Raw genomic sequence first — 72089 nt, forward strand, 5'->3', positions numbered from 1 at the left:
AGTGTTGCCTATAGTTCTACTTCAAGCACAAATTTCTGATAATTTTATGGATAGGACTAAGAAGATATAACCATGGTACAGCAGAAAACATATAGCACAGTGAGGAAGGTTTGTGGTCCAGGATGATAGGACAATCAAAATTAGAAACAGCTTGCGTTACACTAACAGTGTAGCACAAGCCAGCGGGGACACTTTCCGTGCTGCCCCCCTGCAAAGTGCTGCCCTAGGCCTGGGCCATGTTGGCCTAGGCCAGGATACAGCGTTGGAGAGGTTGGGGCTGTAGAGGAGGTCTTGGAGCCCTAGACTGGGGGGGGGGGGGGGTGTAGAAGAGGTTTTATTTTATTAAAAACAGTGTACTGAGTAGTGTACAGTCTGTTACATACTCACTTGTGGCACAGTCATTAAAGCATATGTAGCACCCTCTAGTAGTGTGCTAAAGAGGTTAAGTAAATTTAATCAGGCCTGGCTGGTTGCTAGGCCTGTTGATTTCCATTCTGGGTTGGGAGTGACTTAGAGTAGTGCTGGGTGACTCACAGGTGCCATCACTATGACCTCCAACTTCTTTCCAGAGCGTTCTAGTGCTTTCTGGAGAGGCTGGAGGGGAGGTGGAACCACCTGGGGTGTTCTGGGGAGCCCTAACCAATCCCCAACTTGGATTGGCAGGGGGCAGGCCTCCTCAAATACCCAAGGAGAAGAGTTGTCGGGTGAAAAAGCTGGAGCATGAGTGCTGAGGCTGTCGGAGCCTTAGAGGGAGCTTCCCAGTCTGGGGGGTGACCTTGGGCCTAAGCTGAGGTGCAGTCGGGACGTCGTGCAGTCAGGACACGTGAAAAGGTCCTGGACCAGAGGCACAAGAGAAAGCAAGGAGAGGACAGTGGGAAAGTGCACTGCTGAGAGACTCCAGGGAAGACAACTGGTTGCAGCCAGGAGGGCTGGTGAGTGAGTCACAGTCAGGAGGACTGGGGAGGCACACCTGGGAGGACTGGGAGCTTGCAGTCAAGGATGGGTGCAGAACCAGAAGAGTGGACTGTGGAAGGGGCAGTGGAAAGAGGCAACTGCAGCCAGGAGGGCTGACAGGGACAGAAGAGAGCTAACTGGGATCAGTAGCCATAGTTAGGACAGCTGGCACAAGGACTTCCTAAAAAAAAATTCTGCTATATCTGAGATATGCAGCAAATGATGTGCTGGAGCTGACTAGAGTAACAGTCTGCAACAAGTGATATGCTGGAGGAGTGAGGAGTGTTAGGCTTCAAGCAAGGAGAAGTCCGCACACTGCAGGAGGAAGCTGAAAGAGTATGTACAGAGAGTGTACATAGTTGTCCCAAAATGAATTGCTTTGATTCACACTGTGCATCCCACACCTCCCATTCCCATCCAAATTATAGCCCTCAATAAAAAATAAATAAAAAAAAAAACAAGTTCACTGACCGATTCATGTTTCAGTGTGCCTGTGAGTGAATGCAGGGCTGGGCAGGGTGACAGACAAGCCACAATTTTCAGCATCCCCTGCGGGAGTACCGTGTCTTGTAGAAGGAAGTAAATTACATCACAATAATGAGAAGGAAAGGGCAGACATTGTAATACAAACAATAGCCACAAGGTGGCAGCATGACCAAAAACAATTAACTAAAGCAGTGTTTCTCAACCTTTTTTCAGTTGAGGCACTTTTTATAAGTCTGTGCAATGTAGAGGCACCCAATTCTGAAATGAAAAAAACGAAACTAATGCCGCGTACACACGATCGTTTTGTGTGTGGGGAAAACGTCGTTTTATGTCTTCTGAAAAACGACAAAAAAAATTCGAACATGCTTCAATTGGTGGTGCTTCCATTGCGGTCGGCGTAGAATATGTAAATGAGTTGATACGCCGATTCACGAACGTACGCCCGGCCGCCACAGTCGATTTACGCCGTTTCCGTAAGGCATTTTCAGGCCTAAAGTTATTCCATCTATTAGGTGGAATAACAATGTTAAAGTATGGCCGCCGTTCCCGCCGCGAGATTCGAAATTTTTACGTTGTTTGCGTAAGTCGTCCGCGAATAGCGATTTACGTCGTTTACGTCCACGTCGAAATCAATAGGCACGTGCGGCGTACTTAGCCGCAGTGCACACTGGGAAATGTAGGTGCCCGGCGCATGTGCACTAACAAAAAAAGTCAAAAACATAAGGTCAAGCCTTATTGACATTAAACACGCCCCCCTTCCACACATTTGAATTTGGCGCCCTTACGCCCGCCCGCTTTAGGCTACGCCACCGTATATTAGCAGGCAAGTACATTGAGAATCATGTACTTGCCTAGCTAACTTACGGCGGCGTAGCCTAAACACGCTAAGCTACGCCGCCGTAACTATAGGCTTCGCTACTTGAATCTACCTAATAGTCCTTAGTAGTCTATGATAACTGTCTTAGTAGGGATTTGCCATGTATGGTGATAGAAGCTATGAACCTTAGTGGATCAAATAGGCGTTCAACACTGAGAGAACATCACATTTGCTAAATGGTTTGTCTGTAGAGCTAACTTGAAAGCCAAATGAGTCTTTTAATAAGGTCAGACTTCTCAGCCCAGACTTCTCTGTACGGGTGGTTTATACACTTAGGCCTCATACACACGACCGAGTTTCTCGGCAGAATTCAGCCAGAAACTCGGTCGGAGCTGGATTCTGCCGAGAAACTCGGTCGTGTGTACACTTTTCAGCGAGGAAGCCGACGAGGAACTCGTCGGGCCGAAAAGAGAACATGTTCTCTATTTCCTCGTTGTTCAATGAGGAAAGTCGGCCCGCCGAGATCCTCGGCGGCTTCCATACTGAACTCGACGAGGAACTCGATGTGTTTGGCACGTCGAGTTCCTCGGACGTGTGTACGGGGCCTCACAGATTTAAAGGAAAAATTTAACTTTTAGAAAAAAATTAAATAAATGCACATTTTATTGCAGGTATTTTTTTCTTTTGGAGCCTGCAAAGCATTGCACTAGCAATCAGCAGATCACTGGTGCCATGTCTCCTTCAGATCTGTCAGTATATCTGCTTAACTGTACATCCCGTACAGGCAGGCAGATACACTGAGAGGAAGAAATCAATGAACTACCATGGCGCTTCACAGAGCCGTGGTAGTTAGTTGAGAACTACAAGCTGACAACCGCAGGTTGATGGCTTCCTCATCTGTGGGTAAGGATTTGAGGCTGTCATCAACATAGATGTATTTTTCATCAAAATGTTGAGGATCTGTTCCAACTCAGAAAAGGTTTGCTGGGAATCTGAAAATCATTTGCACCACATCCCTTGTATATAAATAGTATATACATAGTAGATCAATAACCAGGGAATTGGGATTTTTAGGGTGCCAAAATACAATCAAAATGTTTATATTAAAAAAAATCAAAAGTTTATTTAAGAAATATTATTAAAATCGACATATTAATGTAAAAATTAGCCATACATTACATAAACAGATGCAACTAATTAGGTCTTGACATGTTTCGCCACAACAATAGCTTCTTCAGGGGTACTTAATAGCAGGCACTGTACATATGGTCACTTTAGATCAGAAATTAAACATTTTTCATAAATGTAGACAAACAAGAAACAACAATGCATTAATAAAGCAATTAACATGCATATTCACATGTGATTAATTTCCTAGATCTGCACATCTAGGAAGTTAATCAAATGTGATTATGTATGTTAATTACTTTACTAATGCATTGTTGTTTTGATTTTTTTTTATATGCAATTGATTAATTGTGTTTTGGCACCCTAAAAATCCCAATTCCTTGGTTTTTGATCTGTTCCAACTTGCTTTCACCATGAAGAGCAGTCATCTGTTATTAAAGATATGCACCTTTATTGGTATTCAATGATTTAATTGTTTATGTCATTGTCACAGTGCCACATGAACTGGAGGAAGTTCCTATGGTCTTCTCGTACAATGAAGCAACGAAACATCTATTCAATGTCAACTGTAATGGCTACTGGCTCTCTTTTGAACATAATAAATGCTTTTTCAAGGTTGTTGGTTAAATTAGGACCAGTAAGAAGAACGTAATTCGGGCATACACCTTGATACTTGGTGCCGGAGTCAAACACTATCCTGATTTTTTTCGGCCTGGGGACGAGCATGAGGAGCAGTTCTGGGAAGATGTACAGGCACTCAGAATGATGCTTGTGCTGCCTGACCACTGTACACATACAGCCGGTGGAACAAGCACTGTTCTGAAAGTATGTGGCCCATATTTCCTCTCAGAACTTCACTTAAAGGGGTTGTAAAGGTAAAAAAAAATTCCCCTAAATAGCTTCCTTTACCTTAGTGCAGTCCTCCTTCACTTACCTCATCCTTCAATTTTGCTTTTAAATGTCCTTATTTCTTCTGAGAAATCCTCACTTCCTGTTCTGTCTGTAACTCCACACAGTACTGCAAGACTTTCTCCCTGGTGTGGAGTGTCGTGATTGCCCCCTCCCTTGAGGGGGGAGGGGGTGAGCAGGATAGTCAGGACGCTCTCTACATTGCAGATAGAGAAAGGAGCTGTGTGTTAGTGAGTGTCCCGACTCTCCTGCTCGCCCCCTCAAGTGATGGGGCGAGCACAACACTCCACACCAAAGAGAAAGCCTTGCATTACTGTGTGGAGTTACAGACAGAAAAACAGGAAGTGAGGATTTCTCAGAAGAAATAAGGACCAAAAAAGCAAAATCGAAGGATGAGATAAGTGAAGGAGAACTGCACTAAGGTAAAGGAAGCTATTTAGGGGAATTTTTTTTTACCTTTACAACCCCCTTGAAGAGGTTGTCACATTTTTTTTTACCCCTGTAAGGCAAAAGGCATAATAAGTAGGGTTGTCCCGATACCACTTTTTTAGGACTGAGTACAAGTACCGATACTTTTTTTTATGTACTCGCCGATACCGAATACCGATACTTTTTTTTAAATGTGTCCCCAAATGCAGCCATGTCCCCCCACAAATGCAGCCATGTCCCCAAACATATGCAGCCATGTCCCCCACATATTGCAGCCATGTCCCCCACATATTGCAGCCATGTCCCCCACATATTCCAGCCATGTCCCCCACATGCAGCCATGTCCCCCCATATCCAGCCATGTCCCCCGTATATCCAGCCATGTCCCCCGTATATACAGCCATGTCCCCCGTATATACAGCCATGTCCCCCGTATATCCAGCCATGTCCCCCGTATATACAGCCATGTCCCCCGTATATACAGCCATGTCCCCCGTATATCCAGCAATGTCCCCCGTATATACAGCCATGTCCCCCGTATATACAGCCATGTCCCCTGTATATCCAGCCATGTCCCCCGTATATACAGCCATGTCCCCCGTATATACAGCCATGTCCCCCGTATATACAGCCATGTCCCCTGTATATCCAGCCATGTCCCCCGTATATACAGCCATGTCCCCCGTATATCAAGCCATGTCCCCTGTATATCCAGCCATGTTCCCCGTATATACAGCCATCTCCCCCGTATATACAGCCATCTCCCCCGTATATACAGCCATGTCCCCCGTACCTACTGTTAATCACCGCGGCACGGGGAACATTACAGTCAGCGTTCGTTTGAACAGCTGTTTTCCCCGCCGCGCATAGACACTCCCCCTTGCTCGCGATTGGACAGATCCGTCCAAGGGGGAGTGTCTATGCGCGGCGGGGAAAACAGCTATTCAAACGAAAGCTGTCTGTAACGTTACCCGTGCCGCGGTGATTAACGTGGCAGCGGCGGCGTTGGTGGCGGGGGGAAAGTATTCTATTTTAGTATCGGCGATATTAGCGGGAGTACGAGTACTCCCGCTAATACTCGGTATCGGTCCCGATACCGATACTGGTATCGTATCGGGACAACCCTAATAATAAGCTAGTATGCACTGCATACTAGCTCATTATGAAATACTTACCTTAGAACAAGGTGTCGGACATTCATCTGGTCCACGCCGAGGTAGCTGACATGTTGCCTTGGGGTGTCTTCTGGGTATCGCGGCTCCAGCGCTGTGAGTGGCTGGAGCCGCGATGTTGTCACTCCCGCGAATGTGCGCGGGAGACTTTTTTCTGGGAATGTCCGGCGTCTGCATGCGCCGCTGCAGTCAGCGGCTCATTGCAAGGGGAATATCCCCTAAACCGTAAAGGTTTCGTAGATATTTTTTTACCTACAGGTAAGCCTCATTATAGGCTTACCTGCATGGGCGTAGGAACCGGGGGGGACGGGGGGGACTCATCCCCCCCAGGAAATAATGCGGGGGGGACAGGTATAGTAAAATCCCCCCCAGGTTAGGATAGGGAGATCGTCCCCGGATCACAGGCAGTGGCCGCCGAGTCCAACTGCGGTCACTGCTTTTCCCCCCCTTCAGTGCCGATCCAGCCCCGACCCCTCCCCTCCACTCCCGAGCGGCGCACAGCTGATTGCACACAGACATGCATAGCTGTGCTGGCCGCTCTGCTGAATGGGAGAAAGGAGCAGGAAGGGGGCGGGGCCCAGACTGACACTCGTGTTCAGACTGAGGCCACACTACACCTGACCAGCCTGAGCCTGCAGAGCCAGAGAGACTTGCATGTGATGGAGAGACAGAACGACACAGTTGAGGTACAGGGGGGAGGAGGTATATTTTACAGAGAGGGGGGAAGTTAGTTTACAGAGAGGGGGAGGTATAGTATTCAGAGGGGGGGTGTTACAGACAGTTTACAGAGAGGGGGAGGTATAGTAATGGGGAACAGGACTCTTATCTATTCATGTCATGTATTTACTCTGGCACTACCACTCTAACCTGGCACTACAACCTAACCTGGCACTACCACCTAACCTGGCACTACCACCTATCCAGGCACTACTCTATACCACCTAACCTGGCACTACTGTATACCACCTAACCTGGCACTACCACCTAACTTGCCACTACTGTATACCACCTAACCTGCCACTACCACCTAACCTGCCACTACCACCTATCCAGGCACTACTGTATACCACCTAACCTGCCACTACCACCTAACCTGGCACTACTGTATACCACCTAACCTGCCACTACCACCTAACCTGCCACTACTGTATACCACCTAACCTGCCACTACCACCTAACCTGCCACTACCACCTATCCAGGCACTACTGTATACCACCTAACCTGCCACTACCACCTAACCTGGCACTACTGTATACCACCTAACCTGGCACTGCCACCTAACCAGACACTACCACCTAACCAGGCACTACTGTATACCACCTAACCTGGCACTACCACCTAACACTACCACCTAACCTGGCACTACTGTATACCACCTAACCTGGCACTGCCACCTAACCTGACACTACCACCTAACCAGGCACTACTGTATACCACCTAACCTGGCACTACCACCTAACCTGGCACTACTGTATGCCACCTAACCTGGCACTGCCACCTAACCTGGCACTGCCACCTAACCTGGCACTGCCACTTAGCCTGCCACTACTACCTAACCTGGAACTATTGTCAATCACCTAACCTGCCACTACCAGCTAACCAGTTAATTTTTGCTAATACCATGTGGGTTAATTTTTACTAATGCCATGTGGGTTGATTTTTACTAATGCCATATGGGTTAATTTTTACTAATGCCATGTGGGTTAGTTTTTACTTATGCCATGTGGGTTGATTTTTACTTATGCCATGTGGGTTAATCTTTACTTATGCCATGTGGGTTAATCTTTACTTATGCCATGTGGGTTAATTTGTACTTATGCCATGTGGGTTGATTTTTACTAATGCCTTGTGGCCCATGTGGCCCATGGCATAAGTAACAATTAACCCACATGGCATGTGGGAGTCCGAGTTTACTGAATAAGAATTTACCTGGCGAGTAAAAATGCTGTCCCCCCCAGATTTGTAGGGGTTCCTACACCCATGCTTACCTGTAGGTAAAAGTAAAAAAAAAACACTATACAACTGCTTTAATGCGTGCCCCCAAGCCAAAACAAATAAGCTATTAAAGCTAAACTCTAGGCCACATATGTCAAACACAAGGCCTACGGGCCGAATCCATCCCAAAAGGCCTTGTCATGTGGCCTTCTCACCAGGTTTTGCAGCTGGATTGTGGCAGAATTCTATTCGCCACCTCCGGCTCTCACCCACCTTGTCATTTGAGGGGGGAGGAGGTTGGTGTTGCACTGTGTATGTAACGCACCCCTAAACTCTGCTCTCTGTACGTATCGCACCGCTAAACTCAACTCTGAACTCTGTACATAGCGCATCCCCTGCTCTCAGTGAGGAGAGCTCTGACCAGTGGCGGAATTATCGGGGTCACCACAGTCGCACTTGCAACTGGGCCCTGCAGATCCGCCACTTCAGGGGGGCCCATTCGTGTGCCAGTGCGAGGGGCCGTCAATATGGCTTTGCTGACTACTGGGAAGCCCGCCGCGCCCCCTGCCCGTTCGTTCCGCCGCGGGGAGGGGGGCTTTCGCCCGCTGAGCGGAGAGAACACTGGCTGAGAGAGACTCTGCACCATCCTGCCCGCCTATCCAGAGAGAGAGACTGTAGGGAGGCGGGGCGGACACTGAAAAATGAAGTCAGCTGACACCAATCGAGTGGAGGGGAGGTGCTCTTCCCATGAGGAAAGGCACGGTGACTGAAGTAAGTGATGGATTGCAGTGTAATCGATCCATCCAAACCTCCACCACCTCTGCTTCTTACTGATCCCATCCCTACCCCCATCACTTCTACAACAGAGGTGATGGGGGGGATAGGGATGAGATCAGTGGGGGGGAGATAGGGATGAGATCAGTGGGGGGGGGGATAGGGATGAGATCAGTGGGGGGGGGTGGAATCAGTAAGAGGTAAAGGTGGTGGTGGGAGAGGATGGCACCACCGTTGCCACCCCCAAAGTACCACCGCTGCCACCCCCAAAGTACCACCGCTGCCACCCCCCACGTACCACCGCTGTCACCCCCCATGTACCACTGCTGCCACCCCCTAAGTACCATCGCTGCAATCCCCCAAGTACCACCGATGCCACCCCCCAAGTACCACCGATGTCACCCCCCAAGTACCACCGCTGCCACCCCCTCAACATCACTGTTGCCACCCCCTCAAGTACCACCGCTACCACCCCCCCCTCAATTATCACCACTGCCACCCCCTCAACGTCACCACTGCCACCCTCCCTCAACTACCGCCGTTCCTGCCTCCCTAAAAAAATATATATCAAAATCATGATTTTTTGGGGGGGGGGGCCTTCGTGATTTCTTGCACCGGGGCCCTGAAGTTTATAGTTACGCCTCTGGCTCTGACAGCTGATTGTAGGAAAGGGATACCCTCTCCTTTTCACAACACACAGGAACAAAGCTGAGGCTGTCAATCATCTGGATGTCCCTCCCCTATCACTATTTTTCTCTTGGTGTCGGGAAAAATTTACAGAACGGATTCATGCTGATAGCAGAGGATTGAAGCAGCAGACAAAAGTGACACTTGGTGCTCTTAATTGAGACAAGTGCACACTAGGCACATGCTTTGTTCATATTTAAAGGGGTTGTAAAGGTTCATTTTTTATTTTATAAATAGGTTACTTCAAGCTAGTGCATTGTTGGGTCACGGAACTTTTCCTTCAATTTCCCTTCTAAATTATTTTTTTTTCTTTGTTTTCTTTGTCTGAATTTCTCACTCCCTTTTCCTCCTCAGTAAGCTGTTCAGTAAGCTGTTCTGACTGACTTTCCACCGCTCGGATGATGGTGGAAAGCTTACTGAGGAGAAACAGGAGGTGAGAAATTCAAACAAAGAAAAAAAAACATTTAGAAGGGAAATGGAAGGAAAAGGTAAGTGAACCAACAATGCACTAGCTTAAAGGAACCAATTTAGAAAATAAAAGACGAACCTTTACAACCACTTTAATGTCTGAGGTTTACAACCACTTTATTTCAAATACATATGCAGCAGGGCAAATTGCTGTTTCCATGCAATATAAGTGAACATGACATCAAAATCACAAATGGGTATACGGTATTCCAGCCCTAGTACATTGGACCAAAACACATAAGAGTTACTGTTCAAAATCACGTAGGAGCTGCCTCAGAATAGAAGATTCTGCCTGCCACATACCCCAAATTGTCCTAATTTTTTTCAGGCAACCACTGTGGTCATAGATCAGTTTCAGGAGCCTTTTGGTAATCTCTGCTTTCCTTTGTTGTAAGGTAGACACCTGCCTTGAATCTATACCTTAGCTATCAACTTCTTGGCAGTAAACAAAGCCACATGCATAATGGTGCATGGATGAATGTTTCATTCTAAAGACTTTGGGCAGCCATACATGGATTGAAATTCGGCCAGTTCAGCAGAGACTGAATGAGACTTCCATGTAAGGGCTACCTGGTTGTACACAAGTTGATCTACCAATCTTCTTGTGTATGTAGCGCTACCCCCTCAGGAGCCGCTGGTTAGATTGGGATCGGCATAATTATGTTACCTCTGTGATGTGTCTAGGGGTGATGACGATTATGAGAGCAATGACGGAATGTCCAGACAGTTAGTTGACGTTTTCTGTGCCTTTATTTTGGGTCAAACATGACCAACAGTCAACGTGAGGTAGATAGAGAAAGGTTGGTGAAAAGGATAAACTTTGCAGATTCAGGCTATGGATAAGAGAAGCAGTCTTGCCTCCAATAAATATTCTTGCTACGTCGCCACTCCAGCCGTAGTGGGTATAGTGCCCCTGGACAGGTCCCTCTCACAGGCCTGGCAGCCAGGGCGTCACTCGAAACCACTGAGAAGGAACAAGTCTCTGCCACCGACTTGGCTATAATAGACTTAGGATTAGTAAAGAGCCTCTGCCACGGCCCAGTACTCAGGAACATGGATAGTAGAGCGAATCCTTTCAGTCAATAATTTGCCTAAATCTCCCTCAGGTAGATTTCCTATATTTGGGGCCACCGACTGACAGTTTGCAGCATACAACCTGCCAGTGTTCGGTCACCCAGATCCCCGATGGTTTGTCTGAGTCCTATTGGATCACCTGCCTCCGGGCTCACCTCAGACCGACTCCCCACCGAACAGCACAAATCAGCTTGGGATCTTCCTTTTGAAGTGTGGAGACCCAGTAAGTCACTGGGGCCCCCTTTTAGCTTTGGTTGTACCGGGCCATGAGGTCCCAGAGTCAGGAACTCCGCGTAGCACGGGCGCCCCGGCCTGGTAGGCCATATCGCCGGGGCCAGTGATGTGCGCACACCCTAAAGGTGGGTGCCGCACCAGGAACCTGCGAAGAACCCCACAAAATGGCGTCCGCCACAGAAATACCCTCCCCCAGCATGCCCTGCGAGGGAAACACTCCTCTGATTAGCTGCTGGAGAAAAGGCGCCTCCGCCTGGACCCCTCTGGCGCCACCTGCCATCCAGAGATGGAACTACATCTCTGGAGCACAGAATAACCCACAGGACAGTCCAGGGCTGGCGACAACAAAAATTTAAACAAATAAACATGGATGAGAGCAAATAACTCTCTCATCACACTAAATTTGACATAGCACCTGTACTGAAAAGTACACAGGCGCTACATGTGCAACCAGCCTGTCAGATCTTTGCTGAATGATCAGTGTCACCAGCTACAGCAACAATTATGTGTCTGGGGGTACCAGAGAAGGTGCTAAAATAAACTAGTTTTCCCTGGTCACTTGGGGCATAGTATGGGTAATAATTTGCTAACTAAACTGGCATGCAATGAATTAGAAGTAGATAGATGAGCTTATCAGTAAGTTTTAGGGAGACTAATTGTTGGCTGATTGGACGCTTTCCCAAAGTCTTATCATCTACAGGTCCCAAATTAGCCTCCCACAACATCTTTCTTTTATATGCCTGAACTTGGGCAGGGGGGTCCTTGAAGGCAGCAAAGAACTTCAAAATCATTTGTTTGGCAAAAGCCAAACAATTATCTGCAAGCACAGGTAATTTGCGCCCAAATTGCCTGGTCACTGCATGTCTAAGCTAAAGGTATGGGAAAAGAATAGAATTTGGAAACTTAAATTGCTCTTTTAGACCTGCAAAGGCTTTGAGTTGCCAACAAGTTAGGATCTGAGCTAAATGAGTGATAACATGTCTACATCAGCTCAGCATGGGGAACCATACAAAGATCGATTCTGCCAAATTTGAGTGTGACTATTTACCACCTAACTACCTAGTTTGGACATAGCTATGTCCCATCAGGTTGGAAGATTGTAGGCCTTTTGTATTGTAAACAACATTGGTAATATCAAGAGAGTCCAGGAGAGGGGTGATAATGTTGGGGCCATAATGTGTACTGAAGAGCTTCAGCAATGTACAAATAGGAAATATGATAATTCTGCAAAACCAACTAGTATGAATTGAAATCTGGCTATGCCAAATCTCCCACTGTTTCAGAGTGGAGCAGTTCAGTTTTTTGTCTGCTGGAGCCCCAGATAAAATGTTTTTTTTGTAGGGAATCTAAGACTTTAAAATATTTCAAGGGCTAACAGATCGGAGAGTGCCAAAGAATATAAAGGATTTTGTAAGGAAGAATCATTTTAACAAGGTTTATATAAAAATCCTGCGCTTATCCCATTACCACTTTTGTGGGAATAAATGGAAGTGTTTAGACAAATCCCTTCACCACAAATACCACTTACCAGAAATTGTGGATCTCAAGTTATAGAGATCACACGCGCCTCAAATAATCCAAACAGGTTCAGTAGTAGCCAAGTTGGGAAAGTTGTTTATTCCACTGGCGTTCATACAGATAACTCCACTGGTAATAACTCCCCATATGCATGGATAAAAAATGTTTAAAAAAGTATTTGACTACTGAGTCCGTTTGGATCAATTGAGGTGTGTGACCTATAAACTGTACAACTCAATTGAAAAACAATCTGAAATCGTAAAAAAATAATATGGTTGCATAAGTATGCACACCCTCTTATAATTGGGGATGTAGCTCTGTTCAGAATTAAGCAATCACATTCAAACTCATGCACACCTTACCTAATTTAAAGTACCTCTTATTAACCCCAAATAAAAGTTCAGCTGTTCTAGTAGGCCTTTCTTGACATTTTCTTAGTCGCATCCTACAGCAAAAGCCATGATCCACAGAAAGCTTCATAGCATCAGCGGGATCTCATTGTTAAAAGGTATCAATCAGGAGAAGGGTACAAAAGAATTTCCAAGGCATTAGATATACCCTGGAACACAGTGAAGAGTAGACCAGTGGCGGTGTGTCCATAAAGGGCGCATGGGCACCACCCCCTCTCCTGGCACCGCTCTCTTACCATAGATAGTCTCTTGCATTGCATGAAACTATCTATGGTTGCCGCTGACACTCCCTTTTCAGGTAGGATGCAGCATTTTATGGGGCACAGTAGCGGCAATTGATGGGCACACTGGCAGTAATTGATGGGTACAGTAGCTGTGATTGATGGCACAGTGGCGGCAATTTATGGGTACAGTGGCTGTGTTTGATGGGCATAGTGGCTGGGTTTAATAGACACAGTGGCTGCATTTGATGGCACAGTGGCAGCAATTGATGGGCACAGTAGCTGCATTTGATGGGCACAGTGGCTGCGCTTGATGTCCACAGTGGCTGCGTTTGATGGGCACAGTGGCTGCGTTTGATGGGCACAGTTGCTGCAATTGATGTTTTTTTTCCAGTTTGTTTGCACCCACAAAAAAATTTGAGCACCAGCCGCCAACGTTGAAGACTTTAATTATTGAGTGGAGAAAATATGGCACAACAGTGACTTTACCAAGAACTGGACATCCCTCCAAAATTGATAAAAAGACGAGAATGAAAACTGGTCAGGGAGGCTGGCAAGAGGCCAACAGCAACATTAAAGGAGCTGTAGGAATATCTGGCAAGTACTGGCTGAGTGGTACATGTGACAACAATCTCCGTATTCTTCATACATCTGGGCTATGGGGTAGAGTGGCAAGACGAAAGCCTTTTCCTACAAAGAACAACATTCAAGCCTGGCTAAATTTTTTCAAAAACACATCTGAAGTTTCCCAAAAGTATGTGAGGAAATGTGTTTTGGTCTGATGAAACCAAGGTTGAACTTTTTGGCCATAAATTCCAAAAGATATGTTTGGCGCAAAAACAACACTGCACGTCACCAAAAGAGCACCCTACCCACTGTGAAGTATGGTGGTGGCAATATCATGCTTTGGGGCTGGTTTTTTTTTCTGCTGGAACAGGGCCTTAATCAAGGAAGAGGGAATTATGAACAGTTCCAAATACCAGTCAATATTGGCACAAAACCAGTGGCGTTGCTAGGGTGGGGCGGTCTGCACCCGGGTGACACCATCCTGAGTGCGGCGAAAGCCCTGTCTCCCTATGGCAGTATTTTTTTTATCTGGAACACCTCCCAGCACCGCGGCCGTGCTAGCCTGGAATGTGTGTGTTTTTTTCCTCCTCCTCCGCTCTCTCACTACTTTAAAGGGGTTGTAAAGGATTTTTTCCCCCCCTAAATAGCTTCCTTTACCTTAGTGCAGTCCTCCTTCATTTACCTCATCCTTCAATTTTGCTTTTAAATGTCCTTATTTCTTCTAAAAAATCCTCACTTCCTGTTCTTCCATCACTTTGTGTATCAAAAGACAGTGGTCATCAGATCAGTAATGAGGGTGGATCTTCCCAGCGGGGACACAAACAGCAATAAAAACAAAGGGGTTCAATCTTTTCCCTACTTTATCATACACTTTATTAGATAATTTAATGTATTTTTTAGTGCATGCAAAGTAAATATCAAAATCTGACATGTTATCAGCCGCTTGTCATAAACTGTACATTGGAGCTTAAACTCGAAGAGAAAGAAACAACACAATGAGCCTATTAGTTGTACTGTAGTGCCCACTCACTAACAAGACATGATGATGGAAGGAGAGAGCAGAATCACATACAGATGAGTTCATCAGTCTTCTGTTTCTGCTTTCACTGCCCAGTCACAGCCTATAACGCCTACAGCCACCAGAAATCTATCGGGGAGGGATATATCAATGTGAAACAGCTTAAAGTGGACGTAAACCCTTAAATATACCCAGTGAAGTGAATAGCCTCAGATTATACACCTACATAAGTTTTGCTTGTTTATCTGCACCGTTCTGTTTTTTCTACATTCCTTCAAAAGTGCAAAAGTGTGATAAAATCTTTCTGCATCTGTCAGTATCACAGAGGAGGGGGGCGAGAGTTGTAGTTAGAGCTCTTGTAAACTGTGTGAGAGCTGATTAACCACGTGCTTAGTGGATACTTAAACCGCCTTCCTGCCCAGGCCAATTTTCAGTTTTCAGCGCTGTCACTCTTTGAAAGACAATTATGCGGTCATGCAACACTGTTCCCAGATTACATTTTTATCATTTTTTTCCACACAAATAGAACTTTCTTTTGGTGGCATTTAATCACTGCTGGGTTTTTTATTTTGTGCTAAAAAAACAAATATAGACTGAAAACTTAAAAAAAAAAACGGTTTCAGAATTTGTTATAAAATTTTGCAAACAGGTAATTTTTATCCGTCATTGATGTGCACTGATGAGGCTGCACTGATAGGCACTAATAAGGCGGCACTGATGGGCATTGATAGGTGGCACTGATATGCACTGGTGGGCACTGCTTAGTAGCAATGGGTGTCTGTGTGCGTGAACGATGTCCCTCTGACAGAAGCTGGTGAATCAGCTTTTTTTGTTTCTCCTCGCGCTTGTCAGCGTGAGGGGAAAAAAAGCAGATTACAATCTTCTGTTTACATTACGTGATCAAAGATCATTGGCTGACAGCTGATCACATGGTAAGGGGCCCAGGATCGGGATACCCCACTTTACACACATGGCACAGGAACAAAAGAACATGCAGAGCTGTATTCTGAATAGACAAGCTGTGTACCGAGCTCCCTCCCTGTCACAAATTTACCTCATGTGTCTGGAAAACTTCTCAGAAGTGAGTGACTCATGCCGATAACAGAAGAACAAAGCACCAGAGAAAAACAACACTTAGAGCTTTGGAGAGACACATAAACACTACAGATATATGTGCCTTGTTCAGATTTCATGACTGAGATTTACAACCACTTCAAAACCTTATGCAGCAAGGGTGACCCTACACATACAAATGTCAAAATTTTACAATTTTCATCACATTGACCAATAACTATGTATGTCTAGGGCCTGCCCACACTATCTATCCAATTCACATCTAATCAGGTATTTCCACACATTACATAGGTCGGTCTTAAAGTGGAAGAAAGCCTAACTATAAAGATTCTTAAAAATGCCCCCCCCCCCACCCTATCTGCTGCAGGGAAAAGGAGGGAGTGCTGACATTGGCAGGCCATAGGAGCCTATGTGTTATCACAACATACAGGGATATACAATGTAATACTGACATAAAATCACACACATAGGTTGGACTTGGACTTTTTTTCAACCTCACCTACTATGTAACTATGGCTCCCGGCAAGGTTGTCTTTAATATTAATTAATTAGATTTGCAGGCAGTGTGGGCTAAAGGGGCAGTTGCTTTGGGCCCCACAACAATGACTGAGCCCGGGGCAGCTGCCCATTTGGACCTGTGCTAAAGATGGCCCTGGCTCCCCAAATTCACAGCCGTTTGCTGAGTGCTCTGTTATACAGGTACATTTATTTCACTAATGCAACATTATATGCAAAGCAAGATAGTTCAAGCCGTGATTTGTCATAATTGTGAGGATTACGGCTTACAGCTCATGAAAACCCCAAATCCATAATCTCAGAAAATTTGAATATTGTGAAAAGGTGCAATATTCTAGGCTCAAAGTGTCCCACTCTAATCGGCTAGTTAAGCCATAACACCTGCAAAGGGTTCCTGAGCCTTTAAATTGTCTCTCAGTAGGGTTCAGTAGGAATCACAATCATGGGAAAGACTGCTGACCTGACAGTTGTGCAGAAAACCATCATTGACACCCTCCATAAGGAGGGAAAGCCTCAAAAGGTAAATGCAAAAGAAGTTGGATGTTCCCAAAGTGCTGTATCAAAGCACATTAATAAAAAGTTATGTGGAAGGGAAAAGTGTGGAAGAAAAGGGTGCACAAGCAGCAGGGATGACCGCAGCCTGGAGAGGATTGTCAGGAAAAGGCCATTCAAAAGTGTTGGGGACTTTCACAAGGAGTGGACTGAGGCTGGAGTCAGTGCATCAAGAGCCACCAAACACAGACAGATCCTGGACATGGGCTTCAAATGTCGTATTCCTCTCGTCAAGCCACTCCTGAACAACAAACGTCAGAAGCGTCTTACCTGGGCTAAAGAAAAACAGACCTGGTCTGTTGCTCAGTGGTCCAAAGTCCTCTTTTCTGATGAGAGCAAATTTTGCATCTCATTTGGAAACCAAGGAGCCAGAGTATGGAGGAAGAATGGAGAGGCACACACTGCAAGATGCTTGAAGTTCAGTGTGAAGTTTCCACAGTCTATGTTGATTTGGGGAGTCATGTCATCTGCTGGTGTTGGTCCACTGTGCTTCATTAATTCCAGGGTAAACGCAGCCGTCTACCAGGAGATTTTGGAGCACTTCATGCTTCCTTCCACAGATGATCTCTATGGGGATGCTGACTTTTGTTTTCCAGCAGGACTTGGCACCTGCCCACACTGCCAAAAGCACCAAAACCTGGTTCCATGACCGTGAGATTACTGTGCTTGATTTGCCAGCAAATTCACCTGACCTGAACCCCATAGAGAATCTATGGGGCATTGCCACGAGATAGATGGGAGACATGAGACTGAACAATGTAGAAGAGCTGAAGGCCGCTATTGAAGCATCCTGGTCTTCCATAACACCTCAGCAGTGCTGAGTACTGAGTACATATGCATGCTTATAATTTTCAGAGGTTCGATATTGTTCTATGTACAATCCTTGTTTTATTGATCGCATGTAATATTGTAATTTTCTGAGATTGTGGATTTGGGGTTTTCATGAGCTGTAAGCCATAATCATCACAATTATGACAAATCACGGCTTGAACTATCTTGCTTTGCATGTAATGAGTCTCTCTCATATATTAGTTTCACCCAGGGGTCAAGTCCTGGGGAAAAAAGTGTGGGAACTCCCACCCAAGATCCACTCCCCCACCAAAAAAAAAAAAAAAATGATACGCTCATATGCATAATTACTAAACCGCATGTTTTTTTTTTTTTTCGATCCACTGCACCTTAGTAATTTAGCAAGTTCTTTCTAAATCCCGTGATAGCTCGTGGCAGACCTCCGCAATGTCTCCTGGGAACAATGACAAAAGCTCCCAGGAGACATTGCGGCATGGAGGAAGTGACGGAATACCCGCACACTACCCGATGAATCCATATACAGGAAGCGGCCAGTAACATAAAGGATTACTAAGGTTCGCCTGCCCCTGACAGTGACTCGAGCTGGGCATCGCCGCTTAGTGAAGGATTGGCTCGGGCGGTTCGGCGGCTCTAGTCCTGCAAAGGGAACCGCGTTCCTGCTGTGAAAAAAGTGCAGGGACTCCGTTCCCACGCGTTCCTGCAGGACTTGAGCCCTGGTTTCACCTTTTAAGGTGCATTAGTGAAATAAATGAACTTTTGCACGATATTCAAATTATTCGTGTTTCACCTGTATGGTCATGTGACCAGACCAGAGTGGGTTCACAATAAAAAAGGACAGGTTAGTATAGGAAGGAGGAAACTTTTCTTTAGAATAGTTAGGATTTTTGCCCACTTTAATTGGGATAAATCTTTGTGTACTCATCAGTGGATACACAAAGCCTGGGCTATAAGGGAATCACATTTTTTGTTGGTTTTATTCAACCTTTGCTTTGTTTCTGTTTTTAATAAATAATAAGAATACAACATATTTTACACATCCAAAATCTTGTGTTACTATACACCACATTCATCTTAAGCAGCATAATATGTATTTTGTGCAATGTTATTTAAACATAGTAGCATCATTTTAACATTGGTAACACTGCTCTGCAATGTATAATCTATTGTAAATAACAACATAATTCTCTGTCCAGCAAAGAGACCTATACACAAAGAATAAGACTGACAACATAAAGACTGTCAGAAAGAAATACATATAAAAGACAGGGAAATGCAGAAGCACTGTAAGGGCGGCCTTGTGATTTCATTGTTCTTTGTACTTTTGTCAGTTTCTACACTTGACTTATAATCTGTGCCTCTTCAGGATCGTACCATTGCAGGGGGGCCCCCTCTGCTGTTCTCCTTAACACATGGAAAGGTGCTATCTGTGTGCACAAGAGATTATTAGAGTTAGGAAAACAGCAATTGCTAACATGATACTTGTACAGTATGAGATAAGCTGGAGAAATAGATGCAAAAAGGGCAGAAACAAACCATATAATGCACAAAAAAGGGAGAGACGGACAAGGCCCAGAATGATGGGCCATAAACAGTAATCAATATCTAGGGGGAGGGGGGGGGGGGGACAGGCGCACAAACTCAAAAGGGATGCTGGTAGTATTAATAATTTTACTTTGTTATTCTTTCTCTGGGTGTGTCCTGCATGTGAAGCTTATCACATGCGGTCTCCAACAGTAATACTTAGCAGTGGTTTTTACTAATATTATCATAAGACACAGGGTGTGGGCCTTGTACAAAAAGGCATCATCATTTAGGTGTATCTAGGGCAGGGTTTCTCAGTCCTTTTCCTTTAATACACCCTCTGAGAATATTCACATTTTTCAGGCACTCCAATCTAAAATTGGGTTCCCTTTCACATAGAAGCCTCATTCTAGAATCCTCTGCCTTTACAAAATAGTCCTCAGCCCCCCCCCCCCCCATCTTTACTCCTCTGCTTTCACATATGAGCCCTCAGTCCCCCCCCCCTTATCTCAGGGTGCTCACTCCCCCCTTTTACATCAGAAACCCTCAGTCTCCCTCCGTCACATCAAAATGTCAGCCCTCCCCCTTTTCATGAGAGTTCCTAATCCCCCTTCACATCAGAATCCTCTGCACCCCTCTTTCAATGTCCTCAGTTCGACCCCCTCCCCACTTTTTCACATCAGTGATCACAATTCACCCTCTCCTTTCACATCAGTCCCCCTTACCCCTATCACTTAAAGGCGTTCTAAAGGGTGAAGTTTGTTTTACCCTCATGCATTTTATGCCCCCCCCCCCCCAACCCTTACCTGAGCTTAATTCAGCAATATTCACGATAGCCTTAGCTGTCCCAGGACGCTCCCTCAATGCCTGAGACAGCAGCAGGAGCCCGTTGGCTCCCCCTGTTGTCAATCACAGCCAGTGAGCCAATAAGGAAAGAGCGGGGAGGGGGGCCAAACCCTATGTGTCTTATGGATGCAGAGAGCTGCGGCTTGGGAGCAAGTGCACAACGATGTCTATTAGGCAACCAGCTTTCTCTGTGGACGCTGGCTGTGGGGGTCGAGCCAGGAGCGCCGGCAGGGGCCCAAAAATAAGAGGATCGGAGCTGCTCTGTGCAAAACCACTGCACAGAGCTGGTAAGTATAACATGTTTGTTATTAAAAAATAAATAAATAAAATAGTAAAGCTTTAATACCACTTTAGGAAGACAGCAACCCCCCCCCCCCCCAAGCACACATTTTTTTCACAAGAGAGACCTACCTCCAAATCTTCACCACAGTGCAGCTGTGGCAGCATAACAGTGGGCAAGAGGTGGTGCAGATAAACAGAGGCAGACTTCCACACACTTCTGAATGCTGGGACTGCCCTGAATGCCTCCCACCCTGGATTAGTCATTTATTATTATTAAGCGTACATGTCTCCAAAATAAATTTTACAGCAGCCAGATTAATCCACAAGGGGATGTTGTGGCTTCACCCTGAATTAGAGTCATGTGTTTCCATTAAATAGTAGATGACTTTCGCTAACATTTTTGGAGCAGGCACCAAATTATTTTTACGGTATGTATTTCCATTTGTTGACAGCCTGCCCACCTGTACCATGAAAACACCTGTCGCTCTGCTAAAATACAAGATACAGCATGGCACCCCTGAGTAGCCAAAATGGCACAGCCGGGTGCCTCCATGCCCTGGTTGAGAAATGCTGATCTAAGGGGCCATGATGTCAACTTCGTAATAACAGTATACCAATATTTAGCCAGTACTAGAAATCACCAGTTAGTTACCTGTGTTTTTTGTGAGCCTAAAGCAGGACTCCAAGATATCCCTCTGCGAATCCTTACAGCTCCTTTCCTATCTAAAGATCTTGGTCTTATTGCATCGGATCCTCTCATTCGTGCTCTGGCATGCCAACCTCTTAACTCGTCCGTAACTTCAGACTTCGAAGGTCCATATATGACACTGTGCTCCCTTATAGATGGCGCACGTGTAACCAAAAGAACATTACTTTTTGGCGTTAAAGGACAGTATGCTAAATTGTAGGAGGGTTGAGGGCTAGATGACTCCAATAGTGACTCGGAGGAGTTTGACGTGTACAGTGGATTGGAGGATATGTAAACTGGATTCGACAATGAAAGAGTACTCAAGTTATTATTCTGTGAATTGTTGAAACTCGTTGCTCTTCGACATATTGTTCGCCCTCGGATATCAGAATCTCCTGGGACACTCTGAACTCTGCAGAAGAAAGTAACATAGAATGATGTCTCTGGATTCAGAAAAGAAATAGAGGAATTTATTTTTTTAAGAAACAAAGAGCGTGATTACCTCACTGAATAAGACGCAAGCCTTTTGTTGCTTCTTTCTGGGCTATCCTGTAAGCCTAAATGTGCCAAGTTGAGGTTATTAACACTCTCTGTGAATGATTCTTCTGATACAGGGGTTACTGCTGGGCTGCTGTTGCTGCAAAAATAGAATGAAACACAACAACGCATTAAATTATAACTAAAAGGCCCAATTTTTTTTAGTTGTGGACAAAGAGAAGAGGGATAAGAACACCAATTAGTTTTTTACTGCTGTCTGTGGCCCTGTTAGGGAGATTCACTATATTTGTACCATTATCACGGACAGAAAAAGTAAAAGAAAATCCCAAATTTTGTCCCCAGAACAATAAGAGGGGAAATCCTACAAAGTGGGCACTAATTCAGAGGGGCCCAAGGGATTCCCTTAATTTGCAGGGATTTCTTCTCACTTCCAGTTTTGACAATGGGACTGGAAAACATTTTTAATCTCCCCAACAGGACACAGAAGGCCAAAACAAAAATAAAAAATGACAGGGTTTATAACCCTCCCTTACTCTATCTAAAAAAAGACAAAAAGTTTTGCCTATAGTTCTACTTTAAAGTGGATGTAAACCCGATTCATGAAATTTGAGCTGGGCACATATATTTGCAGTGTTTTGTTATCTCTCTTCAAAGAGCTAAGTCCCGTAGCTTTCTCCTGAACTGTTCCTCTGTTATCAGCCTGATAACTCCTGACAAATTCTCGGACACATCAGATAAAAGCAGCCTGAAATTTCTGTCAGGGGAGGTTGCTAAAATAGATTAGCAGGGAGCTGGCCCTGTTACAAAACACCTCTGCCTATGTGGAGAGGGGGTGTGTGCCTTTGCTCCAATCAGCAATTTAAGCTATCTTGGCTGTATGCCCAGACATCACACTCTGTGTTAAACAGGAAGAGAAAATCTCTTAACAAGATCTGAACTTTCTAGGCAGATGTGAAGATAGCAGATATACATGTAAAACCTATGTAGGGAGATTTGGTTCATCCCTGTGTATCATCTGAGGCTGTTCACTTCACTGGTTGTATGGAGGGTTTACATCCACTTAAAGTCAGAGATCAAATGTGTTTGTTTTATAGATTTTTATTTTTATCAAACAGTTCAATGGTTATAAATATATGTGCTTTATATCAGAATAAAAAAAGTTACCTCCATAGCCATATGTCCTGCATGAATAAAAGGGAAACTTTAATTGTTTGGGTGAGTTATATTTATTCACTTATTGTATTCATTTTTTTTTTTGCTTAAAAGTGTTTAAATAGATTTTTTTTACTGTTTATATGAATTGTGCACTATTGATATGGGAATCAAAGCAATATTGATTTTCTATGGGAAGTGCTTTACTTACTAACCCTCTCTGAATAAACTCTGTATGGAGCCATCTAAACAAGAAAGATAAGAGGGGTAAGACAGAGGACGAATTACACTTCTGACTAATGCATTTGTGTGTAAATTTAGCTTGAGCTATTGAGCTCTTAAAACAACATGCTTTTTCTATAAAACAGGTAAGTATAGTTAGAAAATCACTTAAAAAAAACAGAGGTCATCCACCCCCCAGCTGGTTAAAAGGAAATATACAAAATGTGGCCACTGTATAGCAGAATCATGATTTCCTTTGTATTGCAATGTTAGCTTTGTTGTACTTTTGCAGTGTTTAATCTGTGTTTTTTATTGTATACTGCGGTATTTCAAAAGGGACATTTTGTTAGTCCCATGTGTCCTTTTTTTCCCCCTACAGTATTGTTTTTTTTTAATTTTGTATTTTCTTAGCTATATATTTTATAATTAACTACTTGCCGACCAGCCGCCGTATAACTGCGCAATAGCCCCTAGCTATACGTTGGCTCTCTACGCGGCCACTAGGGGTGCGTGCGCGCCCCCCGCTCGTTCCTGACTCCCGTGCCCGGGCACCTGCGATTACTCGTTATAGTGCGAGGACTGGGAGCTGTGTTTTCTCCCCTGTCAGGGGAGAAATACCTGACCGTCTGTTCATACAATGTATAAACAGCGATCAGTCATTTCCCCTAGTGAGGCCACCCCCTACAGTTAGAACACACCCAGGGAACATAGTTAACCCCTTCCCCGCCCCCTAGTGTTAACCGCTTCCCTGCCAGTGGCATTTTTATAGTAACCCAATGCATTTTTATAGCACTGATCGCTATAAAAATGCCAATGGTCCAAAAAATGTGTCAAAAGTGTCCACCATAATGTCGCAGTACCGGAAAAAAAAACGCTGATCGCAGCCATTACTAGTAAAAAAAAAAATATTAATAATGCCATAAAACTACCCCCTATTTTGTAAACGCTATAACTTTTGCGCAAAAAAATCAAACGTTTATTGCGATTTTTTTTTACGAAAAATATGTAGAAGAATACGTATCGGCCTAAACTGAGGAAAAAATTTTTTTTTTTATATATTTTTGGGGGATATTTATTATAGCAAAAAGTAAAAAATATTATTTTTTTTCAAAAGTGTCGCTCTGATTTTGTTTATAGCGCAAAAAATAAAAACCGCAGAGGTGATCAAATACCACCAAAAGAAAGCTCTATTTGTGGGAAAAAAAGGACGCCAATTTTGTTTGGGAGCCACGTCCCACGACCGCACAATTGTCAGTTAAAGTGACGCAGTGCCGAATCGCAAAAAGTGGCCTGGTCTTTGACCACCAAAATTGACCGGGGCTGAAGCGGTTAACAGAACAAGCTGTCCAGCAAAAGTGACATATAGAGGACTGAGACGTCTTTTATTCATTTATATTTAATCTGTTAGTCAAGTCCATCTTAATCTGCTAGGGCATCAAATACTGCCCTATCTCAGATTGACAATGCTGCTGTCCAAAAGATGTGTCTGTCGCTCCTCCTTCCAGAGTGGAGACATCCAATATTAGTGGCAGGAGCACCCGGTGAAAAAAAAATATATATATATAAAAAGAGAACAAATGCAGCCACTACCTTTAAGTATTTGTAAGTTGCAATATAGTTTGGGTTTTTATTACACTTTAATATTATATTTTTTATGAAGCGTTATTCTTTTAGTGCTTCACAGTTGAGTATACTGCAAATGTATGACACAGAAATAGGAGGAGAACGCAGGAAATGCAAGGACCACTCTGTGTTGTTCCCTTACCTGCTATTGCCTTGGGAGTTGCATGACCTTCTCTGGTTTTTGTCATAAGGCAGGTCTAGGCTGGACTCCATCCAGGGGCTATTCTGTATTGGAGATTTGTCATTTTCATTTTCTGTCCTCATAAGGCACAATCCCTCTAAAGTCTGAGGTCGCATGGGCCTGTTGACTTGTACTCTTTGCAGACTGTCATCTTGGATGAACACAGATTAAGTTAAAGTTATTTGTATAAATAGATGGGGATGTATGTCAAAATAGTAATTACTCAGCTAAGTTATTCAATTCTTTTCATTTACCTTCCCCCAATGTTGCAACATCAGAAAGGGAACTGGATTCCGATGTACTGCTACTGTCTGAAAGAGAACAGATAAAAATACTTTAATTTTCTCTATTAGACCTTTCTTGTGTAAATGGCAAATTCTATTTTAGTTGTAGGTGGCAATATCTGTTTGTCTCTCTTCTCTTACCATCCGTATGCAGATTCTCTTGGCTTTGCTCTTGGACTAGTCTATTCTCCAGAAAACGAAGTTTTTGCTCTGATGTTTTCAGTGCCGCCTTCCTTTGCTGCCGAACTTGTCTAGAAACTGACTCTTCCATGTATAGACGACGTGCAGCCTCTGTTATCTGTCGTTGTAATGCCAGATCCCTTTCTAGATAGCCAAGTGGATCCTGAGAAAACCATCAGATGCGAGATGCTAAATAAACTGTACATTTTGTTTCATCATAAAACATCCTAGATACTGTACAAAACAGAAATTCTGTATACATGCAATAGTAAGGCCTCGTACACGAGGGGACATGTCCGATGAAAACGGTCCGTGGACCGGTTTCATCGGACATGTCTGTTTGGAGATTTCGGTCTGATGGTTGTACACACCATCAAACCAAAATACGCACGGACAGGATACGCGATGACGTGGCCGCGCCGTCGCCGCGACGATGACGCGGCGACGCGCGCGACCCTGGAAGGTCAATGCTTCCACGCATGCATCGAATCACTTCAACGCATGCGAGGGCTTTCGGTCGAGCGGACATGTTCAGTAAGTCGTACAGACGACCGAACATGTCCGACGGACAGGCTTCCAGCGGACATGTTTCTTAGCATGCTAAGAAACATTCGTCCGCTGGAAACCTGTCCGATCCGCCGGAAAATTGTCCGGTCGGCCGTACACACGACCGAACATGTCTGCTGAAACTGGTCCGCGGACCAGTTTCAGCAGACATGTTCGGTCGTGTGTACGAGGCCTTACATGTGTCACAGTACAGCAAATATTAAAAAACATGCATTATGTTATTTGTAATAGTGGAAGTGGTGCATTCTCATGACTCTAGAGCAGGGTTTCCCATCCAAGGTTCCTCCAGAGCAGGGTCTCCAAACTGCGGCCCAAGGGCCAGCCTTTATCTGTCCCTTGGGGCACTATTCGTCCCACTGATACCAACAACAGAGCACTTTTTCTACTACCAATACCAACGATGGGATACTATTCCTGCTACTAATTAGGGGCACTACTCCTCCTCCTATTGACCACCAACTCTGGGGCCATATTTATTCTCCCTGATGCTAGGCCTGGACATTTTCTGCCCCGCTTGGCACAATCTGGCCCTTCTAAAGTCTGAAGGACAATAAACTGGTCCTTTGATTGAAAAGTTTGGAGACCCCTGCTCCAGAGGTTGCCAGGGGTTCCTTGAACAAGGAGTCATTTTTGCCTCTCATATAAACTCCCACTGACACCATTGCAATGACCACAAGTGTAATGCCTCGTACACACGATCGGATTTCCATCGGACAAATCCGTGGAATTTTGTGCCAAGGGCGTTGACTGTGAACTTGTTCTGTATACAGATGGCAGAACTTTTTCAGTCAACATACACGAAACAAAGTGTTTTTTCAGCTCTTTAGCACACCCTTTGGGCAACTTCTGCTAATGTTGTGGTATGGTTAGCATTGGTTCGGAGCATGCGTGTTTGTACTTGTGCAGGATTAAAATTAACAATTTGTAATAACCTATTTTTGTTTATTTCTTCTTCTGGACATTTTGGGGTAAATTTAGCAAGAGAACCTCCAATACCTCTTTCTAGAATTAGAGCTTGTAAGAAAATCTGTCCCCATTCTGGCACAGCATGATGTCCAAATACAGATGGGCATTGCCCACTCTAGTTCAATAAGAACGGGTGCTCAATTAAAAAAAAAAAAAAGTAAAATCTTTATTGAAATTAATGTATTTATTACATATCATATTATAAGTTCCTTTTTTTTGTTGTCGTTTGCGCACCGGAACATAAGTACTTTTAGCAATGAGAGATTCAGCTTTTACCATGAATTTTGACCATTGCCATTTTGAAAAGTTACAATTTCACTATTTGCAAAGTCCTCGGGTGGGGCTGGAGCATGGAGAAAGGAATGTCCAAATGATGAAAACACAAAAACTGGTCCTGCTTACCTTCCCATGACAGTGAATTGTTCTTTCATCCAGTTTAAATAAAGCTCCAACTCTTCGCCGGACTTTTGGAGGCGTTTCCCCAGGCTTAAGGGGAAATTCCTTTGGCAGGACCCCTATCAATTCCTAATAAGAAATATAAAGAAAATTATTATTAAAATATTATTTCCAACTGCACCGGCAGGCCAGCATGTTCCAAGCTATTACAAATATGTCATTGTATTCTTTTATTTTTATATTCAGTGTGTTGAATGATATACAGTGGAACCTTGGTTTACGAGCAACGCGTTTAACAAGCGTTTTGAATAAGGAGCAATTTTTTTATTTTTTAATCCTGACCTGTTTGTGAGTGTTGTCTCGCAACACGAGCAGAATCCAAGCTAATGGGGTGTGCAGTGCCGCATTTGGCTAGAGGGGTGGGGGCGCCGGTGACACCGTCCTGAGCTGTTCGGAAATATTCAGAATCACTCAGAAATTCTTCATTCCCGAGTGTTTTCGAACCATTCTGAGGGTTTCCGAGATCAGCCGAGCTGTCCTCGAGTATTCCCGAGGCTCTCCGGTGCCCCCCACCTCTGGCCACATGCGGTATTGCATGCCATAAAATAACTAATTATCTTAATTTCCATTGACTTCTATGGGGAAACTTGCTTTGGATTACAAGCATTCTCCTTGAACAGATTATGCTCGTAATCCAAGGTTCCACTGTATACTTTATGTGGCACAAAATGCATGCATTAGTGAAGATTTTTTTTAGCAAGGGATTACATCCTATTTTTCTAATGATCCATTTTTGCACATTTAATTTCAGATGGGAATGTAAGTGTTTGTTATACACGATTCCCCCCCCCCCCCCCCCATTTTAACAATTTCAGGATTTTGGAAATAGATATTCCCTAAAAAGCGAAACTACTTAAAGGTGCGTCTCTTATGCCCTATAGATTTTACTCTGCCACCCCCCCTGTCTTTAATAACTGCAAACTGCAACTGTCAAGATGTCAGCAGAGACTTTCTTTGTATTACAGGAGTGACTGCATCCACTCCAGTGTAAAATTAACTAGTAGATAGTGGGCCAGATCCACATAGCGGATCGTAATTTTAGTCTGGCGTAGCGTATCGTAGTAACGCTACGCCGCCGCAACTTTGAGAGGCAAGTGCTGTATTCACAAAGCACTTGCCTCTAAAGTTACGGCGGCGTAGCGTAAATCTGCCGGCATAAGGGCGCGGAATTCAAATGTTAAAGATGTGGGCGTGTTTTATGTTAATTTTACTTGACCCGACGTAAACAATGTTTTTTTTTTAACGGCGCATGCGCCGTCCGTGGGGGTATCCCAGTGCACATGCTCGAAATTAACCGGCAACAAGCCAATGCTTACGACGTGAACGTCATTCTACGCAAAGCCCTATTCGCAAACGACTTACGCAAACGGCGTACAATTTTCAAAATTCGACGCGGGAACGACGTCCATACTTAACATAGGATACGCCTCATATAGCAGGGGTAACTATACGCCGAAAAAAGCCTTACGGAAGCAACGTAAAAAAATGCGCCGCCCGGACGTACGTTCGTGGATCGCCGTATCTAGCTAATTTGCATACACGACGCGGAAATCGACGGAAACGCCACCTAGCGGCCAGCGTAAATATGCACCTTAGATCCGACGGCGTACTAAGACGCACGCCAGTCGGATCTAGCCCAGCTTCAGGCGTATCTTGTTTTGTGGATACAAAACAAAGATACGCCGGAGCAAACTAGAAGTTACGCGGCGTATCAATAGATACGCCAGCGTAACTTCTTTGTGGATCTGGCCCAGTGTCTGTAACTGTCGTAAAGAAATATAACATAACAACAGTATTGTTACATTGTATTTACTTAGTTTAATGTATATGTAGATTAAAGGGATGGCCCTGTCTACATAAGCTTGCTTCAGCTAAAGTCATATCTAAAAAATAAAAATAAAACTTTATTAACCCTAAGACTCGGTTCACACTGGGGCGACTCATCAGGCGGCTCAGCCGCCTGACGAATCGCGTCCCATTCAATGCAATGGAACCGTTCTAATAGAAGCGACGCAAGTCGCTCCGACTTAGAAAAAGGTTCCTGCACGACTTCGGGGGTGGCTCGGGGCGACCTGCATTGACTTCTATACAGAAGTCGTTTTGCAAATCGCCTCTGAAGTCGTCCTCAGGACGACTTGCAGAGTCGCCCCCGAAGTCGTGCCGCTGGAGTGTGAACCGACTCTTAGTCAGCCCTATTTAAATCCTGCCTCCTATAGGCTATATTTCTGCTCTGTTTTCAATTTTTTCCGTATCACAAAAAATGCACAAAATGTAATTAAAAGCATCTTTATTTCATTTGTAAAAAAAACTTTGCATTGTGCCACTGTCTACTACAGTAGTGCTATAAAATGACAAGGGCATTGCCAGTCCACATGATGCTAGATTTTCACTGCTTAGAACAAATTAAAAGTAATTGTAATATTTAAATTTGGCTTTTGGCTGAGTGAAAGACCTTTCTGGAGTGGGGGTGTTAGTGGAATAATTCCAACTGTTATTAACATCTCAAAATCGTTCCTTGTTTTAGAGATCCTAATGTAATAAAAAAGGTATAACTGTAGATCGTCTCTAATTCTTTATCTTCCAATAACTTCCAATAAAATCCCTTCAAAACCATAAATATTATGCCGTGTATTTCCTTTGTATCAGTCTTAAATTGTATCAAATGAAAGTCTCCTTAGCCCTGGTTCACACTGTTCCGACATGAAAGTCACACGACTTCTGATCCGACTTTGCCCTGCAACTTTGATCAAACATAATGTGACTTTTTACACTCTATGGCATAGAAGTCGTATCAAAATCAGAGCAAAGTAGTGCATGAACCTTTTCTAAAGTCGGAGCAACTCGTGCCCGATCAGTTAAAGCAGCTCACATTGAATTTCACATGTCAACTGCAAGACAAAGGCATAATGAGCTCATTATGAATTACTTACCTCACATCCAAACCCCCGCAGCGGTCCTCGTACCCCCCTCCCGCCGGTGACATCTCTCCCAGGGGTTAGTTTCAGGTATCGTGGCTCTGGCGCTGTAATTGGCCGGAGCCGCGATGATGTAACTCCCTTTGCATGAGCGCAGGAGCCACCAGTAACGGCACACTGACATACGTGCCATTGCTTCAGCTTAGTGCGCATGTGCCGATGACAGGGGATATCTCCTAAACTGTGCAGGTTTAGGAGATATCCTGGGTAGCTACAGGTAAGCTTACCTGTAGCATAAAGTGGTTGTAAAAGGTTTACAACCACTTTGAGTAGTGCTATGCCCAACACCTGTGTTCAACCAATAAACTCACCAGAGATGAATGACCTTACTAGATATTCAGATCAAAGATCTATTTTTTCTAGATCTTTCCATCCATTCCCTTCCCACTGTCCATCCAATCCACTATTTTCCTCAGGTAATGTAAAAATAAATAAAACTCCACATAGTGTTGTACTGCTAAAAGCACCCAATTTAATTTAAAATCTAAAATGCTATTATACTCACATCTAATGTTGCTGTCACTGGCACCAGTTTGTTAAGCCATATTTATATCTGAGTCTCCCTTGAGAAAGTCCTCCGATGAAGAAACGTGTTGGACAGAGGGGCCTGAGCACACACTATCATTAGTCACTGCTGTCTAAGCAAAATGCCTGGGATCTTTTTCAGAGTCAGCGGGTGAGAGACGCCTGGTGGCAATCATTGTTTCCAGGAGCAGGAGGCTCAGATATGCATTGACTTAAACTGGTGCATGCCTGATGTGTCATATATAGCAATTAGTAAATGTGTTTAAAATATAAATATTTTTTTTTATCTGGATCAGTACAGATCTTTGAAGATCTCCAAGTGACTTACAGCCTCACGCAAGCAAATCTGACGTAGCTCATCCAGACAGCTTTGCATTTTCTTTTCCAGTGAACTTTGCTGAATGCGCATTGCTTGTGTCAACTCTTTACATGAAGTCAAGGGAGAGCTTGTAACTAAAAGATAAAAAACAAAAAAAACAAACACTTAAAATCATGTAAATAACAGACTGGGTAAAGAATGCAATAAAGGAATTAACCTAAAGGGTATAAAAAAAGTAATGGGAAGTGAAACCAAGTGTAGACTATCAAATCAAAGGAAAACTGGTAATAAAGCAAGTTTAACCAGTCACTGGTGTGTACATTGTTACTGTAATGTTCCTTCTGCAAGGAGAAGTTGGTGGTCACTTATAAAAGAGCTTGGAAAAAGGAAATCAACAATCACTTCTACTTCCTCTGACAGTTACAGATTTGTTCAAATGGAAATCTCAAAGGGTTCAAATAGTGTTTAAAGAGTACTAAAACGTTGGGAACTGGTGGTATTTGTTTGTCCACTGTGCATGTTTGCTGTGGCTATTAGGTCTTGCAATACAATAGAAATGCACATTACACAGTGTAGCTGGTTACTAACAGCTTGGAAGCTGTAAGTTAATGCTTAACAGATCTATCTCCTTAAATTCACAAGTCAAATTTCATTGTAAACTTTCTTTTAAGAATATTGGCTTCACAAAGCACTTACGCCGACGTATCTCGAGATACGCCGCGTAAGTGTAAGTATGCGCCGTCGTATCTATGCGCCGTGCCCATAAACTGAGATACGCCTGAAAATAGGCTTCATCCGACTGACGTAACTTTCCTACACCGTTGTATCGTGGGCGCATATTTACGCTGGGCGCATTTTCCGCTCCCATTGATTTTCTATACACATATGCAAATGAGGGAGATACGCCGATTCACGAACGTACTTGTGCCCGGCGCATAATATACGCGGTTTGCGTAAGTCGTACGTCCGGCGTAAAGTTTTTCCCCATATAGGAGGCGCAACTCATGCAAAAGGTATGGACCAGGGAACACAAGCCGTCGTATCTTTTGTCGTTTACGTTGTACGTGAATAGGGCTGGGCGTAGGTTACGTTTACGTCATAGGCAGTGATCCGTCGTATCTTAGGGAGTAGTTCCGACGTGATTCTGAGCATGCGCACAAGGATGCGGCCACGGGACGGTGCATGCGCCGTTCATTTTAAGTACTTTTATGGTGCTTGCCCCATCATTTGCATGGGGTCACACCTCATTAGCATGGCTCATGCCCACTTCCACCTACGCTGGCTTACGCCGAGGAAACCCAGCGTATCTTTAAGAGCGAGTGGGAGCAAGTGCTTGGTGAATCCAATGCTTGCCTCTGTGTGCTGCGTCGGCATAGCGTATATTAGATACGTTACGCCCGCATAAATATGCGCTGATGTATGTGAATCCGGCCATTTAGTTTTTTTAAATTGTTAGTGAGTCAAATCAACATTCGTTTTCATTCACAGTGATGCGAAAATTTAAAGGCGCAGGATGGAAACAAGCACATTCATTCCAAAATAAAATGTGAAAATGAAATAAAATTTCAAAAAGTTCAACTAAAACTCCCAAAATGATGCACACTCAGCAATTTATTTTTTTAGGGGTTAGGTGTCAGGATAAGGTTGTCCTTATCTGAAAACACTTTGCACCCATACATTAAGAAAATGCAAAGTGTCCTCTAAATGGCATGAAATCTAGAAGACCGCAAGGTTTATTGTAGTAGTATTCAATAGGCTGCACACATTGTGGCCCACATTTTAAGTCCCAATTAGGAAATGCAGGCTGCGATGTGGAGTCTGCAATAGTTCACAGATTTTGCTTTGCTTAAAGCAGCAGAAAGCTTTGTGATTTGGGGTGACAGATCACATGACTGACCTCTTCCTCCAGCTTTTTCTTTTGTTCACATCCCCATTCTTTTTAATTGCGTTTCCCAATTTTTGGATCCCTGAAGCCAGCATAGCACATTTGTACAGCGCTCTTCTGCGCTTTAAAAAAAGTGTAGTTTTTCTATGCATTATTGCCATACCAGTACCACTGTGCCCCTGCATGCATAGTGAATGTGAACTGTTGTGAAGTACGCTGACATGAATTTTGCACACCTTGCATTAGTCTACTGGTAAAGTAACTTGAATGACAAACTGCAGGTCAAGGTGCCCAAAATGTTTTTTTCGGAATGTACTGTGATGCAACACATGGGTGTGAACCAATAGCAGCTGGCCCGAGTGGCCGGCGGCCAACGGCTCTGCATCCTCTCATCCATCGGCGGCTTCCAGCGTACGGCTCCCCCCTCCTCCCAAGGTCCAATAGGATCACCTGTCCTTTCAGGTCAAAACCTGCTTCCTGATTGGCCGGGAGGAGGATCAGTGTTACAGTGTGGATCAGTGTGTTGTAACACACCTGGGTGGGCTCCATTTGCATTCACTGCGCTCTGAGCCCACCCTATTTTAAAGCCTACTTTGAACACCCCCCGCCATTGTATTTCATGCATCCGGTATCCTGCAAGGGGCCGGATGCATGGATAGGGGGAGGTGGCAATCGATAGGTGGGGCTGTGCCCGTGCGCCCTTAATGGATGGGCCGCCCCTGGTGTGAACATTCGGTTGAAAAAGTATTTTCCTATTTACTTGTATTTGACTACATGACAACACAATTGGTATAAAAGAGGTGAGGTTTAGGCATTTATGACCAGCAGAAGTCTATACGAGATCTCCTAGATTTGTTGGATTTGGTTTTCCATACATTTAAATGTGTGTAGTCACCTGGTTGGATGATATAGTCCATTTCTCTGTCATTTGGGTCTTCCTGGATTCCCATGGCAAATGTTTTTTTGGAATTTCTAGGAAGAAACAATTAAGAAAAAAAATATTTGTAAGGCAGACCACAGAGAAATATCACATACTGTATATATAGATTCTGTATACTAGAAAAAGTGCCCATTCAATCCACTGGAGGGATAAAATTCTCAGAATTCAATATGTGTAAAGAATTTTTTTAGAAATAAGCGTGTAAGCAGGTTGAAATGCTGGTTAGCGATATAGCTGATGTCCCAGCCAGCAGGAAAGTAGTTAACCGGTTTCCTGCACTCTCTACTGAGCTTTGCCTCTCTCCCATGCCAATAATAAAAGGGGGGCTTTGCTCAGCCAGACAGTCTGCATGGGAGAGAAAATACTGACAGGACCAGAGAGATCCTCGCCTGCCTTTAAGAACCTTCCAAATGTAGGGGGATTACTGGGCCCTGCAGTCTTCCCTGAAGAATAACATCTCTGGAGACCTGCCACTGTGGACTCTGTATGGACTCTTGCCTGTGCAAGTACAATGGAGCAGCCACAAGTCTGTGTTAAGGATTATTTTAGGGAAAAGACTTGCACTTTGCTTTGGAACTGTTATGCAGAGAGCTTCCAGTAAAGCTTTTAAAACTTTGTCCTGGCCTGATCTGAAGTTAGTTAACTTAGTTAAAGGGGTGCATGGTGGTAATGGCATATGGAAGAACAGGGCCTGTAATGCACATATATGGGGTGAAGTGGTGACATGCCATTGCTAGGGGCAACAAATACAAAAATACAAGAGAACGATGATAGGACAGTGGGAGAGTGGTACCGTCAGGGGTGAAGAAAGCGGTTGGTGCTCCAGCAATCAGGACCAGACCCACGTGGCAGACATCCTAGGGACCTAGCCATATGGCATGGGAGAGAAAAGAGTTTGTCCAGCGGAACCCCATTCTGTCACTTGGAGATAGGTCAGAGTCAAGCTGGACTGGTGGAATGGCACACTGCTCTGTAGTGTCTCCTTCATATTGTTGCATCTTAAGCAGGTGTATATATCGTGGGATGAGAGACACCTGTATACAGCTTCAGGTTATGAAACACACACTAGGGTATACGGTTTGCTTATAAGTTGGGGTGCTTTCCCTAATGTTGATGCCACATGATCACTGCGCCGTTTGGTCTGGTCGCCGTTGGCGAGCATGTACACCAGAGAGTCTGGAGGAAGGTGAAGTATGAGAGAGTAAAAAGGCCCCCATGTGCACCAGGAAAGTTGGACCTGCCCACACTGCATTGGTGAACAGCTGAGAAAAGGTTGCCTTAATGATTACTTATGGAGTTTTGTAGCCATAACCATGTTTAATTTTAATATCTTTGGCCTGTAGCATGTTGTAGTCCCAAACTTCTGTTGCTGAAGCTGGAAGAGTGACAGCATTTAGCTGGGGAACAATAAGGAGAGTAAGGCCTAAATCCAGTGATGGAAGGGATAGTGAAAAAGAAACAAGGGGGGTTAGAACACTCTAATAAAATAATTGTGTGGCTTGAAAAAATACATACATAACTTACCAACTAAATAGATAAATAAAAATGTTGTGCCACGAGTTGCAAGCACCTTAAAGTGATTGTAAACCTCTAAAATTAAAAATGAACAAAGCATAGCCCTCTATAGTGTGTACATCTGCCAGAGAATCCCAGGAGATGGCACTATCCCCTCTTCAGCACACAGAGGGTGTTTGACAGCCTTAGCTGTGCCTGTTTCCCTAAGATTGTGTAGAGGGGGTGTCCATCCCCTCCACTCAGGTCTCAGATTACAATGAGCTCTCCTCTCTTTGCTGTATAGTGCGACATGAGATTCCCGCCCCCTGCCTTCTGAAGCTCAAAGATGATGTGAAAAATGTGTGCCTTAGGAGGCTGTAAATGAGAGAAGACTGCAAATAAACAGGTACATTTTGGGGTTTATAACCACTTTTAATCAGATATGTTCTTATGTGTCCAAACACCCATGATCCCTGAACAGAGGTGTATTTTTTTTCTTCCTAGAAACAGTGAACAGCTTTCTGATCTCTGGGTAAAGTCTCCCCATCTGCTTTTCACACCTTACTACTGGGCAAGCTCTGTAAATGATGTTGTCAAAAAGGAATAGTGAGACATTGTAGATAGAAGAGAATATGCTTTTTTGGTGATCAAGGGGTCCCGGACAAAGAAACAGACCCTGCATCAAGTCAACTGGAGGTGTCTTTTACAGTAGTTTATTTATTTACACCAGTCACAGGTCTAGTTAGTACAAACCAGAAGGAAAGTTGCATTATTTAAATACAACAGAGCCTGTATGTGCTGTGAGCATACCACCCCTTACTGGTAACCTCTTCAGTGTTCTGCTAGAGCCTCCCTGAATATCTTATGCAAATACTTACTTTCTTAAAGTCAGTATTTACAAACACTTATGCACCCCCACAACCACAGGACATCACTCTTGGCCGGCAATAGGCCAAGCAAGGCACTGATCATTGCATTGTGGGATAGGGAAGGGAGGTGGCTGTTTTTCTTGTAAGTCAGGTTTTGTTGTGGGGCCCTGGTATTGCATTGATCCCAAGAGGGTTATACAAGCACTAGTCAATCTAAGGAGAATCAAAAAGTAGCTCCAAGCAGATTTGAAATGCACATAAAAAGCTAATATTTGTTTTGCCTCGTACACACAACCGTTTTTTCTGACGGGAAAACTGCTATAAGAGCTTTTCGTTTAGAATCCCGGCTGTGTGTATGCTCCATCGCAGTTTTTCCGACGGGAAAACTGCCAGACAAAGAAAAAAAAAAAAAGAGCAGGATCTCTTTTTTGCCCATCAGGAAAAAATCCTGGTGGGAAAACAATTTGTCTGTATGCTTTGCTCGGTAACAATTCGACGCATGCTCAGAAGCATTGAACTTAATTTTCTTGGCTCGTCGCAGTCTTTTACGTCACCGCGTTCTTGGCAGTCAAAAGTTCACCGAACTTTTCTGTGACCGTGTGTATACACAAGGCAGGCTTCCGTCGGGAAAAACATTGTTTTTTCGTGCAACGGGAAAACCAGTCGTGTGTATGGGGTATTTGAACCGCTTTTGGTCCAGCCGTATGGTAACCTTGAGAAAGGTAGGCTGCATTCCATCAAATATTGGTCTCAATAAATTTATAAATATCTTATATTGTGCTAGTGCCTCTTCAAAAACTTCATGTATTACAACAATCATGTTCTAGGAAAATACAACATTAACATTTCAAAGGGTGTGATAACCTGGTTTTAAGCACTACACAATGTACAAGGGAAATCAACTGAGCTTGATACATTTATACAACACAAGTTAATAAACCAGAAAAAAAAATGCAAGTGGTTTACTTGATGTTTGTCCTCTTTGCATGCTCTTTCTGTTGCAACAATCTTTCTGTGCCCTACAGCATTGGGGGCAGTGAGGTTAAATCCAGTCTATACAATTAGCCATGATAAGTCCCTTCTTCGAAACACTCTGTATTCCTAGGATGTATGCATTTTAATGGTATGAAGAAAATCTTCTAAATAAATAAGCTGCCTTAACACAATGCACATCAATGTTTAACACAACACACGTTAATTCACATTAAACTGAACTGAACGCACTACAATGTTATGGTGTTAAGCAGGCCACTGAGGGGGTAGGAGATGTTACTTTTTCACTAGATGCATGGAGTGGGAATCACATTTACTTTTTAATCTCTTAAACTCTCCCCTACTGAATGCCTATCAGTGCCAATCATAACAGTCTTGTCTTTCAGCAGATTTGTATGGATTCTTTTTTGATGTCTCCTGCTCTTGATCATCGTACTTAGGGTGGCCATAGACAGATCAAAATTCAGCCAGTTCAGTAGGAATATCAAATTAATAATAATATGTATGGCCTCTGCAGTTCAACAGAAGTTAATCTACTTACTGACTTCTGTTCAACAGCCCTGTTGGAAAAAAGGCACTCAATCAAAACGGCTGCCATACTGATCTGTTCTAATAGTAATACTGCGTAGACGCGACCATTTTTTATGACGACAAAACTGCATTTTTTTAGATTGGTTGTGAAAAACAGTCGTGTGTATGCTCCATAGCATTTTTCTCGACGAGAAAACTGCCCGCAAAAAAATTAGAACCTGCTCTATTTTTTCACGTTCTTTTTCTCGTCGTGTAAATCTCTCGTGTGTATGCTTTTCCGAGGGGGAAAAAACGTGCATTGTCAGAATCAAGTATGCAACCCAAAAGCAGCCCAAAGGGTGGCGCCATTTGAAAGGAAGTTCCCCTTTATAGTCCCGTCGTATGTCACCGCGCTTTGCTCGACTGTTTTTTTTCATGAACGTGTCTATGCAAGGCAGAAAAAAGGTCCGTGTGTACAAGGCACAAGAGGAGCCTTCTAGCTCTCAGAATACAATCGCGCAGCAGGAAGGATTTCCCCAATCTGGTTTACGATCCGGATTCTTATATAGGTTTTATATTATGTTGGTATTAGGTTAATTTTGAATTTTGGGTAATGCTAGAGAAAGTGGTATAATATTTGTATTTTGGTAGTTTGATTTTCTGTTATTTTTCAATCTGTGTAATTCTATGTAGTATTTTAATAGGATGGTATGGTTTTATAGATTATGGTATTCATTAAAATTTTATTTGGTATTAATTGCTGTTATTGGTCATTTTATTGTGTCATGTTTGCATTTGTTATTGTGATTTTATGTTGTCTACATTGACTATAACTGTATCTTGGTAATTTTGCTTTGGGATTATTAAAGTATTCTAAATCCACCTCGAATGTGTGGGTGAAATCAGTCCAGTTTTTCTTTTCCGTTTAGCTCGCTGGCTGAACGAAAAAAAAAAAAAAACAACATGGACGGCCAGCTTGCATGTGAATGGCGGGAACTCTGCGTGGTTGGAAGACAATATTTTGGAAGACACATTTACCAACTTATTTGATTATTTACCTCAATTATTTCTGAAAGTAGGAAATCTTAAGAGGCAATAAGCATACAATACAAGACAAGACACTGTATAGAAATCTATTAATACAATTCTCAAATGTTTCTGTAAAAGTTCTCCTGCTTGTACAAAACCACTTGAGATTTGGCTTTGACAATCTGCATCTGACATCCTCAGCGTAGACTATGAAGAATCATTGGTGTGTGGTAGTAACTCCCCTCTGAATATTGGCTTGGGTTATAACCAGAGCAATGAGAAACAGGTTATGGTGGGTGGGCCAAAAAGGATCACAAAGCCCTTCACTGAACCACCAGAGCTTTAGAACAAAAACAATTTTTTACTTCCATGTCTCCTCTTTTTGTGGATAGTGGAAAGAACCTCAACCTAAAGGGATATTAAAACCTTGTTTTTTTAAATAATAAACATGTTATACTTACCTGCTCTGTACAATGGTTTTGCACAAAGTAGCCCTCATCGTCTCGGGTCTCATGCTGTCGCTCCTAGCTCCTTCCTCCTGCCGAGTGCAGCTTGCAGTGGGGGCACCCAAACAGGCACTCTACAGACCACAGCGCTTTGTGTCCATTCACTCCGGCGGCCCTCCTTCTACTGTGTGATTCACAGCAGTGGGAGCCAGTGGCAAGGCTCTCGTAGACATTGTTGGATCGAGAGGGGGCTCAGGTACGTATTAGAAGGGGCTGCTGCACACATGAGTTTTTTTACATTCACAATGCCTTTACAACCACTTAAACCGTACTTTCTTATTGTTCAATAAACCCAACTCCATAGAAGCCATTGTTTCCATGCACTTCAGTGATGGCGACCAACAAACCTGAAACAGCTTTATACAATTTAGAATGAAAGATATGTATCTATGTTGAAAAGGAGTGGTTACAACATAGTTACAAAGTAGGCGATGTTGAAAAAAGATACAAGTCCATCCTATAGGTGTGATTTTATGTCAGTATTACATTATATATCCCTGTATGTTGTGGTCTTAATGAACAGTGGCCCCAGAGGTATTAAAGAATGATTTGCATGGCTCCATCCACTATCCAAAAATGAGGAATAAGCCCTCTGAATTTTGGGATAATTGGGTGAAACCTCAGAGCTCTGAACCGAAAATGCTGCATTCTACTGTATATAGAGCACTGTTATAAATAAAGTGCACAAAAGGTATAAGGATATGATCTCATTCATGTAACACGCTTACAGTATTTGCTCAATACTAGGGTCAGAATGTATGTGGAGTACTGCCTGGGGAAATACACGTATCACAGGAATTTCACTTTTGGTTATCAGTCATCTTGTTCTTGTAAATACTTCTGGAGGGCTTGTTGACAGGAAGTGTACCGTTTATCATAGATCGATGATCCCTGTTCCAGATAGATGAAGACATAATATATGGATAGTCTGGGTTCATATGAAACTATTTTACCATAAGGGCAGCATCATGTAGACCTAAACCACAGCCAATGTCTTATTAATTGTATAACCTTAATACAGTAAAACCTTGGATTGCGAGCAGAATTCGTTCCGGAAGCATGCTTGTAATCCAAAGCACTTGTATATCAAAGCAAATTTTCCCATAAGAAATAATGAAAACTGAAATGATTCGTTCCACCACCATTTATTCATAGGTCTTTCAGTTTATAGTCCATATAAAAAGATTATAGCAATGTGATAGGTTGTGTAACCATAAAATGTCCATCCACAAATGGCAGCCTCCACAAGGGGATTAGAAGCAAAATCCAGCAGGAGCTACAGAGTAAAAAAGAGAAGAGAGGCGCCTCTAAGTGTAGCAATATGGTTCATTGAATGAAGGTACAACATTTAGCAACTCCCATGGTTGATGAGGCACATCTAAGTATGCAGTCATCCGGGGTAAAGCGATCCACACAGACCATTCTCCTCACTGCCGCTATCAGTCTGCAATCATGACCGGGAAGAGTACCCTCCAGTAGAGCGATCTGTAAGCAAGGCTTGAACTGCTCGTAAAAGGGACGACATCAATGGCGATGAAGAGAATGGTCTATGTGGACAGCTTTACCCCAGATGCCTGCATACTTAGATGTGCCTGTTTTAATCATCAACCATCCGAGTTTCTAAATGTTGTACCTTCATTAAATGTAACCATATTGCTACACTTAGAGGTGCCTCTCTTCTCTTTTATACTCGGTTGTGACTTGACGCTACTCGAATATCAAGACATCGCTTGTATATCAAGTTAAAATGTATTTAAAAATTTAGCTTGTCTTGCACAACGCTCTCAAACCAAGTTACTCTCCAACCAAGGTTTTACTGTATGTCGATATGTACCTTAATACGTCTGGCTATATTCAGTTCAAATTAAATGTAAAAGGCCATGATGAATAATCAGAAGCAGTCATTAATTTGAATGCAAAAATTAATGGGACCTACAGAATCCTCAATCATCTAAAGAGTCAGAGTGCACATGTTTGATCGGCTCATCTATCAAAAAGTAAGTTAACAGGTGTGGCAGAGCGAGGCTCTGTCCCTATAAAAATGGGGTTAAAGTGAGCATAGAGTGTCTGCATATTGGCGGACTGCAGAGCTACAGAGCGTAGATTTGAAACAGAGAAAACTGCTCTGTCAGCTTTCTCTGGATCTTGCTATTTCTGGATGGGGCTCTGTAGTTTGGAGATCCGTCAGAGTCTTGGGTGGGACGGGATCTTCAACCCTGTGTCGGGATCTTGAGGACAGCCAGCAGGACCAGGTGCACACAGCCCATATAACAAGGGTCTAGTGAGAGCAGAAAGGGGGAGGCAGGGATGTATTCTGGCCTAGGCCGACAAGGCCCAGGCCTAGGGCGGCACTTTGCGGGGGGCGGCCGACCGGTTGCGATTTTGCTGGGTCTGGTATGAGGGCCTGTTGGCCATTATTCATTACTATTCCCAGGGACGGAGCCATTAGGAAGTGCCTAACCTGCTATTCTCTAGGCCTTATTGACCGCCACAATGTCCCTCTCTGTCCGCCACCCACGGCGTCCCTCTGTCCGCCACCCACGGCGTCCCTCTGTCCGCCACCCACGGCATCCCTCTGTCCGCCACCCACGGCATCCCTCTGTCCATCACCCACGGCATCCCTCTGTCCTCTTCCCATGAATATGACAGGGCGGGTCTTAAAGAAGAAGGGGTGGGTCATATTTAAATTAGGGGGTGCGCAAGTTTAGTCAGGCCTAGGGCAGCACAAAACCTAAATACACCTCTGGGGGGAGGAAGGTGGAGTTGGAGCAGTGGCTGCTAGTGAGTGTCTCTGTTTGAAGATAGATGCTGTGTGCATTAAGAAGTTCAAAGCTGTGTGCGTTGAAGGGCTTGAAGCTGTGTGCGTCCAAGGAGCCAGAAGCTGTGTGCATTGAGGGGCTTGAAGCTGTGTGTGTTTAAGGAGCCCAAAGACTGTATGCATCCAAGACCTGGAAAATCTGGTGGTTTGAGGGACCAGTACCTATAGCAGCAGTGCTGTTGAAGAGTAACCAGGTGGGCTTACATTTTCACAGTTTTGTTTGAATGACGTCTAAACCCCTGCGTGGGATTCTTAAGTGGACACGACCGGGATTCCCGACGGGAAAAGATCCGTCGGAAATCCCGTGGAGAAAAACGAGAACCTGCTCGGTAACATTTCCCCCGTACACACAAGAGGTTTTCCCGTCGGGAAAACTCAGATGAGAGCTTTGGTCAGGAATCCCGACCATGTGTATGCTCCATGGCAGTTTTTCCCATAGGAAAACTGCCAAAAACTGCCTGGAAAAGGTCCACCGGGAATGGTTCTCTTTTTTTTGTCTGGCGGTTTTTGGGCAGTTTTCCCGTCGGAAAAACTTTGAGGAGCATACACACGGCCGGGCTTCCCAGCCAAAAGCTCTCCTCGCAGTGTTCCCGTCTGGGAAACCCGGCCCTGGGTACGGGGCATTAGACGTACATCTAAAAAGACACAACATACAGGGATATGGGAAATCATTATAGATACTGATACACATACACCTTCACAGGTTAAACTGGATGGACTATTGTCTTTTTTTCAGCCTTACCGACTATGTAACTATGTTTGCATGTAGTTTTCATTTTGGAAAGTCCATTCATTCCAAAATCGAATGGGGAAAAAGCAATCAGAATTTTGAAGTACTTTTGAACTACATTCATCATCAAATGTACTGAGATACTAGTGTATGGACAGCTTAAGGTCAGTCATACAGGTTATTGCTAAGCCATCAGTATAGATTTCCCCATCCATGCTAAAAACAGTGAAGATGGATGAATCTCCCCTGTTGGTTGTTGCATTCTCATAAAATACCTGAACAGTGACTGCCAAGAACTTCTGCACAGCTTCTTTCATTTTTTTTATTTGAAGTTTGTCGAGCCAAGTGGTGCTAACAGGGCCACCCCACCATTTTGGATTTTGGCCAATTCAGCAGGAATGAAAATTTGAGCCATGTATGGCTGGCATAATGGTAAACTTCCATGGTTTGCGCTCTTTGGGTTTGTTAAATATATAATTAAAATAATTTTGTTATAAATATATGATTGAAAGCATTTTGTTATATGTGTTGAAGTACAAATAAAAATACCTATTGATCATTTCCAAAGTCCAAAGCTGTTCTGTGTCCTGCGCTCACTTCCTATGTTATCTGAAGGAGACCTCCCAGCTTTTATCTTGCACTGCAGGCATTCAGTAATCAATACTAGCCAACTGGGCACGGCTGACACAAAGTCTTGCAATTTCAGTCCAAAAAAAACATGCTGTTATTATTCCACAACAGGTTTTTGTTTTGTTTTTCAGATTATTTATCACTCTTGTTCCGAGACCAATTTGTTGTTAAAATCTGCATATTAGCTATAGAATAAAAAAAGTTGCAGTTGTAATTTTTTTAAAATGGTTTGCTCCAAATTTGTGCGTATATCGTAACTATATTTTAGTGGCCTGCGAGTCATGCTGCTGATTTTAGGCTGTTGTGTGAAACCAATAAAAAAAAGTATTGAACGGAAAACTATATTTTTATACATATTTTCTGAAAAAGTGGTTAGGCCAGCCAGATATCTTTTACATTAAATCACAGAGCCTGCTAATGGAATCTTAAACAAGCGCAAGCTTGTTTTTAACTATTTGTCATGACTTTTGGTACATGTTATTTGGGGAAAATGGGATTAAAGGACGATGCTTGGAGAAATGTGAATTTTTTCAATTTTGCCCTAAACGTTTTTTTTATAAACATTTGCTGTACAAACATCACAGCAGTCACATAACCATCACATATAATCCCAGTAATGCGTTTGATAGGTTTAGTATTATCCTTTAGGAACAGAAGTCTATGAGGTAGAAAAATCCAAGTTTATTAAAAACACCTACTTCTAAATGAGTGAGCCAGGGTTACCTGCTGCAGTATATGACCAGTTGAAGACACACTGAAATTAGACTGACCTTGTTACTCCCTATTGCAACGTCTGCTTTTCACTATGTAACTTCCGATTATGTTCTTTTATGATAAGCTCATTTAAAATTCTCGGGTTTGTCTCACCTTTACTATCCCTTTGCATTGGTTTTCGTATCACCTTAAACCCCTTAGCATGGGTACATATATGTAAATAATCCCTAGTTAAAAAAAAATACAAGGGAGTTACAGTACAGAGAGCATCATTTGTTGCCTGGTATGGATTGGGGGGGACCCCACGCTGTTTTTTTTCTGACTTTTCTATTGCCGTGATTTTGTTTACGTTTCAGCTCTCAGAGGGGAAGCCCACTGATAGTTGATGAGTCATCGGTTCGTAAGGATGCGGTGGCCGACTTCCTGGCCCACTCCTTGGCCCACTCCTTAAAGCGGTTCTCCACCCTAAAGTGGAGTCCCGCTGATCAGAACCCTCCCCCCCTCCGGTGTCACATTTGACACCTTTCAGGGGGGACGGGCATTCCGTCACATCCCGTCGCCCCCCCCGTTGTGTGCTGGGAACACTCGGCTCCCAGCACACAGCGGGAGCCAATCGGCGGGCGTGGCGCGACTCGTGCATGCGCCGTAGGGAACCGGGCAGTGAAGCCGCAGCGCTTCACTTCCTGGTTCCCTCAGCGTGGATGGCGGGGGGAGCAGCAGAGAGACGAGCGATCGCTCATCCTCTGCTGTGATCGGCGCTGGATTCCAGGACAGGCAAGTGTTCTAATATTAAAAGTCAGCAGCTGTAGTATTTGTAGCTGCTGGCTTTTAATATTATTTTCCCATGGCACATCCGCTTTAAAGCGGAGCTCCACCCTAAAGTGGAACTCCCGCTGATCGGAACCCTCCCCCCTCCGGTGTCACATTTGACACCTTTCAGGGGGGAGGGGGGTGCAGATAGGTATTTGCACCCACTTCCGGCCACGCAGTCTCGGGTAAACTGCGGGCATGACGTCACAACCCCCTCCCCCCCCTGTTGTGTTCTGGGAACACTCGGCTCCCAGAACACAGCGGGAGCCAATCGGCAGGTGAAGCACGACTCGCGCATGCGCCGTAGGGAACCGCGCAGTGAAGCCGGAGCGCTTCACTTCCTGGTTCCCTCACCTTGGATGCCGGGGGGGGGGGGGGCAGCAGAGTGACGAGCGGTCGCTCGTGCTCTGCTGAGGACGGCGCTGGACTCCAGGACAGGCAAGTGTCCTAATATTAAAAGTCAGCAGCTGCAGTATTTGTAGCTGCTGGCTTTTAATTTTTTTTTTTTCAGCGGACATCCGCTTTAACAACCAGCTATTCTCTTCACACATAATTCGAATTGGTGGATCATTTTTCAACTGATCCGAAATAGAATCGTTTCGAAAATTTGGAATTTGTTAGAAAACTAAAAGGAAACAAATTTCAAAGAAATTCATTACTGTTTCATTGTGAGATTTGGATACACCTGAATCTCCGAATAACCAATTTTTTTTCCAGGCACAAAAATTCTCATTTAAATATATTCATTAGCAATGATTAAAAAGGAAAATTTATTATCATACTTACCGTAATTTTCCTTTCCTGATGGACTCCATGGCAGCCTACGTGTGGGTTAATCCCGCCTCCTCTCCATTGATAGGACCTCATACCCATAAAGATTTACTCACCGCCCAGTACTGGTGTTCCGTAACTATCCCGACTCCATTATTTCAGGGTGGGAACTCCGTCTGCCATGGAGTCCATCAGGAAAGGAAAATTACGGTAAGTATGATAATAAATTTTCCTTTTTCCTGACTGACTCCATGGCAGCCTACGTGTGGGAAATAACTAGCCAGACCACACGGGTGGGTATGCTGAACAAAAAATAAATTTTAATTTGTCCCGTCAACTGACAAAACTGATAAACCAAAATTCACAGAGGAAAGAGATGCAGGCTCAACACAGTAATGAGACATAAAGGTATGTATAGAAGACCAAGAGGCCGCTCTGCAGATGACATCTGGAGCCACATGACGAGCTGCCGCCCAGGAAGCTGCCATCCCTCTGGTAGAGTGAGCTGTCACCGCTTGCGGGGGAGCCAAGCCCTTCGCCCTGTACGCCTGCTGAATTGTCTGAACGATCCAGGCCGCGATTGTTCTGGCAGAAGCCTTTTTCCCCTTGTTACTGCCTGAGTGCAGGATGAACAAATGATCTGAACGTCTAAAGGGGGACGTCATCTGGATGTATTCAGAAAGGATCTTGCCCATGTCTAGAGGGTGAGTCTCATTGGAATCCGAAGACCTGAAGGTAGGAAGGACAACTTCTTGATTCTCATGAAAGACAGAAGAAACTTTCGGATTTGAACCCAGCATGGGTATCAAAACCACCCGATCCGGGAAGAAGGTCAGGAATGGCTCCTTGTGACCCAGGAAACCAATCTCCGACACTCTTTTGGCCGAGGTGATAGCGACCAAGAATGCTACTTTAGCTGAAAAGTCCTTTATAGAGGACGGGGAGGGCCCCGACGTACTGAGTCCACTCAGAAAATCCAGGACTAGTGGGAGATCCCACTTGGGAAATCTTGGCCTCCTTTGAGGTTTCAACCTTGATGCCCCTCGAAAGAATTGTTTAACTAGTGGGTGAACTGCCCACGAAATTCCAGAGAAGGCCGACAGAGCCGAGATTTGAACTCTCAGTGAACTCACGGATAAGGGAAGATCTAACCCTGTTTGGAGAAAACTCAATACATCTTGGATTTCTGGATTCCTAAAGGACCTGCCTGAGACCGTAGAGAATTCCACAAACTTAGCCCAAATTCTTCCATAGACTTTATTCGTGCTTGCCCTTCTCGAGCTCATCAGCGTGGAGATCACTCTAGAGGCGCACCCAAGGGATTCCAGCCTCTCCCTCTCAAAAACCAGACCGTCAGTTTCATCAGAGCCGGACAAGGGTGTAGGAGCGAACCCTGAGAGAGAAGGTCCGGTCTGACTGGTAGAGGTACTGGGTCCCGATAGCTCAGTTGGACCAGGAGAGGGAACCATGGCCTGTTCGGCCAGTAGGGAGCCACTAGTGTCACCTCGACCTCTTCTGCTTGAAGTCTCTGTAGAAATCTCAGAATTACTGGGATCGGGGGAAAAGCATATGCCCTCTGGAAACTCCACCGATCCGTCAAGGCATCCGTCCCGATCGCCTGACTGCAATGACCTCTCGAGTAGAACTTCTCCATCTTGGCATTGTGCTGTGAAGCAAAAAGATCTACTTGGGGACTGACTCCCAGAGACAAGATCCATTGGAACGTTTGAAAGTGTAGAGACCACTCGTTGATGTCCACCTGAGTGCGAGAAAGAAAGTCTGCCTGGGAGTTCTGTACTCCGGGAATAAAGACTGCTGTCAGGTTGACCAGGTTTTCCTGTGCCCACTTCATGATGGGTTCGACTTCCCGTAGAAGAGACGAACTCCGTGTCCCTCCTTGCCTCTTGACATAGGACACTGCTGTGGTATTGTCCATCCTCAACAGTACTGACTCTCCCTTCAGGAGTTGGGAGAAGGACTGGAGGGCACACCAGGCTGCTCGAAGTTCTAGGATATTCGAGCCCGGATTGCGGAGGCGAGCACCCCATCTGCCCTGTGCCATGTTTGTACCACATAGGGCCCCCCAGCCGTAGCCACTGGCATCGGTCGTTACTGTGACCCAGGAGACCGGGGCGATGGAATGGCAGTTCCGTAGATTTTTTGGCTGAAGCCACCAAAAGAGGCTGCTCCTCATGGAGGATGAGATGCGAATCTGCTGATTCTTGTTGCCTGATTTCCACTGCTTGAGGAAGCCGGACTGGAAGGGACGTAGTCTCCACAATGCCCATTTCACCATGGGGGTTGTGGAGACCATTGTTCCGATGATCTTTAGACACTGGAATGCCTTCAGGTGGTGCGTGTCTAACGCTCGAGAAATCCTCTCTTGAATCACCGGGATCTTTTCCATCGGAAGAGAGATGGTTTTCTTCACTGTGTCGAACTGGGCCCCCAGATATACTAGGCACTGAGTTGGTTCCAGATGGCTTTTCGCTAAGTTCAGGAGCCAACCGAATTCGGACAGGATCGAGATTACCTGATCTCTTTGCTTTAAGAGCTGTGTCTTGTCCTGGGCTAGGACAAGGAGGTCGTCTAGATAATGATAAAGTCTTATCTTTTTCAGTCTGATAAGGGCCACTACAGCCAACAGGGTTTTGGTGAAGACTCGTGGTGAGGTTGTCAGCCCAAAGGGTAGGCACACAAATTGAAGGTGTTCTTGTCCAACGTGGAACCTGAGATATTTCTGTAGCTCGATTGCCACCGGAACGTGGAAATAAGCGTCCTTCAGATCTATCGAGATCATCCAATCGCCTGGCTGTATGGCTCGCTGGATTGTTGACAGGGTTTCCATCTTGAACCTTCTGTGTTTTATAGATTTGTTTAGATAGGTCAAATCTATGACTGGACGCCAAGCACCGCTTTTCTTCTGCACCAAGAAGAGGGGGGAGTATACTCCATGAAACTGTTCGTCCTTTGGGACGCAAACTACTGCTCCTTGGGATTTGAGTAGATCCACATAGGTTAGAAGGACCTGTCTTTGTTCCGCTGATCTTGGGAGAAGGGTGGAAATGAACCTTGGAAGAGGAATGCTGGAGAACGACCATGCGTGGCCTGATGTTATTGTCTTGATGACCCAAAAGTCCGTGATCGAGGCCGCCCAAACGTGCCGAAAGAGGAGCAGTCGAGCTCCCACCCGATCCGCCTGGGCGGGCGTTGTCTCAAAAGGACTTAGCCTGATCGCGTCCACTCGACGCTTGGTTAGAAGGCGCTGGTTTACGAAAAGATGCACGGCCTCTACCCCAGTTTCTTCTGAAGTTACCGCCAGGTCTGTAGGCGCGAGCTTCTCTAGTGCGGTCCGGGCTATACCTTCGGAATTGAGGTTTCTTCTTACCGGACTGACGCCTATCCTGGGGGAGAAAACCTGATTTACCACCTGTAGCTTTAGAAATGGCGTCATCCAGCTTGTTGCCAAACAGGGATGATCCCTCAAAGGGAATCTTACACCAATTTTGTTTGGACGATGGGTCGGCGACCCAGGGGCGCAACCACAAGGCCCTTTTGGCTGTAACAGAGGACAGCATAATTCTTGCCAATAGGCGAATTAAATCAACGGATGCCTCCCCCAGAAAGGCAACTGCAAGTTTAAGTTCTGAAGTAGCAGAACTTCTGGCCAGCTCTTCCGAGACACCTTTAAGGAAGGAGTCCACATTTTCCGTCCAGGCCTCCATTGCTTTGGATAAAGCTGCCAAGGCCAAAGCAGGTTTGCAGGCTGTGCCGGCCAGACCGTAGATTCTTTTGAGGTCTTGATCCATTCTCCTATCAAGACCGTCCTTGAAAGATACTGAATCAGCCAGTGGCAGTGTAACATGTTTGGCAAGTCGTGTCACTGCTGCGTCTACCACAGGAATATTCTCCAGGTGTTTAACGTCATCTGCTTTGAAGGGATACAGTCTGGAGGCCTTGTTGGCCATAGAGGACCTCTTGTCTACTCTACTCCATTCTTCTTCAAAGATGCCCTTTAGTTCGGTTAACAACGGAAAACTTGGGCGTTCCTTCCCCAGGCGTTTAAAATACTTCTTTTGCTTAGCTGGAGAAGTAGGTTGCTCTTCCCATAAGAGAGCCTCTTTGATTGCCTTGATAAGTGGTGTCACTTGGGAGAAGTCGAATTCCAGACTCTCCACATCGCTTTCCAGTTCACCCTCCTGGGAATCTGGGGAAGCAGCGCGAGGCTGGGAAGGACCAGGATCCTCATGGACCTCAATGATTGGAGAACCAGACCTGATGGTACCGGTTTGACTTTGTGTGTGGGAGACATTTTCTCTCAAAGATTTTTGCACCACACGTTCCACAAGAGACTCGATACGACGATCTTCAGTCTCCTTTTCCCCAACCGCCCGGGCGTAGCATCGGTCACATAATGATTTGCCCTCCGGGACGTAAGTGTCACATCCCCAGCAAGCTCTGTGATCAGAGCGGCTATCGTGGCGGTGGGAGCGGTGTCTGGAGGAGGAATGGGAACTTCTCCTCTGATGGGAAGATGAAGATGGAGATCTTCGTTTACTCTTTGATTTGGATTTAGAAGATGAACGTTGATGCGGCCTGGCAAGGTCTGCGGATTCGATAACGGCATAAGGATCAGGACCGGAAGGGCTGAGAAAAAACAAATATATATAGGGGAAATAAGTCAGACAATTATATAAAGTGAGACTTCCACCCCTACGCCCCCCCTCACCCGCACATACCTTGTGCGTGAGGGCTGGCCACCTGTAGACGGTGACTGGTCCATAGTGTCTTGGACCTGCATAGTACTGTGAACAGCGGAAGAGATCCTAAGGTGCCAGATGAAAAAATAAAAATATAAGACACTGCCCCTTTAAGAAGGGGAAACATTTTCCAAATGCCATAGAGAAAATATAATTTAAACAATTGCTATGCAAGGAAAAAACAATACATTAAGAAAATTAATTAATAATATGCAGTACCTAAAATCATCTCTAAACAATGCATGAGAAGGAATAGCAGGTTTGGGATCCATGCCTAAACATAGGCATAACCCTCACACTAACCTGGCACAGATCACAGTGTCAGCTGCTCGCCTGTCAGGAAAAACCCCAATGTACACAGGCGAGCAGCTGATTTTAAAATCCCCGCCGATGACGTCATGACGCTGTCCACGTACGCGCCTGCGCAGTGGTGAATGACTCAACGGCGCCTGAGCGGCCGCCGCGAGTCCCGTCCGACTGCGCATGCGCGAACCAAGCCTCGCTCTGAGAGAGGGCATTGCGCATGCGCGAAGGGCTCTGATGCTCACACCAGGAAGAGGAAGAAAACGGCGCTGGAACGCAGGAGCGCTCCAGCCGCCATACAGGCAAAATACACAAACAAAACGATATACAACACATAGGTGACTGCCATGAGTAAAATAAGACCTTGCCAGCCAGAATTCCGGATCTTCAGCACACACAGCAACAACCACACAGCGGAGGGGAAAGTTGCTGCAAAGCTCTCCACCCGCCCATGGCTGGGATCCGAGCTGCACCGCTTAAAGTGTGCTATCCTTTTTCCAAGTAAGTCTTGAACAACTCTGTATTTCCTTGATCCATGGAGGAGGACAAAAAAGGAACACCAGTACTGGGCGGTGAGTAAATCTTTATGGGTATGAGGTCCTATCAATGGAGAGGAGGCGGGATTAACCCACACGTAGGCTGCCATGGAGTCAGTCAGGAAATTCTTTTTTTTGGGCCCTTGCAAACTAAGCTTTCACCTTGTAAAAGTAGCAGTGACACCATCAGCCTGTGCAGAAATCAGAGTTGTGGGTGGGACCTAGCAGGCCTCACCCAGTACAAACTGTCTGCACAAAACCACAAGGGGGACAGGGGTGGACCAGTTTCAATGCTGAATTACTTCACAGATTTGGAAGAAATACACAAAGAACGTCAAGACTCAAGTAAGAATATACATGCCTCCTGCATTTAGAAAAGGTTTGCTTAAACTGAAGTTCAGCTTTAAAAAATTTTATATATATATATATATATATATATATATATATATAAAACATGATGCCACACAAATAACAATCAAATGTACAAAAAAAAAAAAAACACATAAAGAACAATAAGGAAACAAACAGCAGTACTTAAATACTCCTCATACCCCCTTCGCCTATCCCCACACTTACCAAAAATCATTATTTAAAAAAAAAAGTAATTACAAACCCCACTGACCACTGTAGCTTGTATTGTGGAGCTTTTCATCCCCAAAGTTCACTATCCTGCCCAACCCCAGAGTTCCTGCTCTGTGTCTACATTAGAGATGACTGTCACTGTTGGGAGAGGGAAGCAGGGTGGGTTCCGGAAATTTAGGATGTGTTTATCATCAGGGAAGGAAAACTCAGTAAGTAAAAAAAAAGTTGTAAAGGAGTCCCTGACCTGACAAGAAATGAGGGGGGAATATATCCTAAAGGGACACGAACAGCAATAACACGTCAGAGACTCTAACCCTCAATCCAAAACTTAATTAAAAGGTTTAGACGGATTGGGCCATTAAGAGTGCACTTACAAAGTTATTTGCCAAACATCATTTGTCTACACAACACTTATTACAATCATATTATATTGATAGAGCACACTATAGCCCACCGAAAAAAGGGAAATTTCATTTTTCCAACTTTGCAGATCATCCCACGATGACCCTCATGAAGCAGCTGTGAACTGCAAAAACATCGGCATTTTTTTAGCGGGATACAACATTTGTTTGCATTTGTTTGACCTCATAGAAGTTGCTATGGAATTACATGTATGAATTATATTGAATGATATGTTGTTATCCACCAATTTGTAATGTTATTCAGTGCCGGTTCAAACCAGTGTATGGTGCGAGAACGTCTGTGTCCATGCGATGCAATTTTAGCCAGATAGTATGGCTGAATTTGCATCGCATTTGGACCAAACACGCACAGGGCTCTATTTTTGGTCTGCACCAGAATCGGATGGCATGGGTGTTCACACTCATGCGATCCAATTCATGGCCGAAATGTCAGTGCAAGCTGAAATTAGTGTGAACTGCCATGCAAATCGGGTGCGATGCGGGAACCCGCAGTAGATTCATGGGGTTCCTGCATCACACAAGTGTGAACCGGCATTCAATCAATTTGTTGTTTTATCCATTTCGCTTGTTTTGTTAGTATAGTGCCTTAAAAAGTTCATATATATATATATATATATATATATATATATATATATATATATATATATATATATATATATATATATATATATATATATATATATATATATATATATATATATATATATATATATATATATATATATACACACACACACGTGTGTGTATGTATATTTGAGGGTATTTTTTCTTCCCTTTGTTTTTTGACATTTTGTGTTATTTGGATATGGCACTGTATGCTCAATCCCTGAGATGTGGTAAATTATATTTCTGAGACGGTTAATCTGTGTTATTATTATGAGTAAGAAAGGGACATCTCCTCCTTATTACCTCAATAGGTCCAGGACAATAAACTGTATTCAGTTAATTGTAATATTTATTTACTGATATGTATACTATTAACGTGGATCGGAACTCAAAAAGTGAATATTTGCTATGTTTTTGGGATCCTTCAGAAATGTCAATTGTGCCTAAGCAGTACATTGAAAGATGTACGTTTTCTGGAATTTCTCCTAAAAATAGCATCTCCCTTCCTGGTATGCGAGCGTGCCTATGCACTTCTATGGCTACAACCTCATAGCTGGATATCTGCACTGCTGGGCTGGATCTAGACTGCTTGATCTGGGGGTATAGTAAGGTGTGGGCATACTGTCATCACCCCTTTGTATTATCCTCTCTACCTACCTCTCCTTGTTATTCTGTCTATCCCTGCTGGCAGTGGCTGTGTGTGAGTCACTGACAGTCTGTCACACAGTGTGAAAGAGATCCAAGGAACCAGTATTCCTTGTTCATTTGGTTCATTTCTGTACCGCAAGTCACGACCCGGAAAAAACTTCTGATGCCAGAGGCTCTAATTGGCTTAAAAAGGGGTGGGCTCGGGGGAACAGAGTATTGCGCCTGGAGCCCACCCAGCTGTGTGACATTATCAAATAATATTCACTAATGTCTTCCTGTTTCTCCTCTCAGGCCATCAGGCAGCAGGTCCTCAGACCCAATTGTCCGCGGGCCTAAATCCTGATTGGGCGGGAGGAAAAGCGACCGCCAGCACTCGGGAGGAGATGCAGGGGTCGAAGCTGGGGCTGGCAGGGGGCCTGATGGGCAAGCGATGCAGCGATCGAGCGATGGGGAGAAAGCGGCGATCAAGCAAGCGCCGAGGGGGGTGGTTTTTGATTAGTTGGCTGGCTGATACTGCCACCTCCTTATGCCCATTTTAATTTTTTGTCCTTTTTTTTTTTACTCCCAAATGGCTATTTTGCATTGGAGAAACCTTAACTGCGAGCCAAGTGTTTGGCGTGTTCAATTCTCTTACATGAGAGAGATTGACAGGTGATGCGGCCTGTTATGCCTCGTACACACGGTCTGACTTTCCGAGAAAAAAAGTCAGACAGGCTTTTTTTCCCCCTCGGAAAGTCCGGCCATGTGTAGCCTCCATCTGACTTTTTTTGTCGGAAGTCCGACGGACCCAAGATAGAGAACCTGTTCGCTTTCTTTCCGTCGGACTTCCGATTGACTCACGGCGGACTTTGTGTACAAGGCATTAAAGTTAGCATGTTGTGTTAAAATTGCAGCATCACGATTCAAGGTGTCATTGCAACGTACATGTGGATCAGCCACCCCCCAACTCCCCACAGGAAGGAAACGTAATCTTATACAAAAGAAGTCTGATGTGCATAGCCACTATATTTACTAAATTTTCCTGTGTATTCTAGGTGACTTAGTTTCGGTTTGTACTAATCGTTATGTCCTGCAGTCAGCAATGTAACAAGGTTTCAGGTCATAAAGATTTCAGTATGATATCATGTCTGCACTGCCTTACACCACTAGCCCACATGTCTGACTCACTCAGCAATCACCGTCTCAATTAAATCCTGTATGACTCGTGAGCAACTGTGCACATATAATGTAGCAAACGTCATAACAAAATATAAAAAACTTTGTGAATATAGACAGAAGAATTCTGCTAAACATTATATACAGCTAATTGGGAAAAACAACAACAGTATGTTTGGAAAACAGCATTTCTCTCTCTCAAAAAAAAATAAAAAAAATAATATATATATATATATATATTCAAACTTCACCAGATTGACAAGCAATAACGACACAGTGGTTCCCTAAAATTTAAACACAGCCAAAGCAAATCAGTTTTTTTTTTATGTAAAATGTTTTTTTCCAAAAACTTTATTGATTCCATCAACTTTCAAACCGTCGAGGACCCGTTTACACTGTTGTATATTTAAACGCAGGCTTTCTGACTAAAACACATGTGTTGTGGTTCCCGATAATATAGTGTCTGATCCCATCTAAGCAGTGCAGTGCAGTGCATTTTAAAACCTATGACATCTACGTTTTTTATTTATTATATGGCAGATCTATAGACATCAATGGCAGTACACCAAAATGCATATAACATTAACATATAAATATTATAGGGGGTTCTAAAGGCAGAGCCTCCCAGCCCCCCTAAATACTTACCTGAGCCCAATCTCAATTTAGTGCTGTGCCCAAGAGCAGCACATCTCTCCTCTCTCTCTCCCTCCTGACTTGACTTGGGCGATTGCCTTGAGGCGATTAAGTTTGCATTTGTAGCGCTATACAAGTTACTCACTCACTCGCAGCAGGAGACATTGGCTCCTGCTGCTGTCAGTCACAACCTGTGAGGAGAGAGCAGGGGACGGGGTTGAGCCGCACTGCGTGTGTCAAAGGAGCTTGCTATGCAGGGACTGAGAAAGGGGGAGGAGCCAGAGCGCCAGCCGGGACCCCAGAAAAGGACAATCTGGGCTGCGCTGTGCAAACCATTGCATAGGGCAGGTAAGGAAGACATGTTTGTTATTTAATATAAAAAAAATACCTTTATAATCACTTTAAAGAACCTTGGTCAGTGGTTGTTAACCCTATCCGTTGAAAATTCTACACTCAACTCCACATTAAAAATGCGAGTCAGTGTGTGACAAAATGCATGTCAGTACGCAAAAGAAACACATACTGATGCTGGACAATGCACCTATCTAACATGGAAAAAAACACCCCTACGTACATGCATAGATCTAAATAGTCACCAAATGATGTATGTGATCACCAATTATGTCATAGCCAGTGGTGGCTCAGAACAGCTTTGTCTGACTCCTAATGATGGTAAACAAGACCTAAAATAACAATTGCCTTTAGCTCCGTTGGTCCTCTTCAATGAGTCTGTGCTAAAACTAACAGTTTTAGTCCTAAAATATCTACCAGTTGTATAGAGAGGTCTCCCATGGGGTTCAACCAGCTGTTGCTTCACTCACTTTTACATGTTTGCCATAATTGAGGACAGATGCTGTGATAAGCAGAGGCATTGACTAGCAACTTGGGAAGAGCCCAACTCTTGAAAACGTAATTCATTTAGTCTAGGGGAGAGTAAAAGTGCCTTTACTTACATGATCTTCCACTCCCCTGGCTGGGAACACTACCACGCGCTTCAGTGGTTTACTGTCTCTAGACTTCATCATGTCCATTGCAACCCTACAATCTCTGAGTTGGACTTGATGACTTCAGGACCTTATACCACTTGAGCGTAGGGGAGAAGACACCACAGGGACAGGTCTAACAGCCTGTAAATTTCAGTAAGTAAGTAATCTACTTTAACAAGTCCCTTGGACCTAACTGAGCAATTATCCCTTGCTGTGTGAGCCAGGCCCTACTGCAAGGGATACTTTTCATATTTCCCAGAGCATTAAGCAGTGACCTGTAAGACCTAGAGGGAGTCTGCTCCAGGAAATTCTATTTTGGGGTTAAAACGTTTAACGTTTTTTTTTTTTAGCACTGATGCATATTAAAGCATTTCATAGCGTACTTTAAAGTTTGCTCGCATTCTTTTCAAATTGATCTCCTCCGATTAAAATATTAGATCTATACTTTACAGATAATTTGATCAATATGCCATGTACGTGGCAGTGGCGTTTAATCAATTGCTAAGATTTGATCGTAAGTTACAAGCGCATCTCTGGTTCCACTGTGTAGTTTCATGATCTGATTCAATGACATGATCATGAATCAAATCAGAATGAATGAGATCTTCATGAACAAAGTATCTCAATGCCACCAATTGATGAAAAGCAATCAATTATTTGGCTAACTATGTTTTATCGAATCCAATGTAAATTGAGTTTGAATCAGTTAGAAGAGAAGTTATGGCTTTTGATTTTTTTTTATTGAATTGCACATCAATCAAATAAAAAAATAAAATTTAAGTGTGTATGGCCACAAAAACATGTCCACATCAAATTCTTCACACAGCTTCCTAAAAAAGTATCCAGTATCCTATTTCTCATTACATTTGTACATTAAACACAACACCTATTAGCAATTCTGAAGAATTTTACATTACCCACGATCATTTTTCGGGTTGTAAAAAACAAAGTATAAAAAAAATGTAATTTAAAACTATCGTGTGTGGACTTCAGAGCATTTTTCGGGTTCTGAAAAACGGGCAAATTTTTTTTCGAACATGCTCTATTTTTTCACAACGTTTTAAACGTTGTCGTTTTTCAGGTTGTAAAAAAATGGTTGTGTGTGGGCTTTAACGACGTGAAAAATCCGTGCATGCTCAGAAGCAAGTTATGAGACGGAAGCGCTCGTTCTGGTAAAACTACTGTTCGTAATGGAGTAAGCACATTCATCACGCTGTAACAGAGAGAAAAGCACGAATCGTCTTTTACTATCACAAAATCAGCTAAAGGGTGACGTCATCCGAATGGAACTTCCCCTTCATAGTGCCGTCGTACGTGTTGTACGTCACCGCACTTTGCTCGATTTTTTTTTTTTAACGATCGTGTGTAGGCAAGGCCATTTTAATGATGAAGTTGAAAAAAAAATCGTTTTTTATAGAGCCTGAAAAACATAGTTTTTTAAAAACCCGAAAAATGATCGTGTGTACGCGGCATAAGGCTTAGGTTCACACTACTGCGATGTGCTTTTGATGCGATTTTCAGTGTGATTATGTAGTGCGGCTTCGGATCTGGTTAGCATATTCTATGGAGTCAAATCACACTGAAATCACACCAAAGTAGCACAGGTACCTTTTCCAAACTCATACTGCACAGAGTCACATTGATGTGAATGGGCACAATAGAAAATAATGTGATTTTCCTTTTCGTTTGATTCTGTGCGACTCAATTCTGGGCGGCGTGCATGTAATCAGAAGCTGTGCACCAAATTCACAATATCTGTGTGACAATTTCATTCGACATTCAGGTAGATTTTATTTCTGACATTTTTACCATCTGTCGCGATTGTTGCGACTAATTCAGGAAAAAAATACCCTTGTATCAGTGATAAGAAAAGTGGAGGTAAATAAGACCTGTAATAAATAATGGGTCGCAATTCTGCAACTAATTTCTTATAGGCTATTTTGTGACAGATTCATATATGCTTTACCGGCACAGACATGAATCTTTTGTGCCATTTGTCAAAGTACCATAAGACAGATTTCTAATGAATATTTATAGCACTCTTTTATAGAATCTACATAATCTTTATGAAATATGTATTATATATTAATATTAAATAGAATCAAATGTCTTAATTAATATATATATTATATGAAATTTAATATAACGCATTTTCAATATCACCACAAACTCATGATACCTCCTACAATCACATTATTAGACATTAAAAAAAAGTTAGTTATTAGAAGTTACACTATAGATCATCCAAAGAAAAAAGGTTTCAATGGAAAAAAATAGCAATAAATGAAATTCAGTTTAAAGCTAGGTAAATGAACAGGAAATTAAAGAGAGGGCAAATATTTAGTAAGTGCTGCCCTACCTAAAAAGCCGGTCAAAGTCCAGTAGCACGAAGTACAGTATGTGAATGTAATGTGCAGAATGCTCCGTTTGGTATGAGAGGAAGCTGGAATACCTGTCTGTACCTGAACGCAGAGAGGGAGGGAGCGACAGTATTAGTGGGTTGGACTAGGTATAAACAGACTATGTTGAAATAACAGAAGTGCACACACCAAATCTGTAATCTACTTGACCGCCATCCTTAGTGTCCTTGGTTTCTTTTGATATGCAAGTACCAGGGCATAACTGCACCCTAGCAAAAGAGGGGTCCAATAGTACCAAGACAGTGTGAGAAAATAATATAGATAAAATAACAGAGCTACAGTTTTCTCATGTAGCAATGTCCCAGGCCTCCTTCTGTCTAATGAGAACCTCCAGAGCCAGAGATAGCTGACATCCTTCTGTATGTAGTGGGTTGCAAGGCATAGTGGGTGCAAAGATGGTGAAAGTCATTGGGCGCCAGACACTTCTTGAATGTAAAAGAAAGTTTATTTCTCTTAACAAACTTTTCTGGGGGACACCCTTAGGTATTTGCAGACTCTGAGACTTCAATAGGAGGACTGCCATGCAGGGAAAGACATCCAGCCAGATGCCACATCTGCATGTGCAGGAATGCGGTCTCCTATGGCAACAGTCTTTAACAATTCATAACTTGAAGTTTAACAGTTCTTTTATCTTCCACTGCAATCTCTCCATGTAGTTCTTCAGCACACTGAGCTCCCATTCTCTCTAGAAGACACTGTCACTGAATCCCTTGAGCTCCTTCAATCTTCATGATGGTGTCTTTCTCAAGCGTCACCCCCGCTTCTCTGCTGGGTCCCAAACCATGGCACTCTAGATGCCTCAAGCTTCACCCACGCTGGCCTGCTCGGTCCCTAGCTTAACACACAAGGCTGCTCTGCAAGCGTCACCTCCGCTGGCTGGGTCCCTGGCTTGATACCCACTGAAGTTTCCCGATTCTTCAGTGTCCCCGGTTGGTGAGAATACTTCTCTGGTACTTGCTTCAGTTACTCACTGTGGTCCCTGGTAAAAAGGTGGCTAGTTCCTTACTGGCCACAGCTTTTCCTCTACCTCCGACCATGACAGGCTATCCGGTTGGCAGAACCGTCACTTCTGGTTCAACTGCAAGCTGCAGTCCCAACCCTGCGCTGTTCTCTTGCTTCTGGATAGGCCCTTAGACAGCTCAGCAGCCTGATGTGGCTGGGATAGGCCCCATCTCTGGCCTAGCAGCCTGGGCAATACGACACATATCCACCCAGACAGCCATTCAGGTGGCGCAGAACACATATCACCTGACTATATTTAAATATATAGGCTCTCCCAGCAGGCCAAGGGATCCAAGAAAACCCCTGCCCATTGGCTGAGATACCCAATATATACATAACCTGACCTTGGGTTGCCCCTCTCATATCTAGCACCACCAAGTACCCGGCTACCTAGAGGTAGAAGAGAAAAGTGTAACAAGGTCAAACATAGGGAGAAATCAACAGATCTCCAACAATCAACCAGGGTAACTATTCCTGGCAAGTAAATTTGTGAGGAGCAACCCTGCCTAAACTCCAGGGTGCTACACTACCAATATTGCCTTGGGGCAGATTTCCAATCCTGCCAAATTGACTGTCCCTGCAAATGTCAGCTGGCCCCTTGAGAATGAGATGATGATGATTGCTCCAGATGCTGGGTAAGGCTAAGGAGACATATTATCCCTCTGGATCCCTAATCAATCCCGTACACACTTTGTTCAGCACTACTAAACCCTGATGAAAGGAGACCCTTTGAACCCCAAAAAATGCATTGGTTTTTATGGCATAAGAGTCTAAATAAAATTAAATCTGGACTGTATACAATGTACATTTGGCACATCCCTTCTCGCACACTTAAACCGCCCATGCTTGGATCCAAATTCGGCCGGTTCAGTAGGAACTGGACAATTTTTTATCAATGTATGGGCAGAGGTTATATAGAAGTTGATCTACAAATTGATACCTGTTCAACCACCCTGTCGGCTTTTTGCTGCTTGAGCAGTGCTGCCAGCTATAACTAACAGTGGCAAAGTCTCCCCGCTGTCAGAATACAATAACTCAACAGGAGGATTAGACCATCCACCTCAAGTGTATGCCTGGGAAAAAGTCATTTTTTTTTGTTCAACCCACACAAAAAAAAGAAAAATTTATGGCAGTGATGGTCCACTTTGTTGATCTGGAGGCTTACGCCGCGTACATAACAAATGTTCGATGGGAGCTTGTTGTCGGAAATTCCGACCATGTGTAGGCTCCAGCGGACATTTTCTGTCGGAATTTTTCGACAACAAAATCCGTAAATTCCGATCATGTGTGGACAATTCTGATGCACAAAATTCCACGGATGCTCTGAATTAAGTATGAAATGGAAGCGCTCGGTCTGGTAAAACTAGCGTTCGTAATGGAGATAGCACATTCGTCACGCTGTAACGGACTGAAAAGCACAAGGCTGAAAGTGTGAATCGTCTCTCACTAAACTTCTACTAACACGACTGAACTTCCCTTTAACTGCTTGCCGACCAGCCGCCGCAGTTATACAGCGTCAGGTCCGCTCTGCTGGGCGAGATCACGTAGCTATACGTCATCTTGCCGAGCAGCCAATAGGGGCGCACTCACGCCCCTCGCTCGCCCCTGTCGCCGACGCGCATGCCCGGCGGTCGCATTCAGCGATGGGGCCCCCGCGATCGCTCGTTACAGAGCAAGAACCGGGAGCTGTATGTAAACACACAGCTCCCGGTCCTGTAAGTGGGAGAAATGCCCGATTGTCTGTTCATACAATGTATGAACAGCGATCAGTCATTTCCCCTAGTCAGTCCCATCCCCCCTTCAGTTAGAACACACCCAGGGAACATACTTAACCCCTTCCTCGCCCCTAGTGTTAACCCCTTCCCTGCCAGTGGCAGTTTTATAGTAATTAATGCATTTTTATAGCACTGATCGCTATAAAAATGGCAATGGTCCCAAAAATGTGTCAAAAGTGTCCGAAGTGTCCGCCATAATGTCGCAGTACGGATAAAAATCGCTGATCGCCGTCATTACTAGTAAAAAAAAAATATTAATAAAAATGCCATAAAACTATCCCCTATTTTGTAAACGCTATAACCTTTGCGCAAACCAATCAATAAACGCTTATTGCGATTTTTTTTTACAAAAAATATGTAGACGAATATTTATCGGCCTAAACTGAGGAAAAAAATTGTTTTTCCTGTATATTTTTGGGGGATATTTATTACAGCAAAAAGTAAAAAATATTCATTTTTTTCAAAATTGTCGCTCTATTTTTGTTTATATCGCAAAAACTAAAAACCGCAGAGGTGATCAAATACCACCAAAAGAAAGCTCTATTTGTGGGAAAATAAGGACGCCAATTTTGTTTGGGAGCCACGCCGCACGACCGCCCAATTGTCAGTTAAAGAGACGCAGAGCCGAATCGCAAAAAGTGGCCTGGTCTTTGACCAGCAATATGGTCCGGGGCTGAAGTGGTTAATAGTGCCGTAGTACATGTTATACGTAACCGCGTTTTTGGTGTTTGGAATTTCTGACAACATTTGTGTGTTCGTGTATATGCAAGACAAGTTTGAGCCAACATCCATCGGAAAAAAATCCACGGTTAGTGTCTGAAAGGGCTTCGGAGGGCCACACAAAGTGGCAAAGAGCCACATGTTGGGCGCCAGAGGTCTATGGGTTGCTTTAGTCCATACTCGTGCAAAGATGTTACCTTCGGCAACCACTTCTGGGAGAGCTGTTAGAAGAAAATCATTCCCTCTATATTCCAAGTAGTAGTAGCTCCTTATTGCAGAAGAGACATTCTATGGCTATTCTGCAGTAAAAATAGGATTTTTTGTACTCACCGTAAAATCCTTTTCTCTGTCGTCCATGGACGGACACAGCCTTCATAAGTCTTGACATATGGGTTATGTTCCTGTTCATAGGAACATAACCCATATGTCAAGACTTATGAAGGCTGTGTCCGTCCATGGACGATAAGAGAAACATATTTTTTAGAATGTACACCGAGCTGCAAATGTACTGCTCATTGTACATTCTCAGCACACATCAACGTCAGATCAAGTGGATTCTGGCGTTACATTATTCCAGCCTGGCCATTCAAGATAGCTGAAGATGGTTTCCTCCAATTAATATATAATCGTAACTTATGATCGCAAGTTATTGATCACGCCTCTATGACCGCATTCACGAACAGTATCTTAGTGCTGCCGATCAATGCCAAATGATCGATAATATTCCACTCTGGCCAATCGACTCAGTTTAATCAGTGCTGATCAAAATTGAGTCTAAATTGATTGAAAGGGAAGTTCTGCTATTCATTTGTTTTGGCGGATTTGATCATTCTTATCAAATCGCACATCAGACAAAGAAATTGAAGCGTGTATGGCCACCATTATCCCACTCTCTCCCACCGTTCCTACAAATTTCACCTGCTCTTTATTACCCTTCGCAGTCCCACTCTTACTCATTTGTCCATTCTCCCAGACTACTTATAGGGACACTGAGCCATCTTTTCTGTTTAGAATGATGAGGTGTAGCCATATGTTTTAAAGTGGAACTAAACTTGTCTTTGCATTGGTGGTCCCGCCCTTCACCAGCGGTGTCATCTTCTTCTGTGTCACTGCGGAGTCACTCCAGTCATCCTGGCACACAGATTGGGCCAGTAGGGTAAGCCGAGCTTCACATTCGCAGGTCAGGTGACATGCCGGAGAAGATGGCAAGCAGGCAGGTAGGTCCCTCTTATTGCAGAGAAGAAATTAATGCTTGGTTCAAATATATTTGAATTGGATGTGTTTTTAACCACATCCGATTTACATAACATGTGAATCAGACTGGCTTTCGATGGAGCTGGTTCACACATGTACATAACTTACTATACTTTAGTCATGAATGAACACAGTGGGGGATTGGTACCGATCACTCATTACATTACATTCAGAAAAAGAAGGGGGCTGGTAAATGACATATTTACCAGCCCCTTCCCCCACTCTTCATCCTGAAACATTCCCCACTGCAGTTGGCGGGAGAGAAGAAGAGGGGAGCCGGAAATGCTGGGAGGGGGGGGGGGGAGACTAGAGGAATACATAGGGGTCCAGGGCAGCAGAAGGAAGAGGAAGCTGAACAAGAGGAGCGGCATATACTAGAACCATTCACCTGTATTTTCCTCCTGCATCGGCTAAATGCCGGTGGGAAAGAAAGGACGAGAAGATGACTGTCAGATGCAGCAGGAGGAAAATACAGCCGATTAGTTCTAGTAAATGGCACTCCTGCCACCCCTCCTGTCCAGGTGTGGCAGGGAAGTTATACTGGCCCCCTGAAGCTACGCCCATAGTCCGGTCTGAAAAATGTTTCTGTGTTTGAGGCAGACTGAAACTGGACACATGGTTCAAAACCTGGATTGTCTGGTTGTATCCCAGACAAGTGATAACCCTAGGGGAAGAAAAAGTTGCGGCAGGACCTCACATCAGGACAGTGTTAAGGTCACAATACTGTACAAGTTCTATATACAATGTATACAGGATAGTAGTTCTATGGAAGGTTAGCAGAAGTCAGGACATGCTAAGACTTGTGGTTCTATAGCAGCTGTGATATAACAGGTACTCTTCACTATCCTCACACATGATGAATGTCGGTTTATCAGGTCTCTCCAGCTCCTGTGGAAGTAGAGGTCCAGCAGGGCACTCTGTGAGTTGTGGTGACATGCCTGACTTGCAGCTCATAGCTGGCCCCCAGCCTCCACTTACCACATCCTGGGCTCTGGCACTGAAGGTCCCCGGGGCTCTTCCTCAGCACATCCGTCTCTGGCTGGGACACCCCCCAGTTGCTCCCCCTCCCTCAACCCCCCTCCCTGTCTTGCTCAAAACTGTTTTTCCCTGCTGTTTGGGCCCCCCTGTGTGCCCAAGTCCCTCTACAGAAAGATTGGTGCTACCCCCCCCCCCCCTATCGGCGGCCATGGACACGAATGGAAAAAACTGCCAGCGGTTAAAACCCCATCCTGTTCTAAAAATAAAAAGTTTTGGCTTTGAATATACTATAATATATTGCTCCCCATAAGTCCTCGGTAAAAGCTGTAATAGTTTCCTTTTTTTCCAGGCTTTTTCCCCCCTTTATTTTCACCTGGTGATCCTGTGAGAAACACATTTCCTGTGGTGGTTGGCTACGCTCACTCCACCGTATCTATAGAGGGAGCCAGACTGCTTTCTTGATTCGGACAACAAACGTGTCTTTCTCTCCTAATCCAAATTACATGGAGGGTGGGGAGATTAGTAGCTTATGGAAGAAATTGAATATTGCTTGTGTTTTCTTTACAACTCACAAAAAGTGATAAGTACACTGCATTTCTGACAAGATCAATGGGTATTTTCTGTGCTTGCTGAAAATGAAAACTAAAGCAGCTACCATAAGGACTGGTAAGCTGCAATATATATATATTAGTGCTGTCAAGCGATTAAAATTTCTAATCGTGATTAATCGCATTAATGTCATAGTTAACTCACGATTAATCGTGCGATTAAGGAGGTTCACCCTTTAAAACATTTTTTTTTTGTTTTCTTATTTATTTTTATTTTTTTTATAATATTAAATTGTGTTTTTTTATTTTTTTACATTTTGATCACTTTTATTGCTGTCACAAGGAATGTAAACATCCCTTGTGACAGCAATAGGTGGTGACAGATACTCTTTATGGAGGGATCGGGGTCTAAAAGACCTCCGAGCCCTCCTTTGCACTTCAAAGTATTCAGATCGCCGAAAACGGCGATTCTGAATACTGTGTACTTTTTTAAATCCGGCGCCATTGACAGCCGAGAAACCCGGAAGTGACGTCATGACGCCGCTTCCGTGGTTTCAATGCGGAGACTGAATCAAAGCCGTTTACGGCTTAGTGTCAGTCTCCGCCTGAACACAGAACGCGGCGGATGGAGGATCGGGTCTCCCGGTGGGACGGGAGGCCCGGTCAGAGCGGCGAAAGGCGGCGGGAGGGGGGGATGTCCCCTCTTGCTCCTCCGGCATAGCAACCGAGCGGCTTTTAGCCGCATCGGTTGTTATGTTTGGATAGCCGATCGCCCGCTCTAAACAACGGTACCGGGATGATGCCTGCGGCTGCAGGCATCATCCCGGTATAACCCCCGAACGCCGAGGACGCATATATGCGTCCCGTCGGCGTGAAAGGGTTAAGAGGTACGTGCTGACAAAAAAAAAAAATGTTTTAAAGGGTGAACCTCATTAATCGCGCGATAAAAAAATTGACGACGTTAAAATGGGTTTGTGTTAACGCCGTTAATAACACGTTTAACTGACAGCACTAATATATATATATAAAAAATAGTCTATTCCTGTACATTGTAACATCACTTTAACATGAATTTCGTGAAAGCATCCCATTCATTTTGAATAAGCTGCCAGCACACAGGAACAGACCAAAAAACAAGATACAAAAAAAATCTAAAATAATGATATGCAGCATTTATTCCGATGCATCGCACCACAAAGCACCGCAGTGCATTACTGTGCATTGTAGTAAGCCACAACCCAATGTGAAATTCAGCTGCATTGCCAAAATGAAAACACCACAATGTGGTAATGCATGTAATGTTTGTTAATTTGCTTTGTGTTAACACTGGCTGTACTGTATGTACTGCAATGCTCCAAGGTGTTTCAGAAGCTCATCTTTGTTATTGGGTTTACATACCTCCCAACCTTTTGAGATGGGAATGAGGGACACCTATCAGCAAAAGTATGTAGGCATAGGACACACCCTTTGCCACGCCCCCTTAAAGGAGAATTGTAAAAAAAAAAAACAAGATTGGTTAAACCCACGAGTGTCTTTTTTTACCACTATCCTTTCTTTATATTGGCTTTTGGAATTTACAAATGCAGCAATTTAGAAATCAGATGAAAAGTTTAGCACTGGAAAACACTTCTTGATAGATAAAAAGTGCATTTTATATACAACTCTATTGATCAGAGCAAAATGAGTTACAAATGAGGAGGAATGAGGGACAGTCCCTCAAAATCAGGGACAGTTGGGAGGTATGGGTTTAGGTATACTGTAACATTAGGATATGCTATGCATTTGAATCTTTCCTTTCTACACTCATATTGATTGATTGATTGAATGATTGATTATACTCATGTTAAGTACCTCTTTTGTGTTGTATCACATGGGGTCATTAACATTATACATAGGTATTGCTGATTGTATTTAGTATACATTGTTGCTTTCTCACGAGCCCTCATGATTGACTCCACAGAAACCTTGCTGGATCTCAGTGATTGAGGCTCCGTTCCCACTAGTGTATAGCTCCCAACTGTCCCTGATTTCGAGGGACTGTCCTTGATTTGGAACAAAGTCCCTCTTTCCTCCTCATTTTGGTCTGATCTATATAGTTGTATATAACATGCACTACTTATCTATCAAAAAATGTTTCATATAGCTGGATTCAGATAGCTTTATGCCGGCGTATCAGTAGATACGCCGACGTAACTCTGAATCTACGCCGTCCTAAATTGAAGCGTATTCTGGAAACCAGATACGCTTAAATTAGGCTAAGATACGAGCGGCGCAAGTCTCCTACGCCGTCGTATCTTAGGGTGCAATATTTACGCTGGCCGCTAGGTGGCGCTTCCGTTGAGTTTGGCGTAGAATATGCAAATGACTAGATACGCCGATTCAGGAACGTACGTGCGCCCGGCGCATACAACGTTTACGTACGGCCGTTTCCGGCGTAAAGTTAGTCGAACAAATAGCTGGCCTAGTCAATGTTAAGTATGGCTGTCGTTCCCGCGTTGAAATTTGAAATTTTTACGTCGTTTGCGTAAGTCGTCCGTGAATGGGGCTGGATGTAATTTACATTCACGTCAAAACCAATACGTCCTTGCGGCATACTTGGAGCAATGCACACTGGGATATGTACATGAACGGCGCATGCGCCGTTCGTAAAAAACGTCAATCGCGTCGGGTCACCAATCATTTACATAAAACACGCCCCCCTCATCCTCATTTGAATTAGGCGCGCTTAAGCCGGCCCCATTTACGCTACGCCGCCGTAACTTAGGAGGCAAGTGCTTTGTGAATACAGCACTTGCCTCTCTGACTTACGGCGGCGTAGCGTAAATACGATACGCTACGCCGCCTCAAAGATGTGCCCGGCTACCTGAATCTAGCTAATAGTGTTAAACCTTTCATCCGATTTCTAAATTGATGCATTTGCAAATTCAATATAAAGGAATAGCAGTGGTAAAAAAAAAAAAAAAAAAAAGCACTTGTAATTTTAACCAAACTTTTTTTGTACCATTCTCCTTTAAAGGGGGAGTGGCAGGGGGTGTATCCTATGCCTACATATGTTTGCCAATAGGTGTCCCTCATTCCCATCTCAGAAAGTTGGGAGGTATGCTCACGCGACTTTGGACACATAACGTTGCATGACGCAGCCCATAGATTTCAAGGGCACCCAATCTATGGGACTATGGGAAAAGTTTCCTGCACTACTTTAAAGGCAACTTTCTTGTGACTTGAGTGCCAGAAAGTGTAAAGTCGCACTCCAAAGTCGAAATCGCGCTCAGTGTCACACTAGTGTAAACCGAGCCTTATGCCGCGTACACGCGATCATTTTTCGGGTTGTAAAAAATGAAGTTTTTCAGCCTCTAGAAAAAAAACAATGTTTTTTCCAACTTCATCATTAAAACGATGTTGCCCACACACGATTGTTAAAAAAAAAAATGCTCTATCAAAGCGCAGTGACGTACGACGGCACTATAAAGGGGAAGTTTCATGCGGATGGCGCCACCCTTTGGGCTGCTTTAGCTGATTTCATGTTAGTAAAAGACAATTCGCGCTTTTCTGTCTGTTACAGCGTGATGAATGTGCTTACTCCATTACGAACGGTAGTTTTACCAGAACGAGTGCTCCCGTCTCATAACTTGCTTGTGAGCATGCGCGGGTTTTTTACGTAGTTTAAGCCCACACATGATCATTTTTAACAACCCGAAAAACGACATTGTTTAAAATGTCGTTAAAAAATGCAACATGTTCAAAAACATTTTTTGTCGTTTTTCAGAACCCGAAAAATGATGTGAAGCCCACACACGATTGTTTTAAATGACATTTTTTTAAAATTTAGTTTTTTACATGCCGAAAAATGATCATGTGTACGCTGCATTAGTGCTCTATGCATAGGATCAATATGATACCAAATATTTTTGCCAAACTTTAAATATGGCGCATTTTTGTACTCACTGCCATGCTGTATGGCAATTTCAAATGCCGTATTTATTGGGGTATAGCACGCTCCCGCGTATAGCGCGCACCCCTAAAGTTGCAGCGGATTCCTGTGGAAAAGTTTTTTTGTACTTACAGTTTTGGTGTCTTGTGCGGCGTCCATCGGCGGCCTCGTCGGGTCCGGCGTCCGTCTGAGGCTTGGGGTGTCCTCTCCGTCGGGTCCGGCGTCCTCGCGTCCTCCCCGCGCCGAGTTTGAATACTGCGCCGACATATACAGAGCACAGAGCGCAGTACACTTGTGTATTGTCGGACAGGCTCAACAACTCTCGCGCTGACGTCCTGTACGTCCAGGACCTGAGCGCGGAAGGAGCCGAGACTGTCCGACTATACCCGAGTGTACTGCGCCCATGGTTGCAGGACAGAAATTCGATCTGTGTATGGCCGCCGAGCCTTAGTAATGTTTTTAAAAAAAATTAAAAGCAAATGTTTACATTGTTGGAAGAGAGGTTTAGTGTAGCCTAAATTCAATTGTACATTTTCCATAGAGGTCTGTGTATCAGACCAGAGGAGGGACAACTGAGGAATTGGACGGACAGGATAGGATATGCATTGCTGTCCATTTTTCATCCACCCGCATTCCTATGGGCAAACGGATGTAAACAAACGTCATCTGTTTACATCAGTTTTTCATACACTTCTGTGCAAGTCTGTTTTTTTAAATGGAACAAGCCTGCATTTTTTTCCATTTTAAAAACAGAAGTGGTCAAAAAAATGGATGCTCACAGCTTGATCCCGTGAGGGGTGCTGGGGATGCGGGGTCTTCTCCCCCTACCGGAGCCGACCTTGTTGATGTTGATCCAATGTGGACGCAGTGGACCTTTCTATCTTAGATGTGCACGTTGTCATTTTCTGTACTATTCCAGCAGTTGTTTTGTGGATGTTTTACCTGTATTTCTGTCGATTTTCTCCATGCTGATATTTCAATAAAAAACTATTGTAAGTAAAAAAAAAAAAAAAATGGATGCAAATGAATGAAAAACTGAAAAAAATAGCGGAGGGGGGCAGCGGTCCGCTGTCACTGAAGCCGGCCCACTGGGAAAATCCCTGTAGTCCCAATAGCCAGTCCATCCCTGGCCTAAATGAGACAACAGATAAGAGACAGTTGGGAATTATGCAGCAAGAGCAACTGATCAGAATGCACTTTACTGAAGCCAGATCAATACAAAATATAGCTTGTTTGGTTTCTTCAGTAACTGTATTAGTAATTAGAACTTTATCTTTGCACTAGCCTGTTGAATAAACTGGGTAGATTAAAACACACGTTTACAACCCCACACATATGGCCAAGTTTACACTGGGGCACATTCACACAGACCCCGTTTTAGCTATTACAGCCTTTGCTAGCTGTAGATATTCAGTACAATCATCCAAGACTTTTGGAGGCCATGCATTTTAGTCTTTTTATTCATTTATCCAATTGTTTCAGTATGTCAGTTCAATCTAGGAAAAACTAAATGGGCCAGATCCTCAGAGCGCGTACGCCGCCGTACTTTCAAATTACCTGCGTCGACCAAGATACGACGGCAAGATGCAATACTTCGGCATCCACGTCGCTTTCCGCGTCGGGTATGCTAATTAGCTATTTCCGACGATCCACGAACGTACGAGCGGCCGGCGCATTCTCTAGTCGGCTTTTTCCGGCGTATAGTTAAAACTGGTATTTTGCGGCGTATAGTTAGACTTGCCATGTTAAGTATGGCCGTCGTTCCCGCGTCGAAATTTGAATTTTTGTTGCGGAAGTCGTCCGTGAATTGGAATGTACGTAAGTCCTGTCTAAGTTAAAAAAATGACGTCCTAGCAATGTCATTTAGCGCAATGCACGCCTGGAAATTTCGGGACGGTGCATTCACAGTTCATTGGGTGCGGGGACGCGCTTCATTTAAATGAAACCCGCCCCCTAATCGCCGATTTGAATTCCGCCGCCAGAGATACACTACGCCGCCGTAACTTACGGCGCAAATTCTTTGAGGATTCAAAGCAGCCAAAAGTAAGTTACAGCGCTGTAGCCTATCTCACATACGCTGCGCCGATCTACTTCTATGTGAATCTGGCCCAATATGTGTGCAAGGTTTGATCACTTTGAAGGGATTTACTGAGTCAAAGTCATTGCAAAGGCTGAAAAATTATCATTATTTTGGGGAGGTCATTTCAAACTTCTCAATTTAGAGAAAATATTTGTGTTTTTTTTTTAACCTTTTAAATCAAAACTTTAAATTTCAATCTGTATAAAAAGATCCAAGCTGGAAAATGCGTGGGAGGCACCATGAATTAAAAAAAATAAATGAGAGAAAACAATGTGCATGTGTATCTGTCTGTCTCCAAAATATCATTAAAAGTAGAGTACCCGGTATGTTGTTGACCACAATATACAATAATTGTAACCAGTGCTAACATGCTTCTAAAATAGAGATTAGAGCAGGTAACAGATGATATATATGTTGTAAGAGCACGTACATCATGGAAAACTGTCAGTAAAACTCTTTTGAAAGTTGACACTTCATAGCAAATTAAAGGTCCATATTTTTGAAGGCCCCCTGCACCCCAAACACAAATGGATGCAAAAACAAAACAAAAAACAAACAAACAGATCCTTAGGATAAAAAAGGTTATTTACCTCGGACCCAGCGAGTGACACTTGTGATGTGACCTACCTTACTGATGCCTCTGGGATAGCCGAGTGCTCGACATCCCACAATGTATTCTTACAAAAGGCTAGTTGAAGACCACAGTAATTTTTTTGCCGGTTGTTTGTTAACAAATAGTTAGTAAAAAAAAAAGCGGACCAGGAACAATCGTTAATTTTTTTCCCCTTCTAAAATGCTATTTATCTAGTTGTCCTGCTAATCCCATGGCTTAAGAAAAACATGTGTTTTGCTCATGCACGGCAAAGCAACTGGTTTGGTTTATTACCCCATCCCCAGAGGCAGCTTTTGTTCCACCTGGTCAGTGATGATCCTTTTCAAAAGGACAGAAAGTGATTGGAAATCCAAACTTTAGGCTGGGTTCACACTTAGGTCCCTTTCACACTGACGGATA

At 43.8% G+C, this 72089-nt stretch overlaps 1 protein-coding gene across 1 annotated transcript; it reads right to left on the minus strand.

Moving 5' to 3' along the window:
• Positions 1–18619: 18619 nt before the first annotated feature.
• Positions 18620–58860, minus strand: INAVA (innate immunity activator). Its single transcript, XM_040337752.1, has 11 exons — positions 58729–58860; positions 33820–33896; positions 31049–31173; positions 27167–27289; positions 25193–25394; positions 25022–25078; positions 24729–24918; positions 22957–22986; positions 21594–21728; positions 21056–21503; positions 18620–19178 (listed from the first exon to the last, which is right to left on the minus strand). The coding sequence occupies exons 2-11, from the start codon at positions 33872–33874 to the stop codon at positions 19086–19088; spliced, it is 1458 nt and encodes a 485-aa protein (XP_040193686.1). The 5' UTR covers positions 33875–33896; positions 58729–58860; the 3' UTR covers positions 18620–19085.
• Positions 58861–72089: the final 13229 nt, after the last annotated feature.

Source organism: Rana temporaria, chromosome 2 (genome assembly GCF_905171775.1).
Source record: "Rana temporaria chromosome 2, aRanTem1.1, whole genome shotgun sequence".
In the NCBI taxonomy this organism is placed as follows: Eukaryota; Metazoa; Chordata; class Amphibia; order Anura; family Ranidae; genus Rana; species Rana temporaria.

Coding starts and splice junctions, on each gene's coding strand:
- INAVA (XM_040337752.1), bottom strand. CDS start 33,874: ATGGGAATCCAGGAAGACCCAAATGACAGAGAAATGGACTATATCATC. Junction 25,079..25,192: donor AGAGAATCTGCATACGGATG/GTAAGAGAAGAG, acceptor GTTCTCTTTCAG/ACAGTAGCAGTACATCGGAA. Junction 21,504..21,593: donor CTTGCGTCTTATTCAGTGAG/GTAATCACGCTC, acceptor TTTCTTCTGCAG/AGTTCAGAGTGTCCCAGGAG.